Raw genomic sequence first — 55,593 nt, 5'->3', positions numbered from 1 at the left:
TGTCACTCTCGATAAATAAGAAAAGGATTTGCATTTATCAATAATCTCATATCTAGGGAAAGAAGATCAAATCAAATCCCTTATTCTTAGAAGAGATATGCATGGCCCGATTAAATCTAATAAAACCCTACTTGGGGAATAAGTCACGAACCCCCTATAAATAGGCGGAAGAATGGCTAGAATAATGATATAATCATATAATCATATAATCACATGATCTCACACACACACACACTTTCTTGGCGTACAAAAGGTTCTCACACCTTACCGGAAGGGAATCGCCAACGAACAACCACAAACACCCCCCATTCCTCCTTTCTAGGCTAATGGATTAGCTGTACAAACAATTGGCGCCATCCGCGAGACATTCTCCGAACAGCAAAACCTGCAAAAAATTTTGTTTTCCCAAGCCCTAAAACCTAGAAGAATAAGTGAGGAAAATAAGTCGCCACCCGGTTTCGTTGGATAAAGCATAGATCTAAACCGAAATCAAGGCGGCACACAAATAACACCTTCATCAGTAGGGGCGACGCATGCCTCTACATCAGCTCAGCCCCAGCTCGACGATGCATACGTACGGCAAAACTATGTCAGTATCCTGAGCACTCTAAGACGTCTCCAGGACGCAGGAGAATTGGCAGGCAGGGCAATCAACTTCGACGAAGAATATGATGAGTATGACGGCGACACACCACCAAGCGGAAGGCGAAGGCAACCACACGATCCTCGATCAAGAGTCCAAAGGCCAAACAATGCAGCGGGATCGCAAAACAATACTCAAAATCATATCAACCTGGACCCAACACCCAGGGTCAAACAAACTCGGGGTCAAACACCCAGTCATATCAACTTAGGGTCAAACACCCAGGGACAAAGCAACCTAAACACCCAGGGACAAAGCAACCTAGGGTCAAACACCCAGGGACAAAGCAACCTAGGGTCAAACACCCAGGTACAAAGCAATCTCGGGTCAAACACCCAGGAACAAGTAACCCAGGTTACTATAATCAGGTATCTTCAAACCTATCTCACATTAATACCTAAAACCTACCACATATATTTACACAATAAACCCTGAACTTTGCGTTCTGTTACAAAAAGAGCGCGGAGAAGAGCGGGTATGAGTCTAATACGATGATCTTCGCAGAGTCACCCCATTAGACTGGGGGGCTTGATGACGTACCCACCCAGACGTAATCACGCAGGGTACGATCAAAGGGTATGTGTCACTCTCGATAAATAAGAAAATGATTTGCATTTATCAAGAATCTCATATCTAGGGAAAGAAGATCAAATCAAATCCCTTATTCTTAGAAGAGATATGCACGGCCCGATTAAATCTAATAAAACCCTACTTGGGGAATAAGTCACGAACCCCCTATAAATAGGGGGAAGAATGGCTAGAATAATGATATAATCATATAATCATATAATCACATGATCACACACACACACACTTTCTTGGCGTACAAAAGGTTCTCACACCTTACCGGAAGGAATCGCCAACGAACAACCACAAACACCCCCCATTCCTCCTTTCTAGGCTAACGGAATGGCTGTACAAACAACATTATTTTGCTAAAACAAGCCGACCACATAACATATGGTGAGCAGCAGCAATCACCACCTCTGCCTAATTTAATTATCTGCTTGTTTTAGGAAGCAAGAGTTGTCATGCCATCATGTTTGTTGGTTGGAAAGTTTGTCCATAAAATGAAGTTTGAATACTGGTGGAACTCTGATAAGGTTATAACCATGGTTATCAAAAGAATACCTTTATTATGCCAAACTGTTGTTCCTATTGAACACACATTCAATTTAATGTATAAACATGGGATAATGGAATGGTATATAACATGAACTGCTAGTTGTCCAATTTTATAGTAGTAAGCCCATCTGTTTTAGAATGAGAATATATCTATTGGTAATGACAGCTCTAGATGAAATAATTGATTAAGTAGCGATATAAGCTATCGATTGATAATGGAACTGGTATGAACAAAACAAACACAAAGAAAATCAGAATATTGTGAAAGAGAGCGATGTTTTTAATTCTTCTTTATGTTGGAACAACAATAATGTATAGAAAATGTAGGATTACCAGTTGTCTTAAGAATGATTTATTACATAGGAGACAAAGTTGATCGGGTAACACTTGTCTTCGAACATTACCAACTTATCATATTATCATATCAGAAAAGCTTTCTCTAGTGTTCTGATGGAAGGTGAGGCACTTATTAAGGCTTGTAAAGTATTGCCAAGAAAATCGGGAGTAAGAGCTTTTTGAAAAAGTCATAAGCTGTCTTAAATAAGCAATAGCACCCAAACAGGCAAACACCCCCCTCAAGTCGGTTTGAAACACAGTTTTTAAGTAATTAAACTGCTTTAAGAATTAGTACTTTATCAAAGGATATAACAACAAACCCACATGTGGGTGTCTGGATATGAATTTTGAGATCTAATTCATCTGCTTATTTATGGGTAAATAAACTGGTTTCAGTCATCAGCTATTCAATTAATATTCTAATTTCTGGTCATTTTATCTATTACCTCCTAACGTAATCATACTAACAACCGACAAATGTTCAAATAACTAAATATATACTAGCATTGTACCCGCACGATGCGACGGCGGTTTGGTGGTAACGATGACGACTGGTGGCGGTGACGGCGGTCGTGATGGTGACGAACTGTTGGTGGTGGTCGATGTAAGTAATTGATTTAATGTAATTGATGTAAAAAGGTAGTGAGAATATTTTTGAAGATAAGGGATTGGTGATATAAATTAATTTATAAAGGATAAAATGACAATTTTCTATTAACATTTTTATGAGAGAGAGTGATAATTATTATAATATAGTATAGATATGCGCATTATGATGTACATACAAAATACAACATAAACACATCAAAATGCTATCTTGCAAGTCATGTTTTTATTACAACTAATACTTTTATTCTGATTATACAGTATCACATAATCACTTCCAAATCAACTTCTAAACGTCTCTATAAAAGGGTCAAGCCCAATGCTTGCACTAAAATTAAGCTCATCAGCGAAAGCAGTCCATTCAGAAGCTTCTAAAAGTCAGCAAATATTAATTTTCACAACTCACTATACGATCATTTTCGCAATTCATTCACCCTGTAACCAAAACAAGTTTTTATAATACCAAAAGATAGTTTTTCTTTAAGAGTATTGCCATACATCTAAGGCTGATGGTATGAATCCGTTGTTTGTTCCGGCTGTGTATCATCTGGTTGTCTAATTGTATGAACATCTGGATGGTATGCACTTCCTATTGGCTGCTGGCCATCATTTGTCTGTAAAAAGACCGGAATATCCAAACTATTCCCTTCAGTGTCTGGTGCAATTTCTCTAACATCTGCTATTCTTGCTTCTGTTGCCTCTATATCGTTCCATTCACCATCACCAATTGAGCCTGTTTGATCCAAAGATGGTGGTGGGTGAACTAAATTTCTCTCTGATACTGGAATATTCCTAGAAACACTAAGGCATGCTTTATCCACATTCTCTTCAGATGGATGTACGTGTTTGGTCAAGGGTTGCGTATCGCCATCTGGGCAAGACTCCCCTCTTTCCTCCATGACTTGCTTTGTGTTTTCCTCCTGTCTGCTAACCAAGTTGACCACCACATCAGACATTATTTATACATTCAGACATTGTTTATACATTCAGCCACTTAGTACATTCAGCACTTCATGACCAAAAAAAAGAACAGGCCCTAAGTTAAAAAAATTGGCTGAATAGGAATCATGAAAAATAGTTCTAATGCCGGCTAATATATATGAGGCTAACACTAGAGGTGAGTTTCTACCATTTACTATACTAATGCATGGTCTATTTGGGACATGTCTTGCCGAGAATAGGTAAAATGGGGTAAAAAGGATTAGGCCAAATGGGTTGACACGTTGAAACATCACCGCCAACATGCATAATTATGTTATTCTATTCCAAGTAACTAGAGCATTAGCATAATAATATATATTTTGTACTCAAATTTCTTCGCTTATAAACGACTTATAGTCCAATCCGATCAGCACCAACAACTACCCATTTTGACCATTTATCAGAGTAAGTTGATGTGGTTCAATAAGTAAATCAAACCTTTGAAGTTGTAGCTGTAACACATTAATGTATGCCAAAAGCTCTTGATTTTCCTTTCTTGCAGCCGTCTCTTTTTCTGTTGCCTCCTTTATTGCAGCGTCAGCCTCTGCATCCTTAACCCTGACCTTCTCCTCAGCCCTAACAACAGCTCCTTCTAAGATGACCACACGCTCCCTGGCTTTTGCAAGCTCAGAACGCCATAAAAGTGCCTCCTGATGAGAAGAGTCTCTTTGCTTCATAAGTTGCTCTCTTTCTTTATTTAAACCCATCACCTTCTCTTCAGAATCTCTTAGCTATACAACCAAAATAGCATTTGCAGAATCAACACATTTTAGCATACTCCTAGTTAGAGGTGCGATTTCAACCAATTGACTTATGAAAGGGTCGTTAGGTATACGTTTAATCTTTCACTGATCAAACAAGTAAAAGATGTCAAAATTCTGTATTTTATGGGGAAAAAAAAGTCAGATCTTTATTGAAATAATTCAGTTTTGGTAAAGCTTATTTCACATGCTAATGACTTCAGAGAAAAAGTTAAACAAACATATTTCAGTATTTTTTTATTTTATTTTTCTTGAACAGCAGTATTTTAGTTCAACCTGATCCAACCTGTATTGACCTATAAAAAACACATTCACCTTTTACCCGGCCCGTTCAGACTGTCCACTTTGCCTTCTTGACTCCTCTTGTAAAACTTGTTGCTCCATCTAGGCTACTGATGAAAAGGGAAAGACTAAAAAAGAAGATACACCCACCCACCTTTACACTAAAGGACGCTGCTTGTTTTTCCAACTCTTTCTTTAAGCGGTCAACTTCTGAAAAAGCGATTTTCCGTTGCTCATCCATTGTATGAGCTGCAGATGCTGCACCTTCTGCTGCTTCAGCTGTCTCAGTTAGCTTCTCTGCTATCTCTTTTATAGTTGCATCCCTAGCACGAATATCCCTAGCTAAATTTTGCAGCTCCTCGTCTTTTACTCGAAGTGTCTCCTATTGTAAAATCAGATTATTAATCGATGCAACTCATTTTTTCACCAAGCTATAACTATGCTCACATAACTGTTCTTATTACAGGCAAGATGTTTCATACCTTCATGATGGTCAAGTCATCCAACGGAGCATCAAGCGTTTTATTCATCACTGATCCCAAAGCATTTCTCCTTGCAATCTGCAATGCAGCCTCAATTTCTTTGGAGGATTCCAAAGCAGTTGAATTAGCAGCAGCGACAACAGCAGATACTGTCCCTAATTTTGCATTACTGTTTCCAGCTAATGAGTTCACAGCCTCTTTATGAGCCCTCAACACCAACTGTGTTGCACTGTTGTTTGTGCAGCAAGTATATACGTACATTAGAAAACCTAATTGATCAGAATGATATAAATTTTGGCAAAAATTGACTTCAGCAATATGAAAGCATTAGATAACTCACTGTAATGTGGACACCCAAGCTCTAGCTGCACCTGGAGTTTCTGCACAGAGAAAATATTCTTTTTTCTGAGGTGTTGCGATATCTAAAGAATCAAGTCAAGGTCATACATACAACAGCTTCTCCCGTATTACAGATACTATAACAAAATAAGATATGGAAACGGAAGGGCGTAGCTTAGAAGGGGCAACATGGGCGGTTCGAAAAGGTCATTTATAGTACAGGTCGAAACAAACAGTTGGTTCTCATTGACCCACAGATGCTATTATTATTAAAAATAGTGTAACGAAACAGCCCCATTGAAGTGAACAACCAAGGATACAATGAGTCTCTTGGATTTCATGTCATAGCTTCTATACCCCAGGGAGAGCATATCCAAGAAAGACACAAGCAGTTTCCTTGGAGACAATTTCAACTATAATTAATAGACTTTGGGCAACTTCAACCAATTTGACATATCCCACTAAAAGCTAAATTTGTCAATTTTACTTTTTTGAAATGGACACAATCCAAGTCGACCCATATATAAGTAAACGGGGTCAACAATGCTACCTCTAAATAGTTTAATCTTTAGTCTTGTGACTAGCTCACTGGCATATAGGTTCATACTATAATACGAAGTAGGAAAAAGCACTATGTAAATCCATAAAGGTAACAAAATGGAATACAGAAAATATAGTGGATACAGATAATGCAGTTATCATACTTTGGCAGCCCACTGTAAGTAAAAACATAATAATTATTAGAAATCGTCATATATCCAAAATATCTAAATGTTCAGGAGTGATCTTACTGAAAGTTATAAGGTGATGTCATGATTGTGCTATTAGAATCGAAGACAATAGTTCCTTTGACATTCGGGTCATTTCTCCTGATTCTGCAAGCCATATATAATTCTTAAATAAACACCCTTAAATAGATCTTTTAGTGAACGGGAATAATTGATATACACCATCTTACTTGTATTCCATCTTTCCTGTTGTGGGGTCTAGGATCACCCATCTCTCGTTCCATTTCCTTAGCTATTACAACAAAAATGTTGAAACTACACGTCAGAAGAAATATCTAAATAATAGCCTCCTATTATCCAACTCAAAGTATCATAAAGTTCATTATGATAACAAGACATGACGCTGCAATGTATCACATAGCCTGAGCACAAACATCCCCAGTAACATTTCATGTTTTCAAAAATCATGTAACCTTCTAAGTTTGAAAGTTTGCGCTCATAACGAATCCAAATTTATTTGCTAATCCAAAAGGACCAAGTTCACCACCACACAAACTTGAACCGGGTAAAGCCCTCCCTATTGAAAACCAGCTTTTAGGTTTCCATTTCTTCACACTAACCAAGGTTTAAACTAGGACTTCAAACTCAACCCATACTCATCATTAAGCTTCTCAATTTATCTAATCAAGGGGCAACACTAGGCAGATTTTCAAGATCCTCTTAGGTACCATTTGCTAACTTCTTAGCTTATTGCATCTATACATACATACATTTTGCCAAATATCTGAAATTATTATACACCCGACACTAAATTACCAAACTTTATCTTTTCTAAGTCTTAAACATCTGATCATGCAAATCAAAATATAAAAAAAAAAAAAAAAAATGGAATTTAATTCATTCTTTAAAGAAAAAAAAAACAAAAACCTACTCAAGTCACCTAAGATATAATGTACAGATAAATCAGGGCTTGAAATCAAAATTAAAAAGTAAAACAAAAAAAAAATTGATTTAAAGATAATTGGGAAGAAGGTGAGTGAGTTACAGTTTCAGATCGCTTGAGAAGAGGACCCTGCAAGAGGTTTCGACCCGACCCGGATGCCAATTGCCTTTTGATTTTATCCAAACTTGCTTCTGTAACAATACCACCATCTCCATTTGTAGCCATAATAATACTTATAATTTTTAGTAAAAGTGTTTTCCTTTACTTGGGTAGTTGGGTGTTGTGTTGAATCAAGATTCAAGAAATTATATAAGGAAAGTGTCGTGTGTTTTTTATTTAATGATTTTATTTATATTTATTTTTAAATTAAAGTTTAGTAGTCCATGTATGTACTGATGTACATGGCGTTATTTATATTTGAAGGGTACGTTTACTTCATCTATACGGCCAAAAAAACAGCAACCAACAACTTCTAGCTTGCTACTCTAACTTTTTGTCTAAATTACCAACTTCTTGTTTGATTTAATTATACGAGAGGGTACACGCACAATGCGGCTGTGAGTGATGGTGGTGTTAACGTATATAAAATGGTATGGATATAGATATAGATTCAAGGGGCAAGAGTTTTTTCACATTATTTGAATTTTGTTTTGATTGGGGAGGGATGAGGAGAGAGCGTAAAAAAGAAAAAAAAAAAGGTAAGTGTTAAGAAAAGAGTAATGTAGATATTTTATGGTGTGAGTTATAAGGATAGTTATAGAAATAAGGATATTTCATTTTTTTTAAGGCAAAAAGTTTAAGGAGAAAAAAAGTAGATTTGTTTTACAAGAAATATAGATTATCATGACATGGTGAGTTGATATTGGGATATCTTAAATTAGGGATCATTAGGTACATGTAACTTACACATGTGTAAGTCGTCGTGGCGGTAGTCGTCGTCGCCGGAAGATCATGGTGGTGGCCAGAGATGTTGGTGGTGGTGGTGGTGGTGATGATGGTTGTATAACTTACACATGTGTAAGTCATGTGGGCGTGGCGGTGGTGGTCGTCGCCACATGGTGATGGTCAGAGATGGTGGTGATGGTCGGAGATGATGAAAAATAAATGATTGAAAATTGTCCCTATTATCCCTAATTTAAAGTGTCCCTAACTTCACTTTTCTCTATCATGACATTATTTATATATAACTTCTTTAATGTAAATACGTCAATAACCTATGTGGATTCGGACTTTAAACATAATATTATCGATGTTATTTACATAATTAATAATTGATACATAAGAATGAATACTTTCTCATTCGAAAGCTAGTAATTCACATGAAATTTCATAATTTTTGATATTATTTAGAAATCTATGCATTTCATATATAACATACAACCGTTTATGAAACAGCTTCTCCAACATGCTAATCCCCTACTTTGGCATAGAGGTTAGGGCTTCAAAGGTACAGTGGATTTGATTTATGAAAAAATGGTTAAAAGATGATATTTATGAAAAAAATGGTTAAAGGATGATGTATTCACTTCAGTTTGGTGTTGATCTATTTACTTAAGTTCTATTCTAAGCACAATTTAGTGAGTATTTACATGCATGTACAATGTACTTATTTAAAATCAATAGTCTATGTGTATAAGTGATTAGTTATTATAGCATTTGGTATGTGGATAGTTCAAGGTGAGCATAATTTAGGCCGAATGGAGTGAGGGGTTTACTTCCTATGGGATGCCCAAAAAGCGCGTGGAATGCCTCGGAAACGTTCGGGGAATGCCCAACACATCACCTCCAAGGGCGTTCCATGTCAAAAATTTGTCCTCCACGTTCCAATTCGAACGCCCTCACCCGTTTTGACCAAACACCACAAATGCATCTTCCCCCACCCCCAACGGCTACCTCTTTAATTTTTAAAGAATTTTCAAATATACATAAACAACCCCCTATACATTATTTTCATCTAACATTTCTCCATTTGCACCTATTTCCTTCATTTCTCTTCCACCATACCCGAAAATCACCCCATTTTTTCACCTTCTTCTTCCCAAAATGAATCCACACAACTTCAACCCAAACTTTCTATTTCCTAACCAGAATAACCTATTTCAACCGGATATGAATGACCCTAACCTTCACCACAATCCTCATTTTATTAGTTTGCTCGCCGGTTTGTCAACCGTGGGCGTACAACACGAAAAATGTGTTTGGTACATTTTTATAATTAAATTAAAAAATTAAACAAAAGAGGGGGTAAGTGAAAATAAAAATAATCAAACAAAAAAAAAAGGAAAAAAAGGGGATTTTGGGAACCTTTCACTCCAGGAGGAAAGCCTCATGGAGAGGAGAACTCCACATGTCACCACCCTAGCAAAAAGAGAGGTTATGGGAACCTCTCACTCCCCATGGCCTTATGTGATGGTTTGGTGCTAACCCGTGTCATCCCCCTATTTTGGCACCACACATCAACAACGATATTTGACTTTTGAACCCCAAATCTGACGTCGACGTTTTATTTTTTAATTATTTTGATGTAACTTAAAAAGATAATATTCTACATTCTGAATCATCTTGTGTCAAGAGCAATCCATAATGAATGAATCGATAAAAATTGATGCAACACTGATGTAACGTTTTAGATCATACACGATCATATTTCATGCCCTTAGCAGGGCATGTCTATACCTCCTGTTCCCCTCCTCTCAAAAGTCAAAACTATATTTATTCTTCCATCTATGATAGAAGTTTTAGGAGTGATTGTTACAAACAGTAAACTCTAGATTTAGATGTGATTCATTGAGAGGCATTAATAAGACATCAAAATTTTAAATGTACAACTTGATATTAGAATTTTATAGGTTAAATCTACATGTTTTGGCACTGTGGTACTCTTCTAGGAATGTTATCATGTACTGATTACATACATGTGTAAGGGCTTTCTATCTATCTATTTTCTATGCATTGATCCAACTACAGCCCAAGTCTTTCTTAATACCTTTATCAACCATCTCCTTCCTCACCTTTGAACCATCTTCCCAGTTACCAACTTCAGTATACATCTTTGACAACAATACATAACCCGCTGCTTTGCTCTCCGGAAACATGCCAAATAACTTATTCGCACCCATTTCGCCAAGATCTTTCTCACCATGTATCCTACACCCGTTCAGAAACGATCTCCAAATGGCTGGCCAAGCTGGAAAAGGCATCGCCTCAATCACATCTTTGGCTTCTTGCAAATACCCGTTTCTTGATAATAAATCAACCAAACAACCATAATTATCTGGGGACGGATCCATTTTATAATCTAATGTGATTGATCTGAATAATGTGCGGCCAAGATCAACAAGGCCCGCATGACTACAAGCTGATAAAACTGACACAAATGTTGACTGGCTCGGCTTTAAATTGGATAACTTCATCATCTTGTAAACTTCCATGGCTTCTGTAACATGACCATGGTTGGCATATACCATTATCATTGTATTAAAGAGAGTCACATCGGCGAATCTGTATGCTTGATTAAAAGTAAGGGTAGCATTCTTGATATCCCCACTTTTTCCATAAGCATCTATGGTTGCACTAGTGACAAATTCATCTGTATCAAACCCTAGTTTGAAAACGTGCGTGTGCACATATTTTGTTAGATTAAGAGATGCAATGCTAGCACACGCATTCAAAATGCTACCCAAAATGAAATTGTCGGCGCTTTGCCCATCTTCTTTTAGATAACCAAAATACCTGATGGCTGCATATGTGTTTCCTTGATCCACCAAAGCAGAAATCAGAGCACCCCAACAGACTATATCCATTTTATCGTCAAAAAACTCATACGAATCATCCAAGAAACCAAATTTAGCATAACCATACACTAATGAGCTGCATATGTATCCATTTGAAGCGAACCCAGATTTCACTATAATCCCATGGACTTGTCTGCCTACTTGTAAATTTTCAGTCTTGAAACATGCTTCCACGGTACAAGAAAAGGTGCATTCGTCTGGTTGAATGGTCGAACCCCACAAGTTGGTGAAAAGCTTTAGGGCTCTAATATCAGAGCTCAAGTTATACCCATGAATCATCTCATTCCAATTTTGTATGTTTCTTGAAGGAATGGAATCAAAAACCGAGTACGCAAGTTCTTTTACCTCACATCTACAAAACATGCTAATAAGACAGTTAGACACATGTGGGTCAGTATGTAAACCAAGACGAAATGCAAGACCGTACAACTGTTGACCTAGGTTAACCTCAAGAACGTCCCCAAACAAGCGAAACAAGATTGAGAATGTTATGTGATTGGGTCTTAGACCCGAGACCATAAGATTAGTAAATAAAGTTACAACTTGTTCTACACTTGAGGAGACTGATAATATGGTGTTCCAAGATGCAACATCTTTACATCCCATTGTCTGGAAATGCCTCCAAGCATAATCATTAGCACCTATTTTGAAGTACATATCTAACAAGGAATTCATTATAGTAACCGTCGACTCAAAACCATTTCGGACGATTAGCCCTTGTATCTGGCTTCCAAAATCAAAATCACTTGTAACTGAACATGCATTAAGCGTGTGAATGTAAGTGAACTCATCCATTAGTACACCTTTAGAGTGCATAGATGATACCGCAACAATAGCTTCTACACCATATTCGCGTTGTGCATAGGCTCCAACCATAGCATTCCAACAACCAACATCACAACCATTTAATCTCTCAAACAATCGTTCAGCCGCTTCAATATCTCCATATCTAGCGTACATGTTCAAAATCGCACTACCCACAAACACATTACTTTCCATCCCAATCTTAACAGAAAAACAATGCACACATATACCAAACTCAAAAGCTCCCTTACTAACACATGCTTTCATGACACTACCTAAAGCAAACTCATTAGGCCGTAAATACCCAGTCCGCATCATACCAATAAACGCCTCCATACCCGTCCCATACTCACCATTTCTATTCGCTCCGGAAATAATCAAAGTCCAAGAAACAAGATTTCTGTCAGGCATTTCATCAAACAGTTTGAGCGCATTGTTGAAAACCCCACAATTTATATACATTTTCATCAAATTGTTAGGAGTGTATATATCATTCGATAAACCAACTTTAACTATATAACCATGAATCTGGGTTCCAAGATTATGTGATCCTAGGGTGGTTTCAGCTAAATTGAGAGCATTAGTTACAGTGATGACATCCTTAAGATTTAACTTTAGGCTGTAAAATCTTTTGGGGTTAGAAAATGATTGGTTTGCAAAAATGTAAAGATGCCTTTTTAAGGCTAATAACCCTCGCATTTACGGCTACTTTATCAAACCGTAACACCTGTGGCTAATATGATAAACTAGCCAATGGTAATGAGTCAACATTCATTATTCGCTCCATATGGGTCTGTTAAATTATATCAATCCTTACTTGAATAGTCTTATTATTGTTATTTATTTTCTTTATGTTGAGATGTTTTGCAGGAATAAAGAAGCTCAAGGGTAGATTCTGTCACTCTTGATGTTCTGGAGGATGCTTTTGGATCTATTTATTGAGGAAACTGAAGACTTGCTAGAAGTGAAACTTTTATCATTCTTGGAGGACCAAATTGTAAATTGGTGATGTGAGCGTTGTTGATATACGCAGCCTTTGTAGAGATTTCCATTAATTCTTTTGTTAGTCTTCATTTTGAATGAATACGATGTAGTATCATATGACTCTATGATTGAATCATTCCTTTTTTATTACCGTTGTAATTTTATTTCTCTAAAACTATTTTGTATATTTATTCTGGATTCGATATTATCAATAAAATTAGATCTTTAGCTTTAAATCTGTTTGCTAATCTATAAAATTTATGTCAACGCAAACAATTAGTTAGGTCAATCATTTTTCTCATAACAGAGTGAAAAATAAAAACTTCTGGGTGATTTTTTTTATTAGGTTAAAATGGTGAGTTTCAACAAATGTGTTAACAAATGATGTTTTAGTTATGTATCGAGAATAGTGTAAGTGATTACTTATTGATTGGTAATGGAATATGAATGATATCTAGCTCAGCTAGTTAGAGGCACTTTCGATTTTATCCAATGTTTTGAGTTCAATCTTTATGGATAGCAAACCTTGAGGTTTTTACTTCCAAATACCTCAATATCTCGGTGTTTAGGATACATGCAAGGCTTTACCATTATACGATGAGGTTTTCCTGATGTCGTATACGACTGAATGTTCGAAAAAAAAGTAATGGGACATTTTTTTTTTGTTAATGTGATGCTGACAAAGAATAATTATGGACTATTATTGGGGAAATGATTAATCCCCATACTCGTAATATAGTAGCTCAAAAATCCTCCTAACTTTTAGATGGGGACATGTGCAATAGGAAAGAGAATTAATAGTATCCACATATCACTATTAAGAGGATTTTTAGACAAATTTTTTAGGAGGATAAATCATTTTCCCTATTAAAAAAGCGAAAATGATGAGTACTGTGAATTGTACCCAAGCAAGGTAATGCTAAGGCAAAAAGAATTAAAATAATTACATTTTGACACTTTAATTTTTTTACATATCCAAAAATGCCCCCTGATTTTCTATAGTAATCAAGTTGTAGCCGCTATTGTACCTATGCTATCCCCATGAATGAATAGGCAATGTGACCTTTTTTAGTACCAAAGTTAATAGGCAATTTTACCTTTTTTAGTAACAAAGTTTAACGATGTTTTATTGTATCTTAAAAACCAAAAGTGACCACAAAGAGATATACGAATTTGACTGATTTCTTTGAGCTCTTAGAAAATACCAACGAAATAATAATGTGAATAACAAAATCGCAATGCTATTTTTGAAATCGGAATATTGCTAATTTGGAAATCCCAATGCTATATTGAATTCGCAATTATATGACATGTCATGTGGTGGTGTATGTTGCAGATTTGGATCTGATGTTGTTTTTTATTTGTTGTTGAACTTGCATCAAGGATGAAAAATAAAAACTCTTACCCATAAGGGAACCCGAAACTGGACATTTTGGGTCAAATGCAGGTCCGGGTTTACGGTTCTTGGTCAGTATATGGGATGGTTTATTTAAACAACCGAAACCATGACTACAACAAAATTTGAGTTTTTAACCTTAACATTATAAAAATGCTGCTAATATTATTGGTCTAGAACCCCATTTGATTAATGAGTTAGAATATAAAACGTTATTTAGTACTACTTGGGGAAAAATAGTTAAAATTTTATTATTATTTTTCTTTTGAAATGTCAGGTGATTTGCAATCACAACAATGTCACATAAATTACTGTGATAAGTTTATTTTGTGGTCTTCCGATTTGATATGAATTAAGAATGAACCTCATGTTGAAACGAAAAAAAAACAACATATGGCTTCAGCATAAACATCGCAACCAACTAGTACTCCAATGTCCAATGAAGTGCTGAGCACCGTTCCATTGAATTTAGTGGAATTTCAGAAAGATAATCACTGAAATTGGAATTATAGGATCAGCCAGGGCGAATGAATGAATGAATGCTACACTCGGTGTTTGAATTGCTAAAACATAAGCAAACCGATCTGAGTAGTGAGAAATTTCGAACCACCCTGCTTCTTTTTTGACTTATATATAGCATACAATAAACAATAAAGGAAGGAATACACAAAGTTTGCTGGTTCATTTTTGCATTTATATATACATAATTTGCAAGCAATAACATCTTTATACTGTTTAGTAATGGATGGTTTTCAAAAAATAAAAATAATAAAACACAAACGTTGTAAAGCCAATCAGTCCACACCAAACCATATAATTGGAAATAAAAAAATTCAGCTGATGAAATTTCAGCAAGTACTTGCTTCTATATATCCAAACGCAAGTACCATCAGCAGTCAAGAACTGTTGACCAGAATAAAACCAGATTCAAAATGGCTTACAGATTGACGTTCTTCTTTCTCATCCAAGCCTATAGGTGGTAGTGTCATCTTTCCGAGTTGCTTCCTGCTTAGCAAGAACTTCTTAGTGCAACACTTTAACCACAACTTTTTTAGTAACTATTGACATCAAATATGATTATCGACCAAATTTCTGTAAAAGGAGTTTCAGAACATTTTGACAAATATAAAATCAATACATATGTGTGCAGTGTGCCTTTATAGTTCAAAAATATGTTACATTTTATATTTAAAGGGTTTCTTTTAGGTTATATATTTGAGGTATTGGTGGTTGCATACTAATAATATCTAGGTTTCGCTAGAACAGCTTAATTATACTTCTGATTTTTAAAGCCATTCAATTATGACAAAAAAAAAAGGTGCATATCTTTGATTTCAAAGTAGTTAAATATAACAATGAGGTTGAGCGTGATATATCATACCTCTCAGCAAGAAGTTTATCCTCGGATAAAGCCTTCTCCAATCTTTCCTCAAATGGTGTAGCATGCCAGCTAACTTTTTGATCCTAATAGCATATACAAATATCAACTCTCGTTTTCTGTTATAATGTAGCCGCTGTGTACAAAAAGAGTAAAATGACCAAGATTTACCTCTTTGTACTTATTAGTTGAATTAGGAATTCCATTGCCATCCCACCACTTGGGTGGGGAAGTAACAGCTTCATCAGTATTCCAATGAGCTGCAACCATCCCCAGTATAGGCCTTTCCCCAGGAGTTTTGGCAATAAATGGACGGTTGTTGCTACCTTGATTAAACTGCTTTGGTGGTAGCCATGATGACAAACTTGTATCCACATTCAACTCTTTGCCAGTTGGCATTGCACCTCTCTCAGGTTGTTCTTCCAAGTGAACAGAATAGTCATCAGAAGTAAAACTTTCTTTAATCATTTCCTTAAACTGGGTGGCGTTTTCCACAGGGTTTAGCACTGAGTACACATACTGAGATCTGATCCTTGTATTCTTTCCGATTTCCTTGTTATGCAAATATGCAGGATAGGCAGTGCCAGGTGTTTGCATATCATTGGTTAATGTTGGAAGGGTAGGGCAAGGTGAAGGTTTTGAAGCACTGTAATCACCTAGTAATTCAGATGGTTTCGGTTCTTGGCATGTAACTGCAGATGAAGCACTATTACATGAAATTGACACTGCATCATTGTCACAATCAAAATGAACAGATTTTTTCCTGCACTGTGTCTCTGGAATCAGAGGAGTAAATGCTGCAGTAGGATTTTGCCCCAGATCAGCATGTTTGTTATTGATTTCTACATCATGTCTAACCCTGTGGCCTTCAGTTGCACTGGGATAGAGTCCCTCTGAATTTTGCCCAGTTACACAACTACAAAAAAACAAGCATGGCAAAGACAGTCATCTTTCTACTTTTGACAAGTAAAAATGTGGAACTTGACACATTTACCTAAATTTGGCTTTATTTGGGCTTTGTGTTAGCTGAAACAGCTTAAACGGGCTAGACTAAATGTGACCACTAAGAAAGATAGTTAAACGGGTCGCTAGTTATCTGAAGTGTATTCTGCATTATCAAATTACCAAAATTGCTTTTCTAAAAGAGTTAGCAATCATTGTAACAAACTAACAATATATTTATTGTAAGCGTAATTAATACATCACTTCTTTATAAAAAGTTTATATATAGATTTTAAAAAAATACATTTGTGTATCGGACCAATAAATTTTGACCCGGTACCCAACCCATCCATTTTCCACCGTTAGACTAAAGCATATTCTCATAGTCAAATAGAAGTGCAGTTATCGAATTACATATTTATATGTTTTAAGAATGATCACATTCACTGGCATTTCCAAAATTAGAAACTAGCCAAACCTTGAGTGATTGTAATTGACCAAATGATGGAACCACACAGATACAGAAATCACTAGCTTTTCGGTTACTGACCAACTTGGAAATACCTGTCCGGTGAAAGTGATGAAGAATCTGATCCATTCTCCCATTCCTCAAAGAGTTTAGCCGGAGAAGGGAGCTGATCTGTTTGCTTTTCTAGTTTGAGCTTTTCAATACTAGCAGTTTGAAGCCAAGAATGATATGCTGGATATTCCGTATTTCCATTGCGAGATCCTGAATCTGTTGGTTTCTCATTGTTCCGAATTTCAGCTGGAGTTTGTGGTAAAGTGCCACAAGCTTTGAGAAATTTTGCCTACATAGTTACAGCTTTTATTTAGATGATCAGTTCAAGTAGAGCTCAAAGTTTATGCCCTTTCATAATATAAGTAGTAAATACAGAATTGTGTAGGTGCAAGTTTGGCACAAAATGCTCCAACTATTAAGCTACAGATGTATTTTAGTTTTAAAGCTAAATCATAAAATTTAAGATTCAAACTTGGTAAGGAAATATAAATTGGGCGTCAACAAGTAAAATACTATTAAGTACCGACTTTTGTTCATCATACTACACACAGGAAATCTTGTTAACAATTCAAATCCATATAGTAAAAAAAAAAAAAAAACTCTAGGCTTTTTTGTAACAAGGTATCCATCTTACAAAAAAATGAGATGGAAGTTCAGTCGTTCCCTTGAACCGGCTGCTAACAAAATGATAACTATCACACGCAACAAAGTTGGATCACGTATGCAAAACGTTATCTCAAAAATAAAATACAATGTTCCATCAATAGAAAGTGACAAGTAAGAACATGATACTAAAGCTCATCTTACTGAAACAAACAAGTTAAAACGTAACCATCATGGCTTCTAAAAAGTTAGACCTTATTATGACCCAAGGCCTATTAAGTAGTAACTTCTAATTAACAATTCATTAACCAACACTATTCGCATCTTTAACTTCATTTAATCATACAAATTATAGATAAAAATCACCTCAGCTTTCAGCTCGCTAAAATCGATATCATGAGCAGCAGATCCTAAAACGCCGCTTTTTGTATCTTTTTGTGGCACTTGATCTCTATCTTCAGCTATAAGGTAAACAAAATAATACTATCAACAACCAAATTCGAAACATATGTCACACATCAAACGAGTGTATTAAGTGGTTTGAATCTTTAATTAATATATATAATACAATTAGGTCAATATTGATGAAACTAAAAGAAAAAAAAAAACTGATCAACTCACCTTCGGAAAGTAGCAAAGAGGATAACCGATTCCGAGATACAGTTTCAATGGGAACCTGAACAGATATAAACAAATAAATCAATATATTTATATGTGTGTGTATGCACGTAATTTCAATTGTAAATTATGTGTTATATCACAAGTGTGTATACATATAGATATAGAGATATAATATATCTACAGCAATCATTCCTCTATTTTTGTAGCAATTTAGTTTTGGAAATTTTACCTTGGGATTTGAAGAGATCGGCTGAGATAGGAGATGAACTGAAGGCCGACGGTTATCGTCTTGAACACGAAAACAACCGAAGAAACAGCCCATCGTCCTGTGAATATATATATATATACAAAATCTGCAAATTTTAAAATGAATTTGAGAGCATGATGTTGAAATGGGGCAAATAAGAGGGAGCCCTAGCTAGATATTTAAGTTAGTGAGGGACTTTTATGAGCTGAACGTTTTTTCGAAATTTGAAAGACGTACAGACATAGATTTAATTATTATTATTATTATACGAGTATTTATTAGATTAAAACACGAGGGAATGGTGAATTCAAATTTTCAGGGTTCGGGGTCCAGTACTTTTGACTTTTTACACATTAATAAAAACATTTTTAAAAGATCACTTTTATTTTTGAGTTTAAAAAAACCACTAAAAATATAAACCTTTGGCCCATCGAGTGAACCAGAACCGGTGGGGTAACCAGATTTTAGATTTGACTCTTTTCCAAAAAATTTGTCGAAAGTTTGGTTAAAACAGATCGAATACGATGATTTAGACTCATTGCAAATTGATTTTCTTTTGCTTGTTCTTGATAAAATAAAATAAAAATTCGTCACACATTTATGCAAGCACAAAGATACCAATTTGAGCAAATAACTTACTACGTCGTTTGAATTCTTTTCTATGACAATTTATTTAGTTGTATTATATACGAGAGCAAGTATCCGCGTGTTGCGATGGGAAGATGGTGAAGGTCATAGGTAGGTGATATGTGATAGGTCATAGGAGGTGATATGTGATAGAGTGTCATAGCCAAATGTCTTAGCCGTATGGTCTCCGCCCTCGGATTTAAAAATTCGTCGAAAGTATATCGAATGACATCTCTAATGAAAGAGCATGAAATTTTAAGAACACCCATATAATTTTTACAATTTTTTAATGTATATTTTTGAGATAAAAGATTTTGAAAGAATTAGAGAAATAAAATGATTTATGGACGAGAAAGAAAGTTGTAGGCATTGATGTATGGTACATCATGCATTATCATTTGTACATTGTTGAAATTGAAAGTTGAAACCCTATTTACTTTATAATATACGAGAGCAAGTACCCGCGCGTTGCGGTGATGAGATGATGGGGTGATACCTATGTCATAGAGTATGATAAGTTATAGGAGTTGATATGTCATAGAGTATGATAGTCAAATGCCTTAGCCGTACGGGCTCCGCCCTCGGATTTAAAAATTTGTCGAAAGTATATCGAATGACATCTCTAATGAAAGAGCATGAAATTTTAAGAACACCCATACAATTTTTATAATTTATCGATGTACGGTTTTTGAGATAAAAGATTTTGAATGAATTAGAGGAATAAATGATTTATGGAGGAAAGAGAAAAAAGATGATTGGTTGAGATTTGAGCAGAGAGAAATGGTATTATAGTTATTTTAGATAAATATATAATAGACAGGAGGGGCATTTTGGGAAAGTACTTAAAATCAATATTGAAAATTTCAAATTCAATGTTGAAAATCTAGAAAAAATCTGCTTAATAATATAGTATAGATTATAGATATACTTGAAAAAGAAAAAGATATTTCTTCATGGACGAAAACTTAATGGAAATCGCGGTTAATAGACCCTTAAAAAGGGATTAGTTTCCTAAAATGTAACTATCTTTGACCGAATGTCTATAGTAGAAAAAAACTAAAGTTATGTGTATTGTATGTAAGTAACTTGAAAAAATGTTTATTGTATGTAAGAAAACATACATGTCAACCATATACAAGTGCCACTTGTCATATTGTAATTGGTTGAAACGAAATTCTTACATACAATAAACATTATGTCAAAGTTGTTTACATACAATACACACAACTTTAGTTATTTCCTACTATAGACATTTGTTCAAAGTTTCTTACATTCGAGTAAACTAATCCCCCTTTAAAAATGTTCTATTTTTACTCTTTAAAAAGTTGAATAATCTTAATGAGAAAATATATGATATTTAAAATTTAAAAATCGTTAACATTGAATTTTTGTATAATTTACTCTATATTGGAGTTAGAGTACCGAATACATGGATGAAATAAAAATGTTAACTTTAATATAATTACTTAAATGATACATTAAGGTGAAAGGGTGATTATATTCTCTTACATATGCTCGTTTAGTCCTTTCATCAAATTAATTTTCTTCAATTCTGTTTTCTATTTTGTTCATTAGATGGTTTTACTTTCTTGAAGCCATTAAAAGTTACCCAAATATTTACTTTTCATTGTTATTATTCTTGATGTAGTACATGATAGCTGACTAAATGTTGTATTGTTCAATTCGGATAATAATAAATTAAGTTTTTTTGAGTTTTATTTTAATCTTTATTAATCGTTACTCTGTATGTGATAGTATGATATTAATTTATGTTCTTACATTTGTTTTTGAAAGTCATGCGAATGGTAAGTATGATATTATAGTATGATGGGATGTTAACTTTCATTTTAGGGAGCATAATCGGATCAAAATCCCAGTACAAAAACTGAGGCTCTGCAAACTCAGGTCAATGCACTGATGCTGCAAGAATAACTTCTTGTTGCCGAGAGCGAAGGTATGAGCCCTGCTAATACGATGTTGTGCACTCCTTTATATAGTTTTCCGTTCGAAACAGATGCTGTCAATATGATGTTGACCAACAGTTTTGTTTTTTGTATATGCTCATTTGAGACATTGGAGATGAATTATAGCCAAATTAAACTATTCTAAACCCACCTATACAAAATGTTACTCATGTCTACTAATTCACCTGATAACCCTAGGAACAAGAACAATTTTTGGATGTACGTTGATTACGTTTGTGATGACCACCCCAAATAGTTGTTAAAAACACTTTCGGTGAATTGCTCCTATTTTACATAAGATATTCTTTTATAGATATATTTGTAATATAATTTTGCACTAAATAGATATTCATGGTTAATAATATATATTCTTTTCATTGTTTGATATCCACCAGGTAGTAGGCGGATAAAGAGGTGGTTGAATGAAAAAGAATGATACCGGAATGATATCTACGATGCTCGTTGATGCTCTCCGGATAAAGAGGTAATTGATTATATAATTTTTATTCGTATGAATAACGTTCTAACTAATTCAGTTGGGTTTTTTTTTTTTTTTTATCAATTTCTTAGGCTTTAATTTTGAGTTTGACTTGGGTACCAAACGGTTTTGACTCGGCCCGAATTGGGAAGCATGACCAAAAAATGGAGTGTCAACGAGATAGGTGATAGTAGTAGTAGGTTATCTTTATAAGTCTTTGTATATGTCCCGTAGCAAATATGTCCAAGAATTACATTGGTCAACACAAGACACTATCTCATATATGGTGTTGGGTACTTTAATGTACAATTCTGGAGTATAATTTGGTAGGACTTCTCATATTAATGTACAGTTATACTTTGTGTATATGTGCATATTTCAATTTTGATTTTGACATTGCATTTTAATGTCAATATATATGATTATATTCTTCATATGTCAATATATATAATGAGTAATGGTAAGTCTCTTTTTTTCGTCGTACTATTACATGATAATTACCCTTTAGACTCACTAGTTTTATCTTATTTATTATTGTTTTTATGATTAGATTTGCATGAATGCGTGCGATTAATACTGCCAACTTGGATTTGTTGGAACATCCTGTTCTAATATTCATTACAACTTGGTATGATCATGTTTGGTTGCCAACTAGGCAACTACGATAGATTGAAATGATAAGCGATTAAGCGTAGAACATATTATCTCCAATGTGGAGATTTTTTATATACAGCAAAAGTTTTATAGATACATATTTTTTATACAGTGTACCAAGTATATATAGGCTTTCTAAAATAAGTGGTTGGTTTGCAATCATCGTCGTCCCCTCATCTTGCACATGTTGTATTGTTATCACTTTATGTCGCCGTAACGCGCGGGCACCAGACTAGTTTCCTCTGTATTGGAGTTAGAGTATTAAATACATGGATGAAATAAAAATGTTAACTTTGATATAATTATTTAAAGGGTAAATTACAAAAAGCATACCTAAGGTTTGTTCAAAATTACACTGATCATACCATCAATTTAAAAGTTACGCGAGACATACCCATCGTTGCCAAAAACTTACACTGACCATACCTATCACTAACGGTCGTCTATTTGGCCGTTAAGTCAAGTCATGTGCCGTGCATGTGAGGTATCAAAATCGTAATTTTGTGTATACTTCAGGTATCATCTGTGTAAGTTACCCTAATAAAAAATTATAAAAATATTTATATTTCATTTATTAAAGTAGGTAGATATTGTATATTAAATTCTCACACACACACACATATATATATTAAAAAACGTATTTCAAAATAAAAAATTTATAAAAAAATGTCATCAAACGATATAGGTTTAGGCTTAAGAATTTTAAGGTTAGACTAACAGCTAACCCTGAAACTCAAACCCAAAATGCTACAGGATTGCTAATTTGAGATATATTCTAAAACGGTGACGAGTCTTCGACTTTGATTTACCCCTCTAATATGAGATAGATGTCATCAAACCATACGAGAAAATGATATTGCTTTTTTATTTTATTTTATTTGTTTTGTATCAATAGGGTTCTATTAAAAACAATAAATCATAAAAATAAAATATAATAATATAAAAATGAAAATTTTAGTGGTTTTTTATAATTCTCATCTTTGTTATATTCACTATACATGTATAACAAAACAATAATATATAATAATAAACTAGATTTTAGACTCGTGTCAAATATACGAGTTTACATTGTTATAAAGATTATATAATATTACAGTTAGTTTTAAAAAACTTATATCAATTATTATTCATTATCTACTATATTGGATTTAATGGTTAAAAAGTATAAATCTGTGATTGAAAACAAAAAAGTGTAGATTAAAATAATTATAAATTAAGTATTTACTGAGGGTAAAAAGTGCAAATTATTGAAAACAAAAAAATGTAAATTAGTGATATTTTTTCTACAAATATTAAAATGTAAAATATAGTATTTTAATATATCTAGATAATGATTATTAGGATTTTTAATTTATAATTAGATTAATAATGACATCATCAATTTCCAATTTGATAAAATTGAGAGTTATGATTGGTTAATAAGCTATTAGGTCAGTTGCTTAGGTCAGTTGTCTTTTAGTATTATAAAGATGCATTTTTGCATCAATTATTTTTCTCGATATATTTTTCATTAAAAAAACTAACTTTCTTTTCATAATAAATTTCATATTTACCAAACTTAATAATTGAAGTATAAATAAAACTTTAAAGGTTCTTAATAATTATTTTTATGATAAATTACAAGGATAATACCTGAAGTATGCACGAAATTACGGTTTTCATACCTCACATGCATGACACGTGACTTCACTTAACGGCGAAATAGACGACCGTCAGCGATAGGTATGGTCAATGTAAGTTTTTGGTAACGATGGGTATGTTTCGTGTAATTTTTAAATTGTAGGTATGACTAATGTAGTTTTGAACAAACATTAGGTATGATTTTTATAATTTAACATTAAGATAAAAGGATAATGAGAGGTTTGCCTGATATGAACCTTGCCTGATCATGTATTCTCCAAATGATATGAACCTTTTTAGAGGTTTGACACTGAACAAAAAATAACATGTGTCAAAAATTATAGTCAATTTCGATAATATGATTGCCAAAACATGTTACTTCTTTTTATTTATTTATGAAAACAACTATCATTCATTAAAATAAAAACTAATATTACATTAGAACATTAAATAAACAAAAAACTTAGATAAAAAAAGTAGAACCACTACTCGTCAACTTCAATGTTTGGAGTTAGGCTTGCGACATGTTCCGAAATATCATGACATAACATATAATGCATATTTTTGTTGTGTATTTTCCAATCAAAATTAAGACAAACCTTATGAATGATTGAAGGATTTTCAATGTGAATCGATGATATCGGTGACCGAGGTATCCTTGATTATCCTGTTGTATAAAATAATACATGCATACATCGTGTTAATAATCTTTTGCTTATTCTTCATGCGTGATGTCGTGTTAGGGTAGAAAACTTCATCTTAGAACTCCAAAATGCTCACTCAACATTTTTTCTCGTGATCTCTTAGATTTTTTTTTTATTTACCTACTCATTACAAATAAGTGGATATGCATATGCTTTAAGAATACATGATCAGGCAAGGTTCATATCATCCGCTAAAAAGGTTTCCTTGTTTGTGTTACAAACAATTTACGTTGAAGTCTAACTTAACAGCCTAACCATGCATTTGGAGAGTAAACAACGACGATTGCATAAAACATTTATATCATTGTTCAAATCTGCTACACTGAAATATGTATGCTAAAACCATTAATACTATGACGTCACTACTACAATAATGATTGTCAGGTATTGATTACCACCCTTACAACACTGTCCTCGTAAAGCCATTGGGTAAATTATCCAAACCCATTATGCACATTCAATGCTTCCGATCATGTCAGAAAAATGATGTATTTTTTCGTGTGCCTCATATACACGAGTAATATTGTGGCTAGTTGAAAAATGCATACACTATTCACTATGTAATTTGATATGGCATTGCAAAAAAAAGTATAGACATTCATTAGAAGTTAGCGAACATTGTCAAATTTCATCGTAAATGTTCGGTGCGTTGCCCTAAACTAGTTGTCATATTGCGCACATGCATTTTTCAATTGGTGTGTAGCTTTTTTGCCTTGTCGCATTAATTCCTTCCTGAAACCATTCAAAGTGATTAGTGATAACTTTAACATTTTTTTTAAAAAAATAACTTTGACATATGATACCTAAAATGGAAAGTAGCATCACGAAAACTCGACACATCGGTAAAGCAATTGCTAACCAAAACTTAATTGGCTCGCCTTCTCACAATTTCTCCAAATTGATTTTCTTGTCGTATTAGATAAGCCCGATTCTAAAAGTTCAAACCCATTAGAATCAAATGATGTTGGATCCTTTAGATGTGGGTATGATCGAATATTTAGGTCAAATAATTCATTGCTGGACAAATTTTTTTGTTGCAAATGAATATCACTTTTTTTTTTTGTGTGTGTAATTTAAATGTTTTGGTTGAATATAATAAAGATATAAAAGCATTTATAGATAGAAACTTTTTTTAAAAAAGAAAAACAAAAAAACACACTCCTTCGGCGTTTTTTTTTTAAAATGAAAAAACGTTCAAATGCATGTTACCCAACGCTTTCAACAACTATTTTAATTGGTATCATCATGTCGATATTGCATACTGATGCCGCGTACCTCAAGTTACTGATTCATAAGGGTTGAGTATGTCGCTTACCGATACATGTCGATATTTCATGGCGATGCCTCCTTGCTGATCACACCTTTCGTCTTAACTGCTTTATAATGTAAACGCCCTGAACAAATGTCAGATGTTTGATCATCATACAAATACCGAATATTCTTTTATACTATTTCAGTAGAACCCTACTGAAACCTTATGTTTATATATACTAAAAAACAACTGATCTAACCTCAATTGACTAATCACAATCCCCAATTTCTCAAAATTAATTAAATCAACACATGTCAAATTTAATCTACACATTTTGATTTTCTATCACCAATTTACACTTTAACCTAATTTAAAAATAATCAATTCACACTTTTAGTTTTTTATCACCAATTTACACTTTAACCCAATTTAAAATTAGTAATTTACGCTTTTTAGTTTTTATCACCAATTTACACTTGAACCCAATTTAAATATAATTAATGCCATATTGCATAATGTATATCTAATAACAAAATATAGTTAATTGTAATACTATTGTTATTAGTATTTGTAATCGGACTATAAATAGGATAATCATTGTTCTTATTAGTAATTGGAATCAAAATATATTTATGATACATATTCTTCTTATATAAACCGAACCCTACAAATAAAATTATAACACACGAAATCACTAAAAACTCATGAACCAACTGCTATTTTTATTGTTTATAAGAAATATTGATAACATAAATAAACTTACTTTTTTGCAAGAGATCAATGAGAACTTGGTCAATTGTGTAATTAAGGTTAAAATATTCCGTACCTCAAAGAGTTTGCATAAAGAAACCTTGTTACATCATCCATCCGTGATATGACTTAGCATTTAGTATTTACATTTGAATATCTCAAATCTTTTATTAGTATATTTTTATATTGAATAATTTTTTGTTCCATATACTAATTTTTATATTGATAATGTTGTAAAACCCATTATAAAATCTAGTTTATTTTGATAGAGATAAAATGGGTAATGATCAATCCTCCTAAGTTGTTAACCTAAAAATTCTTGATATGTGAAAAATCAAGAGACGACATTAAGAAAAGTTATTAGTGTTATTCATATTTCATCGTCTAAAGCTATTAAAAAGATTTTTAGGGTAATATATTTAGAAAGATAAATAGATCTACATCTTTAGCCTCCTATATAAAACAGTAGTGTGGGTCATTCCGAAGTGGAAGACAATTCTGTTAACTTTTGTCCCTTCCATTCACAGCAATTGGAAGTGGCGGGAAATGGCAGAAAGGAGCAGTAGAGACCAACAGAGGTATCTCCAAAAAGGAAAAAGAAAAAAAAAAAAGTGCAAAAACCCCAAATTGTTTGTTTATTATAGTTTATTCAATTCGTTTCGTCACAAACTTCAATTCCTTACTTGCTATCAGAGAAACCCTAATTCCAAAAAAGTGAACTTCTCAACCACAAGCAAAGGATCTTCACTTTTACATCTCACTCTCTTGTATTATATATATATATATATATATATATACAATGATTGCTAAATTACATCTTAAGGAAAATTATCATTATTATTATTATCATCTGGTGGTGGAAGTTGTTTGGAAATGGCGAGTACGAGTGAGACCAAGGAAGTGGGACCACCGAGGTCGTTATCGAGAAGGATGACACGGACGTCGACTATGTTTGATCCGAACGGCGATGGAGTCGATAGTGAGCTCGTGCCGTCTTCACTTGCCTCTGTCGCTCCTATACTTCGTGTTGCCAATGAGATTGAGAAGGAAAATGACAGAGTTGCTTACTTGTGTATGTACTTGTTATTTATTTTAATTTTGAAACTTTATTTTTATTAGCTTATGATATGATATTGTTTTTAGAATAGTGTCTTGTAGTATTACATACAACTGGGCTTAAACTTATCTGATGTCATAATTCATCTTCTTCGACAACAAAGCCTTGATTGTCTAGGGTCATAATAATATAACAAGATGCAGGTGATCTAATTGTGCCATTCTGGTGTTTCAAAGTTGCTAATCGCTATTAAACCACATATCCAAACAGATGCCTAAATTCTTATACTTTTTGGTATTTATATATCTTAAAAGTATGTGTCTGATCCGTTCTAAAAAAAAGTATGTGTCTGATACTATTAGCAATCTTTAGACTTTAGGATCTTTAGGCATGGCCCGTAAGGTGTTGATAACAACCGAACGAGATACAAGCTAGTTTTGGAGTTTAAAGGTTGCTTTGTGGTTGAGGATGTCAAATTTATATACAATATTTTAAGCAAATTATGCTGTAAGTTTTCAATGTATTGAATTGTTTTGGTTATGAAACTTTTTTTTGATTAATGTACCTTTGTTTGACAAAGAGGAAGATGCATTGATTTAGATTTTGATTATGATTATTATGTTACTCTGTGGTATTTTTGTGGAATGCCAAATGCTAGTTGTTACGCCATGGTAATATAGACTTATTTAAAGTATGGTGACAGAATAATGCTTTAGTATAAGGAGAAATTGTAGTTGGTATGCAGGACAGTGATGAAAGTATAAGGAAAACGGAAAGCAGAGTAAGATATATATGAAAGCTTGCTAAAATGGTCAAGAAAGTACATCAACAGAAATACGTTAAAACCATGGAATAAATTTAAAACTGTAATTGTTTGGAGATGACAAGGTCTTAAGTTTAACTTTTTATAATCTTGCCTATATTTGATTTGCTGGAGTAGGCCGATTTCATGCATTTGAGAAGGCCCACAGGATGGATCCTAAATCTAGTGGACGTGGTGTTCGCCAATTTAAGACTTACTTGCTACATAGACTTCAAAAGGTGCACATCGGTTTTACTTTTGGTCAAGGATAAGTTAGTTCATCATATCTTACTAATTAAGTGGGGCTGATTGGAACCTTTTAAGTTAAATGTTAAATTCAGAAATTCAGGAAGGAGGTTTAAAAAGTTTCCTGTTACAGGAAGAAGAAAAGACAAAGCCTCAATTAGCAAGCAATGATCCAAAGGAAATACAGAAATTCTACAAGAACTTCTATGAGACAAACATTAAAGATAGCCAAGACACAAAGAAACCGTGAGGCTTGGATTTGATTAATTAACTTTTTAATATGCTAGAGATGCTACCTTATTTAGTTACATGCTCATACTATCATTTTCCTTTCTATTATCTCTAAGTGAGGAGATGGCCAAGATCTATCAAATTGCTACGGTTTTGTACGATGTATTGAGGACAGTGGTGCCTCCTGGAAAAGTCGACACCCAGGTATGATTGGTCTATCACACTTTGAATTCTAGCTGTCATGTAACTCTATATACCAAATTACCCATCTGCCTGTTTATGTGGCATTGCAGACTCAACAATATGCAAAAGCTGTAGAGGAAAATAGAGAACAATATGAACACTACAACATTCTTCCTCTATATGCTGTTGGAAATAAACCTGCAATTATGGAGCTTTCAGAAGTAAATGCACATAAATCTTGTTTCCTTTTTTATCGTTATCTTCATTTCTCATTCCCCCATCTCTCCCTACAAAGTACAAACAAACATGCATAGGACTCTCTTGTATTTAATCCACTATCTATATGTCATTAGATCAAAGCGTCTCTTCAAGCAGTGCGCAAGGTGGATAACCTTCCACTTGCTAGAAGAGTAGGAGACAGAGACAAACCTGTAAATGATATTCTTGAGTGGTTGGCATCAATTTTTGGATTTCAGGTAACTTGTTTTCTTCATCTACTTTCTTTGACTCGTGCCTGCTGTGTTGTACTTCTTTATGGTCTTTCAATCTCACCGCTACTAATCCAGAAAAAAGATCCCAACAAACTTGATTAACTTATAATTTACTACCTTCCTGTTAAGAACTCTTAAACTAAAGGGCGTAATCGTTTTGAATCTCAAAATTTGTTTTGAAACTATATCTTCGTGCTATGAATATTATTCATGACTGTGTTTTTGTGCACGAATTTGACTTTTTAATGAATTCTTCAATATCTCTGAAATGAAGAAAGGAAATGTTGCAAATCAGAGGGAACACTTAGTATTGCTACTGGCAAATATTGATAGAAGGTCAAAAGGAATCGGAGATTATGAGCAGGTAAACTTCCTAATACCTTACTACCTAAATTTTTTAAAAATGGAACTGTAAAAGTGTTTAATATATCTCAAGTTATTAAACTATGATTATATGTATTGTTAAACTAAGTTGAGCTAGGTTTAAAAATGTGTCATTAGTAGGGGGATTACAAGTCCAGTTTATCTCCACTCAAGATCAAATTGCTGATATCTTTACCAAACCACTTGCTACTGATCGTTTTAATTTTCTTCGTTCCAAGCTGCAGGTCGTTCCCCGGCCTTAGCTTGCGGGGGAATATTAGACTATTATTATACGTATTGTTAAACTAAGTTGAGCTAGGTTTAAACATGCGTTATTAGTAGAGGGTGCAAGTTGTTACTTTGTTTTCTATATAGTTTCTCTTGTAATCGTATTCTTCAGATAATTAACAATACAATATTTGGCTTCAATTCAAGTTTACTCATTCTTTTGTTAGCTGGATAGCCGTACCGTAAAGCAGTTATCGGATAAAACTTTCAAGAACTATGTCTCATGGTGTCATTATTTGCACTTCACATCAATTATTGAGTAAGTTGTTATTAAGATTGTGTAGGATGATTCTTGTTTTTTTTAATTCACAATGTGATCTCCAGTTTTAATGTATTTATTCTTTTGTAAAAAGTTCACCCAAGGTTCCACCCAATGCTGATAGGCAGCAGTTGGAGCTTCTCTACATTGCTCTCTATTTTCTTATTTGGGGTGAAGCTTCGAACATCCGGTTCATGCCGGAATGCATTTGCTATATTTTCCATAATGTATGTCTACTTGTAAAGCACCAGATCTTTTTAATTCCAATAATAATACATAATAATGATTTATATAATGATGTTACTACTTTGAATGGATTAGATGGCAAATGAAATGCATGGAACCTTATTTGCCAATGTTCAACCTGTGAGCGGAGGCACATATCAAGCAGTACCACTTGATGAAGAATCATTTCTGCGTGATGTGGTCACACCTATATACGAGGTTATTCGTAAGGTAATACAATCTAAGTCCACCATCAAATTTTTGATTTCTCCAATTTCATGACGTCTTTTTCTAGTGGTTTTTATTGCCTACAATTTGTTGGCAGGAAGCTAGGAGAAATCAAGGTGGCAAAGTTAGCCATGCTTCATGGAGAAATTATGATGATCTTAATGAATATTTTTGGTAATGCTCTTAGTTGTATAATTGGCATGTGTGTTATTGCTTCACTTTTTTAAAAAACCAACCTTTGATTTCTCTCTATTTCAGGTCTGACAAATGCATCAAGTTAGGCTGGCCAATGGACAAAAAATCTGACTTTTTTGTTCACTCTGATGAACCATCACGGTCACATGCAGTACGTATAGATTTAGGCAAATCTGAAGTTTGATACCGTAAAACTTTTATTACGTTACCATATAAATTAGGAAATGATTTATCACAAGAAGTTTGCAAATATGTTAATGTGAGTCAAACCAATCAGCGTTTAGTATGCTTATGAGTTCAAATATAGTTTTTTTCTTTTATATAACTATCCTCAATTTGATTAGCTGTGACTTTTCTGTGCACAATTTGACTGTCCATGGCTGCTTGAGTACAATAACTGAAGCATCATAAATGCAGATTTTGGCAGATTCTAACTCCATAATTAGTGAATACCATTGGGATAAGAGGATATGCATGATGTACAGAGTATCAAGAAAATGATGCATGTTTCTTGTGGTTACATTGCATATGTGAGTTCCCATTTAAGATAGAAATCTTTTCTTTTGTTTTGTAACTTCAGGGGCGCAACCAAGTGGTGTCTGGAAAGAAGAAACCCAAAACAAATTTTGTTGAAGTCCGCACATTTTGGCATCTTTACAGGAGTTTCGATCGAATGTGGATATTTCTTATATTGGTCTTTCAGGTATATAATAGAACCATGCAGTTGGTTAATTATTTCTTTATGTAAATTGCTAACATTCTTCTAATTTGCAGGCTATGGTAATTATTGCATGGCACGAAGATGGATCGATATTTGGAATTTTTGATGAGGATGTCATTAAAAGTATATTAAGCATATTCATTACTTATGCTGTTCTTAATTTTATCCAAGGTACACCCGGCTCCTTTATTACTGAGTCATCTAAGGATTTTCTCTAAGGTAGTATCAGAAATCTGACTGTAGAATCATTAAGAGTGTTTGAAAATCATTAGCATAATTTTCCGGGTTACTTTACCGTTCAGATTATTAATATTAAAATACTTTACATGAATAGGCGAATATAAACTAAAAGATTCTATTCAATGTTATGTTTTTGAACCATAGATCTAACATATACAAACTACAACAAAATAGAGGATTTAATTTAAAGGCCATAGTGGTAAATAAGAAGGATCCATGACTATAGGAATCTGAGATAACTTACAAATTTTAATGCACGATATATGGCCATATAGATCTATAATCTTCAAAGACACAATCAGCTTCAATACCTTCAACCTCAGCACTGCTTCCTTTTTCCTACTTAAGAATGACCAGTCTGCATGGGTTGACTGAAGATTGTTTTACTATTTTTTTTCTGACTTTTTACATTCACAATATCTTGACGTTATACGACATTTTTATGGTTTAATTCTACAGCTACTCTGGATATAATCCTTAGTTTCAGTGCCTGGAGGAGCTTAAAACCTACTCAAGTTCTTCGCTACCTTCTGAAATTTATTATGGCTGCTTTCTGGGTAGTAATCTTGCCCGTCTGTTATTCAAAATCGGTTCCAAATCCGACAGGAGTAGTGAGGTTTTTCAGCACTCTAGGAGGAACTTGGAGGGAGCAATCACTTTATAGCTATCTTGTAGCAATTTACTTGATACCCAACATACTGGCTACCTTTCTGTTCTTGCTTCCACCAATAAGGAGACACATGGAACGTTCAAACTGGCATATAGTCACTTTTCTTATGTGGTGGGCCCAGGCAAGCTCATTACCTGGCATTAGTTTGCATTAGATTTGGCAAGATTGGCGGGTTGGGTAACAGGTTGAAGTAGGCCGGGTCTGGTTGACCCCAAAACACGTTCTTGTCAATGGTCTTCATTTTCTTAAATTCTTAATCCTTTGATTATGATTAAAAAACCATTTTACTACACACTTTATCCAATTCTTTGAAAAAAGGTTTTAAGAGGCTGTATAAAAAAGACTTTCAGCGACTTTGAATGGTTTGATATTAGACACAGCCGAAGTTGACCTGCTCATAAGTACACGGTCAAGATTTCCACCTTTAGTTTGTATTGATGCAAATGTCTTTTCTTCTAATCTAGAGTTTCGATATTTTATTTTCTCAGCCAAAGCTCTATGTTGGAAGAGGCATGCACGAGGACATATTTTCACTGTTCAAGTAAGGTTACACAAGTTATCGATCATTTAATGTTTTATGGAATTGCTTTTTTCTTATTGCATACTTCGTTATAGGTATACACTATTCTGGATAGCTCTACTAATAAGCAAGTTCGCGTTCAGCTACTATGTGGAGGTAGTTTTGTTTGTTTATCATGCAGATCAACGGTTCAACCCGTATAGTCTGATATACATGGTTATCCAAAAATTGTTTCACTATATCATTTTCTATTTATCTTTCAAATGTGTGTACTACCCCATAACCACCACTGCTATCGCCACTGTCGGGGTTGGGTTTACTGTGGTGCAAGTGATGGTGGTAGGCGAGGTTACTAGTTCGGAAGTTGGGGTAAGGACTGGGCAGGGAAGTGGTGAAAAGGTCCGTATTAGAGTTTAACAAAAAAAAAAAAAAAAAGTTTGACCTAGTTGGGCCATAGCACTGATCACGATTTATCAGCTGAATCATGGGTCAGATGAGATCATTAGGCTATCCAATCCCACATAATTTTGTATGATTGTTAATGTTATTTTGTGATTAAAGTTACATCTCCAATGCAGATATTACCATTGGTCAATCCGACAAAGTTAATCATGGAAATGTCTGTCAGCAACTATGAGTGGCACGAGTTTTTTCCAAATGGTAAAATTTGAATATCTTGTTTGGTTCTAGTTTGTTTCTTATAAAGATCTAGTTCCTTATTTATATGAGCATTTTGTAGTGACCCATAATATCGGCGTGGTTATTGCTATTTGGGCTCCAATTGTCATGGTGAGTATACTTAAAATGTATTGGTTCCGATTAAATAGTAAATATATATTATATCTAATCTATGTAGTATAATGGTTGTTTTAGGTCTATTTCATGGACACACAAATATGGTATGCAATTTTTGCTACTATCATTGGTGGAATCTATGGGGCTTTCAGCCACTTGGGTGAGGTTAGTACAGTTTCTCTTTACATTAAATGAATTTCAGGAGAGGAAGATAACATTTATCAATGGTTCATCGAAGTGGCAAATCTTTTACAGCAAACCATTGATCGTGCAGAGTTATTATTAGAGATGGCAATAGAAGTGGACTGATTTAGGATCTGTTTTATATCTAACGGATTATATGGGTCAACTTTACAAATTTAGTACCAAAAGGAACCATGGGTGCAGAGTGACTCAAATTGTATTTGTATTATTAGATATAGATATTTATTCATATTCAGTACATCAGCTATTTATTAGTTTCAACTTTCAAGGAAAAAGGAACAAAGAAATGTTGTTTATCGACCCATCGCTTTTTAATATGTACAAAATATTACCTGGTTTGACCCGTTACCTACTCCACCCATCTGATGACTTTTACTCTTTATTGTTGTTTAGATTCGCACACTTGGGATGCTACGGTCTCGATTTGAATCGGTTCCTTCAGCTTTCAATGAACGCCTTGTACCCATGCAGAAAGAAGAACCCAAAAGAGATCACTTGGTATTGTCAAACTTTATTTTCTTTTATGTTATTTGAATATAGCCATTCATGCTAGAATTTTACACGTAATTATTTTCTTCTTTTTACCAGAATGAAAGGGCTCTACAGGAAGATGATTTATGGGTAAGAAAGAACATAGCAAAATTTTCGCAAGTGTGGAACGAATTTATATTTTCAATGCGGATGGAAGACTTGATAAGTGACAGGTTTAAGCTGTTTTCTATCTTAAACAATAATTTGTTAGTAGTTAGAGGTGGCAACATGAACCCTGTAATGAGTTAAAATAGTTTCAGGTCAGAATAGGTGTTTCTTGTACTAGCCAAAACCGTCACAAACACATTTTATCCGTTCTTTTCTCTAGTTCTATAATTAATTTACTTATTATATGTTATTACAATAATTGCATTGTTCAAATATTAATCTATTTTTTTAAGAAAGCAATTTAAGAGGAGGTAAGCATCTAAATACAGTGCGGGCCACTTTCAATGTATTATCTTTCAACCAAGATTATAAGTTCTACCTATCTGACCTCTTAGAGGTAAAAATATCCCTGACTAACCCATTTCTAGGTAAATGAGTTTGAATTGCTTCTTCAATAGTAATCTAAGAATCAATTTGAAACTCAAGATATTCTTGACACCCTTCAATTTGTTTTGCAAGTGAGAGAAATCTACTTCTTGTACCATATACTGTTAGCAACGTCCAAGTTATCCAGTGGCCACCATTTCTGCTTGCTAGCAAGGTAAAAATCTTCTCTATCTCAGTCTTTTTCATTTTTTTGGTGATTATCTAGAATTTAAATATCAATCATGTTTTTGACTTCTCGGTACTTGTTTAATTAAAGATCCCAATCGCTTTAGACATGGCTAAAGATTTTAAGGGAAAAGAAGACGCAGATCTCTTCAGGAAGATCACTAACGATGATTATATGGGGTCAGCAGTGGTAGAGTGTTACCAAACACTGAAGGAAATATTATCTGGCCTTCTGGATGATGAAAGAGATAAAACGTAATATTTATTTTACTTCAAAAGGTTGTTTTAATTTTTGTCTTTTAATTTCTCTTAATAAGTTGTTTTTTGCTCATATACAGGATTTTAGAGCTTATCTGCCAAGAAATAGAAACTAGCATTGTAGAGGGAACATTTTTGAGCAAATTTCGAATGAGCGAGCTGCCTTCACTTAATGATAAGCTGGAAAAATTTTTAGAACATTTGGTATGATCTATTATTAGTTATCATTGTCACTTAAATAGAGACATGGCAAAGTGGGTGGGTTACTCGAGTTGTTAATCAGTCAAAATGAGTTTGGCTGAGTTGACCCTAAGCACTTCTTGTTCGTAAATTTTAAACATTTAATCATAAATAGGGTGAAACGCCTGATAAAAAGATTGTATAGTTTTAACAATGATCTAATACAGAGTACTCTGAGACTAATTAAAGAGGTCTTTTGCATCAAAAAAATTTTGGGCAACATTCGACCCATTTGACGTGCTTCCAATTCGACCCATTTGACGTGCTTCCAAGTTAGCTAATCATATCTTTTTGTATCTGTTAAAGATATAATGTAACCTAAAATGACCCATTCATAAGTAAATGGGTCAAGTTCGCCACCCCTACGTAGATACTATAAATTCTACCAAGTCTTTCCGATATAAACTAATAACTAATTACCATTTGGGCACCTGCCAGCAAGCAGACGATGTTGATCCTGAGAAATATACATCCCAAATCATCAATGTCCTTCAGGATATTATGGAGATTATTACACAAGATGTAATGAGTAACGGACATGAGTAAGTCTAATTTTTTCAAGCGTCAGTAAACTAAGACGCTCAAATATTATGTATCAAGATATAATCAAATGTTTTTTTCTTTTTTGTAGAATACTTGAAAGAGTGCAATTTCGTTATCAGGATAATGACAAAAAGGAAAGGGATAATGACAAAAAGGAAAGGTTTGAACGAATTAATCTTCAGCTAACTGAGACCAAATCATGGAAGGAAAAGGTATAATCCGGCACTCATACAACAGTTATTAATTATTAATTCTCTTTTAGTATTTCTTTTACGTGTTCATAGGTGGTGAGGCTTCGCTTGCTTCTTACTGTAAAAGAATCTGCAATTAACGTGCCTATGAATTTAGAAGCTCGTAGGCGTATCACCTTTTTTGCGAACTCCTTGTATATGAGAATGCCAAATGCTCCTGTGGTTCGTAACATGCTCTCATTTAGGTCAGTAATCTTCAGTCATATACTTATTTCACTTAAAATTGTCATTGCTTTAGGAATAACCTATAATTAGCGTGTAATCTGACTTGTGTAAACTTTAGTGTTTTGACTCCGTATTACAAAGAAGATGTTTTATATTCTGAGCTTGAGCTTCACGAGGAAAATGAGGATGGAATCACAATTTTGTTTTACCTTCAAAAAATCTATCCAGGTAACTATTAATGTTCAATATGACTTTGACTTCTTTACCCAGATCCAAAGACCGAATTTTTCTATTGCTTATTTAAAACCAGACGAATGGAAGAATTTTGAACAGCGAACTAAAAATAGCAAAGATCTAGCAGAAGAGACGCGTAAATGGGTTTCTTACAGGGGGCAGACACTTTCTAGAACAGGTTTTTCTATTTGTTTCATGCTTGCTTGTTCTATAAGATACACACACATACATATTTCACAGACTCTTTGACATATTGTCTTCAGTGCGAGGGATGATGTACTACAAGGAAGCCCTTGAACTTCAATGCTTCCTAGACTACGCAAAAGATGATGGTTAGTGTTTTTTGTTCCAATTGCTATCCCAACAACCAGTGTTAGGTGAAACATGGGTGAATAGGTCAGGTTGGATAGCAGGTCGATATGGATAAACTTTGAATTTGGGTTAAAACTGGGTGGCTGTACTGGGCGCAAATTCTTTTGAATCCATTGATTAAAAGTAACATACGCGAATAACATGTAGATATGATTACAAAAGCTAATAATATAATTTAACTTCTTTAAATGAAGTGATATAAGGAGGTTTTATGCATATGACTACGCTCCTCCCCGTTCGATCTGTTTCCACTGTATTCAAATCTTTCAACTAAATAATCTACCCAGTTATAGGTAATGGGTTGGATTGCCACCTCTAGCTAGGATGATGTCTTATGCCTACCAATTACAGTATCTTCTCTTAAATAATTATAAGCTAATAGTTATGCTTTTCTCAACAGAGATTTTTACCGGGTTTCGGACATTTGATATGAATAAAAAGCGTGCGGTTCTCAAAGATCGTGAGAGTGCAATGGCAGATTTGAAGTTTACATATGTGGTCTCTTGCCAGATTTATGGTGCACAAAAGAAATCAAGTGCTGACAGAGATCAAAGTTGTTATACAAATATCCTGAATCTCATGCTTACGTAAGTCTTGTATATTGGATCACTAATTTTATGTCAATGATGAATCTTCTAATTAAATTTTGGACTGTTCAGATATCCTTCTTTACGAGTAGCTTATATTGATGAAAGAGAGGACACCAAAAATGATAGATCTCAGAAGGTTTACTACTCTGTTCTAGTCAAGGGTGGGGATCATTTAGATGAGGTAAGAACAGATCCAATTCAGAAAAGTGATATGTCAAATATAGAGGTGGAAAATATTGAATAGTTTAGCTAGGGTTGTGTTTTCATCTCACGGGTTGAGAAAACTCCTTGTTTAAAAGGGGAGTGGGTCAAATGGGTCAAACCAGCCGAAAGTCGACAAAAGGTTATATCTAATGTATACAACTTCCTAGTCTCCTTTATATTATGATTGTAGTATTTTTACTTCTTATAATCATAAATAATGCATAATATGTATATCTTCTGAATGGTCAAGAAGTGTTTGATGGATAACCTAGCCCCTTTTGTCCCTGATTTAAACAAATGAGGCTTAAAGTGTTCTTTTTTTCTTTTTGTTTTTATATTGAAAATGGCAGCTTTAACCATTGTCATGACACACTCGTGTGTTAGGAAGTATACCGTATCAAACTCCCGGGACCTCCTACAGAAATTGGTGAAGGAAAGCCTGAAAACCAGAATCATGCCATTATTTTTACTCGTGGAGAAGCACTGCAGACCATTGACATGAATCAGGTAATTCCAAATAAAATACATCAGCTGTTAAAGTCTAGCAGAAACATGATCCAGTATCTTATGATTTATCATAGGACAATTACTTTGAGGAGGCATTCAAAATGAGAAACGTACTGGAGGAATTTCACAAAGATCATCATGGCCAGCGTAGACCAACCATATTGGGTTTGAGAGAACATATTTTCACTGGAAGGTTGGTGTAAAGTATATCTCAACTTATTATGTTATTTTGCATTGCTTCGAAGTTAGCTATCATTATATCAATAGGAAATAATGGACTTCATCCTAAGTTTTCTCTTGTCATTGTTTTACAGTGTATCTTCACTAGCTTGGTTCATGTCAAATCAGGAGACAAGTTTTGTGACAATCGGTCAAAGGGTTTTAGCAGACCCTCTGAGGTATGATCTTAACAAGGTTTCTGTTACCTCTGCATTGTTGTGGGTCGAATTCATAATACGAAATCTATAACACATAACATTAGCACTTATTCAAGAGAAGATCTCTTGAGTCAACTTCTTAGTTATACCTATTTAGGTGGTAACTCAAGAAAATAATATTATTACACCTAGCATTAGTAGTTAAAAAATGTTATGGTTTATAGGTTCACCTCTTAGCTATAGTGTTATCTGCATTTAGGTGGTCATGGAAGCATTTAATATGAACTAATTGATGATAGAAAGTCCATATCAAACATATACAAGTTTATTTTCAATTTTAGTTTTCCTGAAAAGTATATAGTTTTTTTCAAAACCATTCTAAGTTTTGGCCTGCCGGAGTGCTGGGTCATAATTATATTTCTAAATATATAATTTTTCTAATTTACAGAGTGCGGTTCCACTACGGCCATCCTGATATATTTGATAGACTCTTCCACATAACACGGGGTGGCGTAAGTAAAGCTTCGAGAACCATCAACTTGAGCGAGGATATATTTTCAGGTAAATATTAATATCGTCCAATACCAGTTGACCACTCTATAATGCATTGTTAATTTGGAACACCTATGCAGGTTACAATTCCACTCTGCGCGGAGGTTATGTCACACATCATGAGTATATCCAAGTAGGCAAGGGCCGTGATGTTGGTATGAATCAGATATCCCTTTTTGAGGCTAAAGTTGCAAACGGAAATGGTGAACAGACACTTAGCCGTGATGTTTACCGACTTGGGCGGCGTTTTGATTTCTATAGAATGTTCTCATTCTATTTCACCACAGTTGGCTTCTACTTTAGCAGCATGGTATAATGATTCAGATACTTATATCTACTATAGATTGGCAGGCTTAATGGATTTGCATAAGTTATCTTATTGAAGTAATATATTCGTTTTAAATAAAATTGTTTACGAGATTAAAAGCATCGGAATACAATAACATGTAACCTGACCCATTTGAGTTTAAGCGAATTCTGACCCTTTTATCTAATCTATTTACAGTAAATTGCTATACCTGAATTGACCCATTTTCATATATACGGGGTTAAATTGCCACCTTTGATATACCTGTACATTTTACATTATTACTTGCGTAATAACCTCATATTTCTTTCTTATTATCCAGGTTACTGTGCTTATTGTTTATGTTTTTTTATATGGACGTATGTATATGGTATTAAGTGGATTGGAACGACGAATTATAGAAGATGCAACCATTAGTAGCAACAAGGCCCTAGAAGAGGCTTTAGCAACCCAAGCTGTTTTTCAACTAGGATTACTTCTGGTCCTTCCTATGGTTATGGAAATTGGTTTGGAGAGAGGATTTCGTACAGCATTAGGTGACTTTATCATAATGCAACTCCAATTGGCCTCTGTATTCTTCACCTTCCAGCTTGGCACTAAAGCCCATTACTATGGGAGAACGATTTTACACGGAGGTTCCAAATACAGAGCTACGGGTCGTGGATTTGTAGTATTTCATGCAAAATTTGCTGATAATTATCGGTTATATTCCCGTAGTCACTTCGTGAAAGGGTTGGAATTGGCGATATTACTGGTTATTTATCAAGTTTATGGGAATTCATATCGGAGCTCGAATTTATACTTGTTTATTACATTCTCGATGTGGTTTCTAGTTTCCTCGTGGTTGTTTGCTCCCTTTGTGTTCAATCCTTCTGGGTTTGATTGGCAGAAGACAGTGGAAGATTGGACAGACTGGAAGCGGTGGATGGGGAATCGTGGTGGTATTGGTATAGCACAAGATAAAAGTTGGGAATCATGGTGGGATGCAGAACAACAGCATCTGAAGTACACAAACATAAGGGGCAGAATTCTTGAAATCATACTTTCACTTCGGTTCTTTATCTACCAGTATGGCTTGGTCTATCACCTTAATATAGCACGTGGCAGCACAAGTATCCTGGTTTGATTTTTCCTTCCTCCGTTCATTTATAGAGGTAGAAAAAGTGGCTGATGAGGTGGAATGAGTAATTTGCCAAATGGGTAATTTTGTACGGTTGGGTTGTTATGGTCCATAACAACATTTTTTCATAAACTTAAGATTTAGTGTACACAATTGTTATTTTAATAATAATCTTATAAATAACATGACTAAGGAGTAAGGAGGTTTATGCATTGATATTTGATAGTACACTTTGACCAACTTTCAGTTTCAACTTATTTTACCTTTTGTGTTCTACTTTACTTATTGTATAACATGACTCAAATCTACCGATTCTTAACAAAATAGATTAAAATTGTCGCCTACAGCTTTTGTGTATTCCACAATTTGTTCTCATCAAAAATATAATTTCAGGTTTATGCACTTTCGTGGTTGGTCATGATAACCGCTCTCCTAGCCTTGAAGGTAAGAATGACATGCCTATTACTTACCAATAAAAATGGCGAATCTATCGCTTAATGTCAAAGTAATCCCTTCAGGATCCACTTTTCCCCTTTTAAATAGCATCTATATAGACAATTATGTACTTGTTATTGAAGGCAATTAGTTAAAAAAAAAAGTACTCTAATGAAAAACAGATTGACTTTCTGTAATTAGGCGGTAGAAGTAGGTACACGATGTATTATTTGAAAATAATGGTATGGTGTATGCTCTCTTCGACAGTTGGTATCTATGGGGAGAAGAAGATTTGGCACAGACTTTCAACTCATGTTCAGGATCTTAAAGGCACTTCTTTTTCTTGGCTTCCTTTCAATCATGACGGTCTTATTTGTCGTTTGTGGCCTCACCATCAGTGACATCTTTGCTGCGTTCCTAGCCTTTTTACCAACAGGCTGGGCATTTATCTTGGTAAGCTTACTTTTTGGCGCAATATTACTTGTGTAGAGGTGGCGAAATGGGTGGGTCAGACAGGTTGGGTAACGATTCAAAACATACAAGTTTTGGTGTGGGTCAAACAATGGAACAGTTCAGGTTGACCTTGGATACTTAATCCAAGAATGCTATAAAACTTTAGCACATCTTGGCCGACTTTCACTACTTGTTTGCTACAAAAGATATATTAAAAAATAACGAGAATATATATGGGTTAAAATTCTCAACTTTTACTTTTAGGACGGATAGACCTATATTGGTTAATCAACTTTTTGAATGTTTTGATTAAGATAAAGCAGCAGAATCATGGTATGATACTAATGTTGCTATGTTTTTGTGTAACTTTGAAGATTGCTCAAGCATGCAGGCCTTGTGTAAAAGGAATAGGATTTTGGGACTCAATAATGGAGTTAGGACGTGCTTACGAATGTGTAATGGGATTAGTAATATTTATGCCCATTGTTATATTGTCATGGTTCCCTTTTGTATCGGAGTTCCAAACAAGGTTGTTGTTCAACCAAGCATTCAGCAGAGGTCTCCAGATTTCAATGATTCTTGCCGGAAAGAAGGACAAAGACAAGGCTCCAGCTACTTGATAGGTAAAATCAGTCTGACACCCAATGGGAGTTTTGAAATTAGAATACTAAAATTCAACATTTCAATATTATATAAGTTTCTCAATTTTCATATTTGCCAGATCTAGAATTCTTTTAGAAGTTGTTTGTAATTATATCTTAGATCGGAATATTCTTCCCTATTTTGAAATTCTCATCCTCTCCAACCTAGTGTATCGAAATTATAACATTGATCTAGTAGCAGAACTTATGTTTACTTGCATTAGGTTTCATGTTCAAATCCTCCCTTGGGTAAATATCTTGGGGATAGCCAAAGAAATGGTTGGAAACAGGCACAGGCAAAACAAGAAAAAAACGGTGAATCAACAAAAATTTCACCATCCCTGGGTAATTTAAACCAGGAAAACCTTATCTATTAAACCCTTTAGTCTATCATATAGTTTCCTACAATTATATATCACCTTTGATGAGTGAAGGGAGGAAAGGAGTCCAAGAGCAGTCTATAGAGTAGGCAAACGCGAATCATGTCAATTTATACAACTGAATATGAAGCATCTGGATCCACAAAATTTAAACCCTAACAGATTAGGGGTATTGACAACAAAACTTAAAGCAAATAGCACTCATTAAGCCCAATTCAAGCCCAAACAAAAACACCAAAACGATCAAATCGCATTCCTTTCCAAAAAAAACAACCCGAAAAAAAAAGAAGAAATAAAAAACAAAGAAAACGTATCCACCAATTTAGAACAAGTAGATATTTGAAGTAGGAGTAAAAATGCAAACTAATAACGTTTGCCAAGGACTATACCGATTATGATTGAAACCAACGCTACCCCTAAAATGACCTTAAGGCTTGTCCCAAAAGATACATCAGTTGCTTGAGTTTGTGTGTTTGATGGGGTTGGGGTTGGGGTTGAGGGTGAAGATGAAGATTCCACATTTTTCTTGCTCTTGCGTTTAGATGGGGTCGTTACGGTTGATCCCAAGTCTCTTGATTTTACTTCACTTGAGCTGTCCCCGGAAACCTGCGGTTACAATGTCAATATACCATGTTCAGCTATAAAGCCAATAAAATGATACATCATACAACTAAGGCTGGCTGCGATAGTCAATACATATTATGCTTTCAGTATTTTGGATAATCTGTATCATACCAATGACACAACGAATTACCGAATTGTAAAATACAATAATTCAGCTACCATTTCTAACTTAAATCAACAGATGTTTACTTCATTTCGCAATGGTCTCCCAAAGTTTATTAATTAGTATTTTAGAAGGCAAAAATATACTGGAACAGGCCGTCAGTTCTGTTTAAACGAGTCTCATCTTGGCTTTGTTGACGTCTCATTTTGATTACTAAGGCCTTGCCAGTCATCTTATGTTAAGATGCGAAAAATAAACATACATATTTGAGTACCATTTATGATGCATGTGTCAATCAGAATGTTACCTGTTCTTTGGCTTTAGCACTAAGGTCTTTAACTTGTTTCTCCAAATGCGAAAGTGATGCCTTATTTGCTTCAAGCTCTTTCAAGGAAGCATCTAGTTCTGACTCCTTTTGTGAATGTATTTTTTTCTGGTTTATTTGTCAAAGACCACCATGAGACTCTGTATTGATAGCGATTGCAATGTTATATGCATAGTTATAGAGTTTGAATGGTGGCTGACCTGTTCCACTATGGTGTTTTGGGCTGCTGCAAGTTTTTCTTCTATATTTTTTAGGTTATCCTTTAATGCAACATTATCTTCGATCCTTGCTTTAAGATCTTCAAGCTCGGATTTTAAAGACTCCTCATTAGATGTGTGGTCTTTCACTTGCCCTTCAAGTGTAGCTATAATGGTCTGAAGCTCCTTTTTAGCGTTTTCATGTGTTCCATTCAACATGTTGTTCTCTTCCATGAGTGATGAGATCTGTGAATGGAACAAGGAGTATTTAAGATAGTTCTAACATAAGCAGCCAAGCGAACATTCGTTTATTATTGAAATGGTCGGAGTACAGACGATGTGGTGGAGGTGGAAGATAGACAAGTTAAGTAAGGGGTTTAAGGAGTTTGGGTTGAAATGGGTTCAATTTTAGTGTGCGTGAAATAGGTCAGGCTATTCTGGCCGCCAAATGACCATATTGTTAATTATGATTATAAAAAGTTATAATAAAATTCTAATTTTTTAACAAAGAATATATGAGGCATTATGCAATAAAAAACAAGCTTCCTGATTTAACAATATGCTGATTTAACCTAAATCGACCCATTCATAACAATATGCTGTTGAACCCATAGCCAGTTAGCCACCTGTTCATGACACTCAGTTAAGCGATAGATGTAAAGAATTACCTGAGACTGGAGCTTTTGTCCTTCAGACGAAAACTTTTCGGTCGAATCCTCTAATTCTTTCTTGGAGGTAAGAAGCTGATTGATAGTCTCATCTTTTTCGGTCAAAGCTGCAGACAAACTTGTCTGCAGATCATTCAATTTAGACTCGAAAGCAGCAAGTTCTTGAGTAAGCTTCAAATTTGCTTCTGATAACTCTTTCCCCTCCTTCTCATGATGATTGGACTTGGTTTTCACTTCCTCCACTGTGCTTTCTAAAGCACTTACTTTCAACAGAGCCTGTTCCAGTTCATTCTTGTGATTATCGGCAAGCTCAGAGGCTCTAGAATGCTGTTCAGTTAAATCAGCAATAGTCTTAACATGCGAATCAAGTGTTTGCGCTGCAGATTCCTTTTCACTGTGTACATTGCTGAGCGAAATTTCAAGTTCGTTAACTTTGTCTTTGAGCTGAATAATGGTTGAAACCAACATTTCATTTTCAGCGGAGAACTTGACTGAATTGGTTTCTGACTCTGATATCTTTCGTTTGAGGTCTTCAATTTCGCTTTCTTTATTAGATTGTATCAGCAAAAGCTGATCTAGTTCCTCTTTTAGCAAAGCAGATCTTCCTTTTTCTTCAGCTATCTGTGTCTCGAGAGTTGTTAATTTCTCCAGCAATAGTTTGGCCTCCGTGTCTCTGCTAGTGATATTCGCAACTGATTCTTGGTATTTGAGATCAAAATCTCTAGTGTGGGTCTCATGTAGTGTTTGGTACTCTGAGCACTTTGCTCTAGCTTCCTCTAGTTGTTCCTCAGCTAACTTAAGCTTGTTCATGACTTCTATTTCTCTCATTCCAGAAGCTTCTACATCACTCGCGATGGTTTCCAACTTCTGCTGAGAGACTTTTAGTTCATTTCTCAGTACTTCTACAAGGTCTTCTGCTTCAACAAGTTGCTCTGATGATTTTCTAGTGGAATCTTCCAGTTGCTTTTTCTCGGTGGTTGCTAAATCCAACGATTCATTCAGTGCTTGCTCGTTTTTAGTTGAGGTTTCCAGTGCACCTTCTAGAGCTGCTGTTTTTGATCGCATTGCTTCAAGTTCAGATTCGAGTTCAGATACCTTATGAGAATGGATACTAGAGCCTTCTTCTGTGTCCCTGCATTTCTTCTCCAGTGTGCTTATCTGTTCCTCAAGCTCCTGGATTCTGTACTTCTCTGCCTCTAGCAACAGCTCCAATTCACTGGCCTTTTTACCAGCATTCTCGGCTTTGGAATTCAACGTCTGGATTATCTCTTCAAGTTCAAAACTACGTTGATGGCTCGTCTTGGCTCGTTCTTCATGATCAGATGACTTTTCAAGAACACTCTTTAGCTCCAATTCAAGCTCTGCATTACGTGACGATGATTGGGCCAATTCAGATTCCAGCTGACTTACCTTTTCTATGGATTCTTGCACTTGTTGGTTCAGTTGTTTCTTTTCTTCTTCAAGACTATCTATTGCTGAGCTTAACTCTAGTATCTTGTCAGCAGAATGTTTATGTTCTGCTTCAATCTCTGTAGCTTTTACTTGTGTGAGAGCCCCCAGTGATTTTGTTTCTTCTAACTCGGCTCTTAACGATTTTGCTATCTCTTCCAGTTCATTTTGTTCTGCCTGACCTTGAGACAAAACGATGGCTTGTTCCCTTGCTGACTGTTCAAGAGCTTCTTTTTCCTCTTTTACTTTAGCTAGTTCTTCCTGAATCAAGGTCACCTCATGAAGCTTAAGTTTGACTTCTTCCAACTCAGATTCTTTAGCTATAAGCTCTTCTTTGGTCGATGTTTCAGAAACCTTTTTCACATTGAGTTCTTCGGTCAGTTCACTTATTAGAGCCTCTTGTGAAGAACATTTTTTCTGAATTTCCAATACTTGAGATTTTGAACCCTCCAACTCTTCTTGGATTGCAGATAGCTCGGTGCTCGTCTTCTTTAGTGCTTCTTCGACCTTTTCAAGATCAGCAATCTTTTCATACAGACCCTTGAGTTCATCTTGGACTAAAGCCATCTGATCTTCCATCTCTTTTGCACTCACTTGAGCCAGTTGAAGTAATCTTTCAAACTCTAATGCTCTCTTGGTCTCTGATTCAGCATGTGATCCACTCTGCTTATGCAACTCTTCAAACTTTTGAGCATCACTTGCAGAAAGACCTAGCTCTTGCTCCAGATCATGGATCCTTTTTTTCGAGCTTTCTAATTCGACATTCAGAGTTTCAAATGATTCTTTTACTTCGACCAGTTCTTTCTGATGAGCCTCTTGAGCTTGCAGTTCCTCTTGCAAACTAGCAATCCGTGAATTGTATCTCTCTTCGGTTTCTTTAGAAAGCTCCTGTAGCTTCTTATAGTCAACTTCAAGATTCTCATGTTGCTTTTCCTGTTTCTCAAGTTTCTCCTTTGTAAGCGAGACTTGCTCCTTGAGTTCAGCATTCTCAGACTCGGAATGCTTGAATACTGTTGTTAGTTTTTGCAATTCAACCTCAAGCTCATTTACCTTCTCTTTTGCCTCAAGAACTTCCCTACTTTGTTCAATGGTTGGTTTGTCATCTTCAACGTTCAGATCTCGAGATGTATGGGCCACATCATCATGTACTTCCACTGTTTCCTTCTCTACTTTTATAAATTCTCCATCTAAAGGTGCTTCTTCTTCCTTTTTGGCATCCTTGGCAGTTGGGGTTACCTCTTCAGCAGTTTCCTGTAAAAGAGAAGCGCATAAATCAGTACCAAACATCTTATCTTCTCAAGATATGTTTTACATGCACCCAGGTAAAATGATTGAAACTGAGTCAAAATGGTCGTCCAGTTTGTTGAAACTAGTAAGGCAAACATATTTATTTGTTTTTTCATATTTGAGGAAGCTTATTAACAATTACGTCTCAATATTGTGTCAATGCTTTCAAATTTTAATCAGTATCACAATATACACTATATACACAATAATAATACAAATCTATGAATAAAACAACTCAGGAAGTTGTGTGCATTAAAAGTGGACTTTTGACATATCTTTTTTTCGGTTCTTTGCTTAATCCGGGGTTTTCATACATTACATATTTACACATCAAAATAGATATAAGTCGTAATAAAACTTGAATAAACACCAGGAAGGGTGAAGCTATAGTTTGTTTATTTCAGCAGCCTCTATTTGATCACATATTCACATCTTTGACCCACACAAGAAAAGAAACTAACAAAAATTTTAAAAAGATGGCTGCTCATGAAATCTATATTTTGGTTTTATTTTCTCAATAGTCGGCGAAATAAACGAAAAACCATGTGCAAATAATTTACCTCAATAACCTTGTTGACTGGGATCTCTGAACTTGCAACAGTCTCTTCTTCCATCACAAGACTGAATATTGAAATACTACTCGTATTAAGGTTCGTTATTACACAGCCCCTGAAAACAAGAAAAAATGTAATCCTAATCAAATGAAAACAAAACAAGTTTTTTTTTATCAAAAATAATGGTATTTTATAAGAGAAAAGAAAATATGTTACACTATTAGAATATATCGGTTATATGTATAAACTTAATTCTCTATTTACTCCACAATAAATTCAAGTGATCAATTCTTGAAATAACGTTTTCGATATTATAATTGCTATATTCAGTAAATGATAAATATAGACGTAACATTTTGTAGTAACTTGTACAGTAAGTAAATTAACTAAAAATGGAATTTCTTTTTGTCTTCTTTGAAGAGTAGAAAAGGAGTAAAAAAAAAAAGTGTTGAATTATTGGGTTGGAGAGACAAACATGTTGAAAAACAAAGACAAAATTATTGTAAACTGTAACAGGAAACATGTGCAAGCATTTATTGGTTGATAAAAATGATTAGAGAAATGCTAAATACAGAGGGTTGTATTTAACGTGCATAAAAACATTTGTATATTCTATATTAAAAGCACACCCCCCTAATTTTCATGGTAAATGTACAAATAATTTATGCACCTTAAATACAGCCCTCAGGGTTGTATTTAGCAAACCCCAAATGATTAGAAGACAATATCGGGAAAGTTGCATAGACAAAATTATCGGCATCAACAAAGGTGACTGGGCTGGATATGTTTGCGTCGAAATTCCCCATGTTTGGTCTCCATTACAGGTTATATATGGGGAAAAGAAATATGAGGCTGTTAGACAACTAAACTGGTGAAACATCCCTTACGTACTATTTTTTAAAACATTAAAACATTTGGGTTCAAACATTTATTTAATATATTAGTTGTTTTTCATCCAAATTGAGTACGTAACAGCCTCACACTCATTTTTCTCTGTATATAATCTATATTTATATTTTTTCGGAATGGATATCTGTATCTAATCTTTATTTGTATATTTTACCTAACCATTGATATTTTTAAATATCCTTTAATTATTTCAATCTTTTCATATGTCATTAATAAATAATAAACAAACGAAATTCACCTTTCAAAAAAATTAATAAATAATAAACGTAATTTTTATTATAGACCCAAAATCAAAAGTTAATTGAGTGTTAATGGTACTTGTGGAATGCTTATTTTCGTTATAACTTGATCTTTGCATGAACTGTTCATCAACACTAAAATGACTAATTTATCTTTATTCTCCATTTCTAACTTCCACTTTTTGAAAAACTTGTTAAATCATTTGCTTTAAATTCTACCAAAAAATACTCATGTAATTTGTTAAGAATAATGTCTATGTCTTATATTACCAAACATGTTTCATGTTAATGTACACTACAAAATCTTACAACACGTTTAATGGTATACAACTAAAAAATGGTGATGTACAGATCATTACCTTTAGTTTAATTAAGGACGTATAACAAGATTGTATAACTAGTTATTACTACGTATTATAAGAATGAATGATTTAAAGTTTACATTGTTTTACCCTAATCAAATTGCCAAATCATCATCCATTGTAAGATTTTAATGGCAAAATTTGACTATTATTTATTAGCATAAAAAAATAATAATAATAAAAATTGTAGATGTCGGTTAATGAAGTTGGTGCCATGTATTGTCAATCGACAAGCAAGGAGAAAATGTTAAATGAAGCCTTTATGGCATCACTTAACGTGCATAAAAAGATTATACATTTTTATATTAAATGTCGGTCCTTAAATTTTATGATAAATGTACAACTAATTAATGCATTTAACGAAAGCCTTCATTTAAGACTTTGTTTAACAAAACACAACTCGGAAAATAAGTACAGCAATTATCATTTTCTTATCACTTTTTTATAAATGATAAAAATTGTCATCGCAATCAACATAAATAATAAACAAAGTAATGGATTGAGACAAGTTTGTAATTCTAGTCTGGTAGAGCACTACAATCCAGCCACAAGAAAACAATTACTCCAACAGTACATGAAAACAGATCAATCTCACCAAACTCATGCTTAATTGCTACCTATATTATAGATCATACATGATACATATATATAGCTTGTGTATATATCTATCAACTGTAATAAAATTAATATGATCTCAAATTCATTCCTTTCGTGATCAAGTCTTGATTAATCACTCACTTTGAAAAGTATATATGATCGCCTGATCGGAATAAATGAAATAAACTTTTACTTGCAGCTAATTAAACAAAAGTAGAAAACGATATACTAGAAATCAGCAACGCATCTATACATACATCACAAGTTGAATATAGACGATTCGTATAATTAAAAAAAAATGAATTATAAAATCAACGATATCATCATCATATCTTCCATAATAATTATAAGAAGAATCATACGGAAAAATAAATATAAAAAAACGTAGAATGGTAGTTTATGTGTCAATTGGATGGACTCACCTTAGATCTATCTCTGATACGATTATCTTTTTAGTTTTGTTTTTGGCTAGTTTTGCTTCCTTTAGCAATAGAAACAGCAGGATATACGTATATATATTCAGAGAGAGAGAGAGAAAAGGGAAAGAAAGAGAGGGAATCTTATATAGGCAGTATGACTGTATGAGGAGGGGGCTAATAATATAGACTATAGAGAGACATCAAAATCATAATCAAAACCAATAAATATAAAGTGATTAAGGAAAAAAAAAAAAAAAGTCGAATTTGAGTGGGGCCTGCATACAAAAACTGCCAGCCAATTAGGAATTAGATTAAATCGTAGATGATGTTGTCACTTTCTGAAAATGCCGTGCCACTTGATTGCTTTTCATTTTACAATCCTAACCCCGCACACCTTTTTTACCTTTATGGCTTTATAAATGTATCTATATACATCGTGTTATATATGTGTTTGTTACACACTAATAATAATTAAATTTAACTATTGATTGGTTTTCCTGAATAAACACAAATATGTGGATTGTTATTCCGTGGATGAAAGTATAACAGGACCCGTCTTTCTTTGGATCATCTTTATCAATACTCAATTGATTATATATTGTAGTCAACACCATTGACTTTTATGTGTTTATGATGATCACCTTTCTTTGCACGTTTCATATATACCATACGTTGTTGATCGATATGTCAAATTGTACGTGTTCATCATCTAATTTATATATGTCAAATTGTTAGACCCTCAGTCCGGCCCCTACGTCTCCACACGGCCAACGTCTCTACCGACCCCTTTGGCCTCCAACCCATATGTAGATGGGGTGTATCCCGGCATCATTTGTTGGTGTCTGACATGCATATTCACCTATATATTAAAAGGCAGTTATCGGTCCTAAAGTTGTTATTATTACATGTATTAAATGATACATCATATTAGTACTTTCGTTCGAAAGTCGATGTGTCTCCATACACGATTACACTCAACAAGAATCAAACAACTTTTAAAAAGAACAATAATCTATAATAATATTTGATATTTTCCATTTAAACGAATTTTGATAGATAAAATTTAAAAACAAAAATTATTAAGCACATGCATGAAAATATATACACTAAATTTGTAATGAACTATATTATAACCCGCATGAAACGCGAAAAAAACCTATAAAAAAATTACACTTGTACATATAAAAAGCTAGCACAGTGGTATAATAAATACTTAAAAGCTATTAAAAATGACAGAATAATAAATGAAATAAGAATAATGAAAATAAACCAGTTGTTTTTTTCATAAATCAACCATGGTATAAATATAATTTCAAAGACTAAGGTTTGATAGTGGTTTCTCATCCACCTGACAAGTAATTTTTAGCTTTATGAAGTATCACAAATGATTATATTTTTTAAAATTACAACGTACGCTTTTTTCCAGTTAAATACGTATAATATAAAAAGTTATAAGGATTCACGGTATCTACAAAATAATTTGATACACAAATAGTAGTGGTTTTGTAGAAGCCCTATGATCCACAAGTATGTAATCTTCATCTTCTTTACTGAAGCCATAGCGAAGTTATTGATTTCCCTAAACGCCCCCTTCATTAAAGAGAGACTCGAATGGGACAATTTTTGAGTTGTACTTATGCGTTTGCTTCCAAAGTAAGACAACTTTAACCCGAATGTTCTAAGATTCCTTGGATGCATCGATGTCAGTCATTCTAGCGAACACAACTTGACCTGCCATGATATTGTATATAGTGATATGAAAGCAAATATGTATTTTTTTATGCTAATGCGTAGTTGATGTATAATATTCACACATTTTTCATATCACGATAATTACTCTTTGTCACAATATCTTCCATGAGCTTATTCAAATGATACACTATAAATAATAACAACCCTATTTTTCAACCTTAATCATATATAATCAAGTGTGTATAGTTCTACTTCATAACATAAGGTTAATTTAAACCATAATCCAATACAAATTTATTTGTTATTAATTATTTGTAAGAAAACCAAATACGAAAAATAAACTATAATGGAAGATGGATCATCAAAATAAATTTAAAATAAAAAATAGATGATGATGTGAATCAAAAAGGGTATAAAAAACTTAGACATATTAATTTTGACATGATTAGAAGAATATTAATTAATAATATGTATTGTTGGAACGTTTAATGCATAGTTGAAATACTAAAAAAGTATTTGATTAAAGATTGAGTTAATGATGATGTCATCATCTTGATCTAATGATGAAGAAATAAGAAATAAATTTAATAAAGAGTCAAGATTAATCCATTTTTAAATTAAGGGTTTTTTTTAGTATTTATTAAAGATGAGATATACTTAAAATTGTAATTTTTGACTGTAATCATTGGTAAAATCTTAATTCTAATTTATAATGTTCTGATTTTTAACCATACTTCAATTCATTATTAAGTACTAAAATGTCCACCTAATTAAAGTTGGTAATACAAATGCGAATACTTTACAGAGGCTATATCGGTCATCTTGAGTCATATGATACGTCTTAGGTGGGGCACACCAAAGGACCGACCAAACCGGCCTAAAAGCCCAGTCTGGAAAAGGTGACGAAATGGTGTCCTGAACGAAGTGGACATTATGCTTTCGGATCTACTTTCCTCTATTTTCACATTTTAGGAAGACAAGTTTTGTTCCTCTTATTTTGCAACGGTGATAATTTAATTTACTGATTATCTTTCTAAATTTCTTATACGAGTAATAAATTATTTACAATTAAACCAAATATAAGTAACAATAAAATACAATATGAAAGAATTTGGGTCACAACTAACGAATGACCCAAACCCAACGTATGCCTTGAACGGTCAAAGTCTCCACAAAAAAAAAAACAAATGGTTCAAATATATTGTCTTTGTCTCTTTGAATCTTTCACTTTGGCCCATCCATGATGCATTTCTTGGAATTGTTCTTTCTTTCTTTTTGTTTCTGTTTTATATTTGCTTCAACTAACAAAAAGGATAGAAAATGGTCAAATGGAAATCACTTTGATGGAGGCCACACGTATAAATCTATTTTTATTTGCATACAACTTCATAGAATTTGACTATTTTTAAGTTTTGAATTGCGTTTTAGAACACATTTAATTACTTGTAAATACCTTTTTGAAAGAAATTTCAATCAAGTTTTTTAAAAGAAAAAGTAGTTAATCACACGCATAAAAACTAGTACTCCGTATTTTATAATCACTTGAATTTCATATAAAAAAAATACAAATTTTAATGCACCCAAATAATTTATGCTGACAACCCTCAAACTTATGTTTTATCTAAAAGAAAAATGCATCTAAACATTTCTTTGTCAGACTTTTTATATGATTCTTTACATGGTATAAACATAATCAGATTAATTATTAAAAAATCCAAAATTTAATCTTAAACACCATCATAATGTAAGATAAAACCCGTAAAGGCATGAGAAATTGAGAATTGTAAAATTGTTTAATCAAGCAACGTTGGAAACTAAGCATACATATTGAAATTGAAAAGACATGGTCAACCTATGTACATTGAATGGAATAGAATGATAAATATACTTTTATATACGGTGTGTGAATGTTTCCTTATCAATGATATAGAATGTACGAAACAACATTTTTTTTTTTCCTTTTTTAAGTTATTGATAATTTAAAAACATATAAAAACGTTATAAGCTAATTATTTATATATGGCTTGAATTTTTCTTTTATATATACGTTAATTTATGAATAAGCCTTATATTAGCAAAACTAGATTATTTTCCCGCGTAATACGCGAGATAAACATATTAAATTTTTATAATAATATTATTAATTGTTATAGAAAAAATAAATGTTGAATTATGATGATATTATTATTCAAGTAATGTTTTTTTTATCGAAGATGATTATTAGGGTATGTATGTTATGTCTTTATCTGACTCTCTCGGGATATCCTAGCCAGAGTATGCTTGTTGAATTAATGAAAGGGTAAAATTTTCAATAAGTATATAATCTTAGTGTTTGTACAAATTCATATATCAAGTTATTAAATCTAAAGGAAATTAAAATTTTCATAGATACTTATTTATTATTTAGATATTTAAAAATTGTTATCACTTAGGTTACCTATATCTGCACAGCCTAAACACTATCATCACAATAATAATAACAATAAATAATAATATCTCACTTGATGTATGTGTCGACTTAACAGGGTCATCTCCCTTGACACAAACTGGTATGATTGGCTTTGTGTCTGGCCATGTCCGTGTGGTGATTGAGGCTATACAACGTAAACGTGTCAAGTACGAGGTTAAGTGTGCGGATATTGGATATGAGTTTCTCCCCTTCTCATTCTCTTCCTTGGGGGAACTCGGGAAGGATGCGATGACCTTATTAAAACGAATCCGAAGGTTCTCTGTGGCTCAAGACACTAGTGCACGTGCTGCTACTCATATATCTAGTAGGATTAGTTTTGCTATTGTTAGAGGAGTGGGGGCTCAAATAGTATCTCGGCTTCCTACCAATTTCTTATAAATCCTCCAAATTTCCAATGAAAGTGATTTTTATATAAAAATAAAAAATAAAATAATAATAATGATGATAATAATAATAATAATAATAATAATAATAATAATAATAATAATAATAATACTCTCTATTCCTAGATATAAATAAAAGATAAACCTTAATTT

The 55,593-nt window shown here is 33.8% G+C and overlaps 5 protein-coding genes across 6 annotated transcripts; 1 reads left to right on the top strand and 4 right to left on the bottom strand.

Annotated features, from left to right (window-relative positions):
• Positions 1 to 2,902: 2,902 nt before the first annotated feature.
• Positions 2,903 to 7,577, bottom strand: LOC122579100 (switch-associated protein 70). 2 transcript variants are annotated; one of them, XM_043751200.1, is made up of 9 exons: positions 7,329 to 7,577; positions 6,514 to 6,575; positions 6,347 to 6,430; positions 6,240 to 6,271; positions 5,557 to 5,638; positions 5,217 to 5,445; positions 4,889 to 5,116; positions 4,130 to 4,422; positions 2,903 to 3,637 (listed from the first exon to the last, which is right to left on the bottom strand). In XM_043751200.1, the coding sequence occupies exons 1-9, from the start codon at positions 7,449 to 7,451 to the stop codon at positions 3,211 to 3,213; spliced, it is 1,560 nt and encodes a 519-aa protein (XP_043607135.1). In that variant the 5' UTR covers positions 7,452 to 7,577; the 3' UTR covers positions 2,903 to 3,210. The 2 variants fall into 2 exon arrangements, with proteins under 2 accessions (XP_043607135.1, XP_043607136.1); XM_043751201.1 differs by having other exon boundaries at positions 2,903 to 3,634; positions 7,329 to 7,572.
• A 2,594-nt stretch (positions 7,578 to 10,171) lies between these two features.
• LOC122610918 (pentatricopeptide repeat-containing protein At3g09040, mitochondrial-like) lies at positions 10,172 to 12,523 on the bottom strand. Its single transcript, XM_043783872.1, has one exon. It carries the CDS (start codon positions 12,521 to 12,523, stop codon positions 10,172 to 10,174), a length of 2,352 nt encoding a protein of 783 aa, XP_043639807.1.
• Positions 12,524 to 14,867: 2,344 nt separating this feature from the next.
• LOC122579976 (protein JASON) lies at positions 14,868 to 18,725 on the bottom strand. Its single transcript, XM_043752240.1, has 7 exons — positions 18,498 to 18,725; positions 18,269 to 18,323; positions 18,014 to 18,108; positions 17,089 to 17,333; positions 15,754 to 16,498; positions 15,586 to 15,668; positions 14,868 to 15,209 (listed from the first exon to the last, which is right to left on the bottom strand). Exons 1-7 carry the CDS (start codon positions 18,588 to 18,590, stop codon positions 15,101 to 15,103), a joined length of 1,425 nt encoding a protein of 474 aa, XP_043608175.1. The 5' UTR covers positions 18,591 to 18,725; the 3' UTR covers positions 14,868 to 15,100.
• An 8,345-nt stretch (positions 18,726 to 27,070) lies between these two features.
• On the top strand, positions 27,071 to 42,969 carry LOC122609871 (callose synthase 7-like). The gene is made up of 42 exons (XM_043782812.1): positions 27,071 to 27,636; positions 28,562 to 28,662; positions 28,803 to 28,915; positions 29,017 to 29,104; positions 29,194 to 29,304; positions 29,437 to 29,559; positions 29,849 to 29,938; positions 30,393 to 30,484; positions 30,579 to 30,711; positions 30,806 to 30,940; positions 31,035 to 31,111; positions 31,196 to 31,283; positions 31,713 to 31,835; positions 31,907 to 32,024; positions 32,553 to 32,884; positions 33,252 to 33,304; positions 33,379 to 33,439; positions 33,862 to 33,943; positions 34,023 to 34,072; positions 34,157 to 34,243; positions 34,676 to 34,780; positions 34,871 to 34,986; positions 35,441 to 35,522; positions 35,625 to 35,788; positions 35,872 to 35,995; positions 36,470 to 36,573; positions 36,663 to 36,786; positions 36,859 to 37,010; positions 37,109 to 37,218; positions 37,301 to 37,402; positions 37,488 to 37,556; positions 37,997 to 38,183; positions 38,256 to 38,367; positions 38,775 to 38,897; positions 38,972 to 39,090; positions 39,212 to 39,295; positions 39,723 to 39,835; positions 39,907 to 40,136; positions 40,456 to 41,253; positions 41,647 to 41,697; positions 41,956 to 42,141; positions 42,516 to 42,969. The coding sequence occupies exons 1-42, from the start codon at positions 27,438 to 27,440 to the stop codon at positions 42,759 to 42,761; spliced, it is 5,757 nt and encodes a 1,918-aa protein (XP_043638747.1). The 5' UTR covers positions 27,071 to 27,437; the 3' UTR covers positions 42,762 to 42,969.
• Positions 42,970 to 43,347: 378 nt separating this feature from the next.
• Positions 43,348 to 51,073, bottom strand: LOC122609870 (intracellular protein transport protein USO1). Its single transcript, XM_043782811.1, has 6 exons — positions 50,899 to 51,073; positions 48,376 to 48,484; positions 45,080 to 47,779; positions 44,415 to 44,657; positions 44,197 to 44,322; positions 43,348 to 43,768 (listed from the first exon to the last, which is right to left on the bottom strand). Exons 2-6 carry the CDS (start codon positions 48,427 to 48,429, stop codon positions 43,526 to 43,528), a joined length of 3,366 nt encoding a protein of 1,121 aa, XP_043638746.1. The 5' UTR covers positions 48,430 to 48,484; positions 50,899 to 51,073; the 3' UTR covers positions 43,348 to 43,525.
• Positions 51,074 to 55,593: the final 4,520 nt, after the last annotated feature.

The sequence above is a fragment of the Erigeron canadensis genome, chromosome 8 (genome assembly GCF_010389155.1).
Source record: "Erigeron canadensis isolate Cc75 chromosome 8, C_canadensis_v1, whole genome shotgun sequence".
Lineage (NCBI taxonomy): Eukaryota > Viridiplantae > Streptophyta > Magnoliopsida > Asterales > Asteraceae > Erigeron > Erigeron canadensis.
The sequence above is the reverse complement of the archived record's forward strand: the minus strand, read 5'-3'. Positions and strand labels throughout refer to the sequence as shown.

Bases quoted from the DNA above. Each gene is read 5' to 3' on its own strand.
- LOC122579100 (XM_043751200.1), bottom strand. From the start codon at position 7,451: ATGGCTACAAATGGAGATGGTGGTATTGTTACAGAAGCAAGTTTGGAT. The intron at 6,272-6,346 runs GTAAGATCACTC...TTTTACTTACAG, and splicing joins ACATCACCTTATAACTTTCA to TGGGCTGCCAAAGTATGATA. The intron at 5,446-5,556 runs GTGAGTTATCTA...CACAAACAACAG, and splicing joins GCTTGGGTGTCCACATTACA to TGCAACACAGTTGGTGTTGA.
- LOC122610918 (XM_043783872.1), bottom strand. From the start codon at position 12,523: ATGCGAGGGTTATTAGCCTTAAAAAGGCATCTTTACATTTTTGCAAAC.
- LOC122579976 (XM_043752240.1), bottom strand. From the start codon at position 18,590: ATGGGCTGTTTCTTCGGTTGTTTTCGTGTTCAAGACGATAACCGTCGG. The intron at 18,324-18,497 runs GTAAAATTTCCA...ATATCTGTTCAG, and splicing joins CGATCTCTTCAAATCCCAAG to GTTCCCATTGAAACTGTATC. The intron at 18,109-18,268 runs GTGAGTTGATCA...TTTACCTTATAG, and splicing joins CTCTTTGCTACTTTCCGAAG to CTGAAGATAGAGATCAAGTG.
- LOC122609871 (XM_043782812.1), top strand. From the start codon at position 27,438: ATGGCGAGTACGAGTGAGACCAAGGAAGTGGGACCACCGAGGTCGTTA. The intron at 31,284-31,712 runs GTACGTATAGAT...TTGTAACTTCAG, and splicing joins AACCATCACGGTCACATGCA to GGGCGCAACCAAGTGGTGTC. The intron at 33,944-34,022 runs GTAAAATTTGAA...AGCATTTTGTAG, and splicing joins GCACGAGTTTTTTCCAAATG to TGACCCATAATATCGGCGTG.
- LOC122609870 (XM_043782811.1), bottom strand. From the start codon at position 48,429: ATGGAAGAAGAGACTGTTGCAAGTTCAGAGATCCCAGTCAACAAGGTT. The intron at 44,658-45,079 runs GTAATTCTTTAC...TTCCATTCACAG, and splicing joins GACAAAAGCTCCAGTCTCAG to ATCTCATCACTCATGGAAGA. The intron at 43,769-44,196 runs GTAACATTCTGA...TTGTAACCGCAG, and splicing joins GTGCTAAAGCCAAAGAACAG to GTTTCCGGGGACAGCTCAAG.